Below are 71,270 nucleotides of genomic sequence, written 5' to 3' on the forward strand. Positions count from 1 at the left end.
AAGGGCCCTTGGAGCTAGAAGTGAGCAAGGTCAGTGTGATGTGCCTGGGGCAGATGGGGCAGGGGCAGTGCGGTCATGCTCCCTGGAGGGAGAGCACCCGTATGCTGTTTTTAAAATATAGACTGGTGCAGCCACTATGGAAAACAATATGGTGCTACCTCAAAAAATTAAAAATTGAACTTCCATCTGACCCAGTGATCCCACTTCTAGGAATATACCCTAAGAAGCCTGAAACACCAATCAGGAAGAATATATGTACCCCCATGTTCATAGCAGCACTATTTATAATAGCTAAGATCTGGAAACAGCCCAAGGGTCCACCAGTAGATGAATGGATAAAAAAGCTGTGGTACATATACACAATGGAGTACTATGCAGCTGTAAGAAAGAAAGATCTCTTATCCTTTGAGACGACATGGAGGGACCTGGAAAGTATTATCCTAAGTGAAAGAAGCCAAGCAGAAAAAGACAAATACCACATGATCTCACTTATATACGGAATATAATGAACATAACAGTCTGAGGAATACGTTAGACCCAGACACATGGAAGTAGGGCACAGACTGACATCCTCAGAAGAGGGAGTGGGGGGTTGGGGGGGGTGGGAAGAGATAAACCACAGAACTTATATGCATGTATGCATGACCAATGGACATGGACAACTAAGCCGGGGACGGGGCGGAGGTGGGGTGGGGTGGGGGGTGCCAATGGGGTAAAAAGGTAAAATATCTGTAACAAAAAAATAAATAAATAATTCATTAAAAAATAAAAAAAAATACTTGCATTATGTCACAAGCATTTTATATGTTATTAAAAATAATTCTTAGCCCTCATCAGGTGGCTCAGTTGATTGGAGCATCATCCTGTACAACAAAAGTTTTCGGTTTGATTCCCAGTCAGGGCACATATCTTGATTGTGGGTTTGATGCACCTGGTTGGGGTACATATAGTAGACAATGGATCAATGTTTCTCTCTCACATCTATGTTTCTCTCTCTTTCTCTCTCTCTCTCCCTTCCTCTTTCTCTAAAATCAACAAAAAAACATATCCTCTGGTGAGGATAAAAATAATAATAATAATTCTTAAACATTGTTTTTAAAGGCTGAATAATATTCTTTCATAGGAACACAGCTATTTATTTAACTATTTTCATAATTATTTTTTATGTGGTTAAAAAACACAAAACAGCCCTGGCCAGTTTGGCTCAGCGGTTAGAGCGTCAGCCTGCGGTCCGGAGAGACCCGGGTTCGGTTCCTGCTAAGGGCACGTACTTCGGTTGCAGTTTGTCCCCTGCCCTGGTTGGTCATGCGGGTGGCAGCCACTTGATGTGTCCCTTCACGTCGATGTTTTTCTCTCTATCTCCCTTCCTCTCTCTCCCTCCCTCTCTATCTGTACAAAAGGTGGAAAAATATCCTCGGGTGAGGATAAAAAACAAAACAAAACAAAACAAAACAACAAAAAAAACACACAAAACATTAAATTTTACCATCTTAACCATTTTACCTTTTTTTTTTTTTATCCTCACCTGAGGATATTTTTCTATCTATCTTCAGATAGAGTGGGAAGGAGAGAGATAAACATTGACATGAGAGGGACACATTGAGTGGTTGCCTCCTCCTGCACGACCCCAATCTGCCGGGGACGAACTGCAGCCAAGGTACATGCCCTTGGCCGGAATCGAACCTGTGACTCATTGGTCCTCAGGCCGACGCTCTATTGTTGATCCAAACCAGCCAAGGCCATCTTAACCATTTTAAACGTATAGTTAGTTCAATAGTCTTAAATATATTTACATTGTTGTAAACAGATTTCTAGGAGTTTTTCTTTTTTTTTTTTTTTTATCCTCACCCAAGGACATTTTTCCATTTTTTGTTCAGGTAGAGTGGGAGGGAGAGGGAGGAACAGAGAGAGAGAGAGAAACATCGATGTGAAAGGGACACATCGAGTGGCTGCCACCCACACAACCAACCAGGGCCAAGGACAAACTGCAACCGAGGTACGCGCCCCTAGCGGGAACCGAACCCGGGTCTCTCCGCACCTCAGGCCGACGCTCTAACCGCTGAACCAAACCGGCCAGGGCTAGGACTTTTTCATCTTGTAAAACTGAAACCCACTAAATACTAGTTCCCCCTCCTCCCTTTCCCATCCCACACTTGGTAACCAGCTTTCTACTTTCTGTTTTTATGAATTTGACTATTTTATTTTATTTTTTAAAACTTATCTTTATTGTTGAAAGTATTACAGATGTTCCTCATTTTTTCCCTATTGACCCCCTCCTCCCTGCCCCCCCCCTCCTTCCCCACACTATTGTTTATGTGTCCATTGGTTATGCATATATGCATATAAGTTCTTTGGTCTATCTCTTTCCCCCTCCCCCCTTCCCTTTGAGGTTCATCAGTCTAACAACCAATTTGTATTTCTTAATTCTTTCACCTTTTTTGCTCATCCTCCCAACCCCCTCCCATCTGGCAACCAACAAAAAGTTCTCTGTATCTATGAATCTGTTTCTGTTCTGCTTGTTCATTTTGTTTGTAGATTCAATTATTGATAGATATGTATTTATTGCCATTTTATTGTTCATATTTTTGTTCTTCTTCAAGATTTTGACTGTTTTAGATACCGCATATAAGTAAAATTATACAGTGATACCTCGGTTCTCGAACGCCTCGGATTTCGACCAAATCGGTATTCGACCAGGAGATTCGAGAAACTTTTGTCTTGGAATCCGAACAAATATTTGGAACTCGAACTTCCGAGATGAGCCGAGTTGAGCGGAATGGCGTTCATTCGGCCCAGCGCGCCTTGCTTGCGCCATCAGTGTGAGTGCAGAGAGAGAGTCACGCTTTGTGGAGAGAGTCACGCTTTACACTGAATTTAACCCTTAGACATACTGTACACTTTTATTTCTTGTTGAGACTTATGTTTTTCTACATATTATATACAAATTAGGCCAGTAAATGGGCATTTTCTGGGGCTTGGAACGAATTAATCCAGTTTCCATTATTTCCTATTGGGTTTCATTGCTTCGGTTCTCGAACAATTTGGTTCTCGACCGTCCTCCTGGAACGAATTATGTTCGAGAACCGAGGTATCACTGTAATTGTATTTTTTAATTTTTTGAGGAACCTCCATGGTGTTTTCCATGGTAGCTGCACCATTTTACATTCTCACCAACAGTGCACAGATTCCAGTTTCTCTACATCTTTGCCAACACTTGTGTTTTGTTCTCTTAATAGCAGCCATCCTGTAAGTGTGGAGGGGTATCTCCTTGTGGTTTTGATTTGCATTTCCCTGATGTTTAGTGATGGTGAGCATTGTTTCATATGCTTGCTGGCCATTTATATATCTTCTTTGGAGAATTATCTATTCAAATCCTTTGTCCATGTAAAACCAGGTTGTTTGTTGTTGAGTTGTAAAAGTTTCTTTTCCATTCTGGATAGTAACACTTTGTCAGATATATGAGTTTCAAATATTTTCTCTCATTCCATAGGTTGTCTTTTCACTCTGTTATTTTCTTTATTTTTGTTAATCTTCACCCAAGGATTTTTTTTTCCCATTGATTATTAAAAAGAGTGGAAGATGAGGGAGGGAATAGAGGAGGGAGAGTGACCCGTCCCGCAGGTCGAGCAACGAGGACTCTAGAGGGGGAGTGAGGATGAGGAGGGACAAGAGACACGAGAAATGGAGACAAGACAGGGCTCTGATCAAGTCTCGTTTATTCAGGGGTAATTCACACAATATATAGGGCAAGAAGCACCTGTTGCCAAGCACCATGCTTGCCCGAAGCAATTTCAGAAAATACTACAAAAGGAACAAAAGGTCAGCAAAGACTGGCTTCTTGAGTAAATGGTTACTTAAAGAAATGCAAAATGCAGCAATATCCTGCCTTGGGGCAGGTGATGCCAGAGCAGATTTTAGCAAAATTGATGCCATGCAAAAAGTCTCCCACAGGAGAGAGAGAGATTGGTTGCCTCCCGCACACGCCCCTACAGGGGCTTGGGAATCAAACCTGCAACCCAAATACCTGCCCTTGACAGGGAATTGAACCCGAGACCCTTCAGTGTGTAGGCTGACATTCTAATCACTGGGCCACACCTGCCAGGAAATTTACTCTGTTGTTTTCTTTGACACTCAGAAATTTTTAAGTTTGATGTACTCTTATTTGTCTATATTTGCCAGTGCTTTTGGTGCCATATCCAGGAAGTCGTCAAACTCAATGTTCTGAAGCGTTTCTTCTCAGAGTTTTATAGTTTTAGGCTTTGCATTTAAGTCTTTACTTTTTTAGTTAATTTTTATACATGATATAAGGTATGGTCTAAATTCATTCCTTTGTATGTGCATATCCAGTTTTAACAAAACCAATTGTTGAAGAGACTGTCCTTTCCTCATTGTGTAGTTTTGGCACCCTTGTTGATAATCATTAGATGATATATGTCCAGGTTAATTTCAGGGTTCTTTATTCTGTTCTGTTGGTCTCTATATCTCTCTTTGTGCTACTACCACATTGTCTTGATTACGGTTGCTTTATAGTATGTTTTAAAATTGTAAAGTGTGAGGCTTCCAACTTTGTTCTTCTTTTTAAAGATTGTTTTGGCTATTTGGGGTCCCTTGAGAGTTCATATGAATTTTAGGATGTTTTTTCCCTAGTTCTGCATAAATTTCATTGGAATTTTGGTAGAGATTGCATCAAATCTGTAGGTCGCGCTAATTAGCATGGACATTTTTAATGACATTTGAGTCTTTCAATCCCTGAGTATGGGATGTCTTTCCATTTATTTATATCTTCTTTGATTTCTTTTAGCAATGTTTTGTACTTTCACCTCTTTTTTTAATCCATCCTTAGTTTTTTAAGATTGCAAATAATTATGTGGTAAACATCTATGTGCATAAATATTTTATATAGCTCTGATTATTTCCTAGTTGTAGTTAATATCTCAAAAAAACCCCCAGCATTTTGAGGCTCTGAAAACCCTTTGCCAAATTGTTTTCTAGAAAATAAAACAATTTACATTCCCACTAGAAAAATATGAGAGTGCATTTAATCATACTCTCATCAATATCGAGTACTGTCATTTTATAATCTTTGCAATGTGTTAGGTAAAAAATGGCATCACATTGTCAATTTAATTAGTATTCTTTTGGTTATTGTGAAGCAGAACACTTTTTTTGTATGTTTATTGACCAATGTTTTCTTGTTTGAAAACTAGTAATTACTTTTGCTCCTTTAACTATAATAATAAAAATAATCATACATTAATTCAATTTTTTCAACAAATATTTATTGAGCATCTACTAGGTGCCAACCACTGTTCTAACTACTGAGGATATAGAAATGGTCCTTATGGAATGTAACAAAGCACTTTGATGAGGAAGGAGAACAATAAACAAAATGAAAAAGCAAATAGTTAGGATGTCAGAGGGTAATAAGAACTATGGAGAAAAATGAAGCAGGGACAGGTAAGGTTAGGACAGAGAGTTAACAGGATACAAATTAAAATAGAGTGGTCAGCCTTGGCTGGTTTGGCTATGAAGTTAGAAAGTCCACCTTTGGATCAAAGTGTCTCAGGTTCAATTCTGGTCAAGGGCATGTACCGGGGCTGCAGGTTTGATCCCTGGCCCTGGTCTGGGTCATGCAGGAGGCAACCAATCGATGTGTCTCTCTCACATCAATGTTTCTCTCTCTCTCTCTCTCTCTCTCTCTCTCTCTCTCTCTCTCTCTCTCTCTCTCTCAAAATCAATGGGAAAAGATCCCTGGTGAGAATTAACAACAACAAAAATAGAGTAATCAGGTAAGGATTTATTAAGCAGGTGACATGGGAGCAAAGACATAAAGGAAGTAAAAGAGCAAGCTATGTAGATACCTGGGAAGAGCATTCCAGTAAGAGGGAACTTGCAGAAGAATGTCTAGAATGTTCAAAGAAGAGTGAGGCCTGGGTAGCTGGAATAAAGAAAGTAATGGAGCCCGGCCTCATGTGGCTCAGTTGGTTGAGCAATGTCCCATGTGCCAGGAGCTTGTGGGTTCTATTCCCAGTCAGGGCACATGCCAGGGTTGTGGGCTTGATCCCGGGTATGGGGTGTGCAGGAGGCAGCTGATCAATGTTTCTATCTCTCTCTTCCTCTCCCTGAAATCAACAAAATTAAAAAAGAAAAGAAAGCACTAGAGAGAGTAATAGGAGATGAAGTCAGAAAGGAGGACCCTATAAACTAGGTGAGAATTCATTCTTCCCAGGCAGAATCATGGCATGACTCGATTCAAGTCTTAATAAAATGGAGTCATTTCTTCACTTAGGTTTTATACATTTATTATTAAGATTGTTTCTAGGTATTTTATGTTTTTATGATTATACTTTTTTGTAGTATATTTTCTAGCTGGCTATTTCTAGTGCCTAAAAAGTGAATAATTTTTATATGCCTCCACTTAAGGTGAACCTATTAAGTTTAAGAATTTTTATTTAATTCTCTTGAATTTAAAAAATAGAATATCATTATATGCCCCTCAATATTGATACTTTTATTTTCTACCAGTTTAACTTATCTACATTTTATGCTATAACTACAGATACTAAAACTTTCTAAAAAATGTTGAAAAGGTGCTAAAAACATGTATCCACAAAATTTGTTTTAAGGGGATGCCTCTAGTGTTTTACTCTAACATACAGTGTAATATTTGCTGTCAGTCTGAGATTGATATTCATAAGCAAGTTCAGAAACTTGCTTTGTAGACCTAACTTTAAAAGTAGTTTTTAAAAATCAGGAATATATCTAGAATTTAACTAAAAATTAATTGACTTGGTCTTTGAACTACCAAAGACATAATCAACTGGGTACTTGTTGCCTTTTTATAAGCAGATTTTTAAAAAGTCATCTCTTCCTATTATAAAATATAAAGCACCCATACAAATAGCAATAAAAGGTAATTATCACATCCTTACTTTTTTGTATTTAGAAAAAGTTTTAAGAGTGTTTTATATTTAAGTGTTTAAATATTCAAATATTTATGTATCAAACAACATTTTTACCAAGGTAGAGTTATAAAGTATTTTTTTAAAAATATCTATATTGAGCCCAGCCAGTGTGGCTCAGTGGTTAAGCATTGACCCATGCACTGAAGGTCACTGGTTCAATTCCTAGTCAGAGCACATGCCCAGATTGTGGGCCAAATTCCCAGTAGGGGACATGCAGGAGGCGCCTAATCAATGTTCTCTCTCATTGATGTTTCTCTCTCTCTCTCCCTCTCCCTTCCTCTCTAAAATCAATAAAGAAAAAATATATATTTTAGAGAGGAAGGGGGAGGAAGGGAGAGAGAGAGATAGAAACATCAATGAGAGAGCACATCAATTGGCTGCCTCCTGCACGCCCCCTACCAGGGATTGAGCCTGCAACCGGGTTTGTGCCCTGACTGAGAATTGAACCAGCAACCTTTCGGTGCATGGGACAACGCCCAACCAACTGAGCCACACCAGCCAGGGCTAAAGTATTTTCATTAAAATATTTACCAAGAGATAAGCAGGGCAAGGTCCCTGGCATCCCAGAAGCTAATAGTCATGGGGATGGGGATGGGGAATAAGAAGATAGAGCCCAAAAGACTGAGGGTAACAAGTACCAGAAGAGCACAGCAGAGTGAATGAATGGTCACTGCTGGTGGGAACGAATTTCACGGAGAGCTTCTTGGGAGTCAGCATGACCTCCTCTCTGTGGTACAGGCTGCATCAGTGGGGGAGATAAAAGCACTAGCTGGATAAAGCTGCTCACCTGTATCCCCAGTGACCAAGCATAAGCTATTCTAAGATATTCTAGTGGATTTCACACATAACATTCAAAATGTAGAAGCAATCAGTAGGATATAAAATATGTGTTAGAAATATGGCAGTATAGAGAACAAATTCTGAGCTAACCAGAAAAGTTCTAAAAAAGGATTTCAAAATAAGGAGTATATCAAGATGTTACATCAAAGGTTCCTTTGAAAAATGTTTAGACAGGCAAAGGTTGCTCTGCAGCATAATTTAATCCTTGGAGGAGCTGTAGTTGTCACAATCTACAAGATGGGTTTTCCCGAGACTGCCAGAACTCATCAAATTGAGTCTGCTCCAACCACCTCTGCAGTTGAAGGATTTAAGGCAAATCTTGTCTTTAAGGAGATTGAGAAGAAGCTTGAAGAGGAAGGGGAATAGTCTGTGAAGAAAATTGGAGGTATTTTTGCCTACAAGGTGAAGAATGGCCCTGGGGGCAAAGAAGCCACCTGGGTGGTGGATGTGATGAATGGCAAAGGATCAGTGCTTCCTAACTCAGATAAGAAGGCTGACTGCACAATCACAATGGCTGACTCGGGCTTGATGGCTTTAATGATTGGTAAAATGAATCCTCAGTCGGCCTTCTTTCAAGGCAAATTGAAAATCACTGGCAATATGAGTCTGGCTGTGAAGTTACAAAACCTTCAACTCCAGCTGGGCAAAGCTAAACTGTGAAGTTCCTGTGCCTACCTTTGAGAATCAACATAAGACTTAACAGATATATATTCATATATTTCACTGTCAGAACTTAGACTGAAACCATGCACTGGCAAATAGCATGAGATCTGTTTTTAAATGGGTGTGACCAGTCCTGTTTTTCCTAAGCTCTGGGTGAATAGAGCCTTGTGGTATACTACTGCTTTGCTGAATTGCATACAACTGTGCATTACAAAGTTAATATGGTAATTGTGGTTTTGGGTAAAATTGAGTTTCAGAATAAAATTAGGAACAGCAAAATCTAAAAACGATGTAAACAAAAGCTCTCATTTTGCTTATGAAGTATATTTAAGGATTATTCTACTGAAGATTCAATTTAAGTTTTCCTTGGGAGAACTAGGGGGGAAACAAAATACCAGAAGCTGGCCAGTAATTAATGTTTTGTACTTAATAACCTTAATCTATTTTTCAATGATGGTTCTTAAAATTCTGTACTGGGATTTAAAATTTTTTTAATTTTGCATTTTGTGCCATCAGAATGGTATTTTCTTCCTAAATCTAAATAAAAGAAGTATGATCAGAGCTTGGAGGAAAACTTTATTGCTGAACACAAGCCTATATTTAAAATAAAAAGATTTTTAAATTAGTTTCATTCTTGAAAAAAATCAGTTTTAAATAATTTTAACGATAAATTTGCTTTGAGATACACACTTTAAAAATTATAATCTCTTATTAATTCAAGTTTATAAAGCTCTCAGTCCTTTGTTATAATTTTCCTTTTCATATATTTAGTTTAATTAATTATTCACATTTACCTTTCTCCCTAGTTTTTCTTTCTTTTTAAAAAATTGTCTCTAATGCTAATGTTATTTCTTATAATTCAGTAAGATATGGGGTAAAATAATGCTTTTAGGAGAATGTTTAATAAAAATTTAAAATAGCTTAAAAAAAAAGAATGTTTAGACAGTGAAAGTTGAATTTGGGGATAATTATTTTCAGGAGATGATGCCACCAAGCAACATATTAAAAACCCGTGGCTGCCTATTTCCGTGCACACACCGTGGCCCTGGAAATGTTCAAAGGTCATTCTCAGAGACATGCTGCCCCAAGTCTTCACGAATAACTTCTTCATAAGTTATCATCTCAGCCTAAAGCATGGTACAACATAGAGTTGACATTTATTTTTTGAGCTTATGGTAGCTTTTATCTTTTACGCTGCTCATTCATGGAACAGAGGTTCTGCCATTGCTGATCAGACGCACCGCTGGTGGGGAAGAATACAGCTGCACACCGTGCTTAGGAAGGTGTATTAATGGAAAGAACTATGTTAAAAGGCTCTCTAGATGGTTAACTTGGACAGCTTTCTTCCTGGGTGCTGAACCCTCTGGGCTGTGGGGCATACAACCCATTTCTACCAATCTGTTTTGTGGTTTTCCTGATTCTCTGTTACCAGTAAAATATCTCTTAAGCCAGTCTTAGGAAACAGAAGGCGTAGTCATGTGCTCAGAGAGAGGACTACAAAGGTGGATCTTTCAATAGGCTGTGAGCTATAGCTCTGACATTGTAGCTAGGAACTGCACTGGTTCACTTCTTTTTTAATTTTTTTAAATTAATTTATTTTTGTTACAGATGTTTCTCCTTTTTCCCCCATTGACACCCTCCTCCCCATCTTTCCCTGTCCCACCCTCAGCTTTGTTGTCCATGTCCATCAGTTATGCGTACATGCATGTAAGTTCTGTGGCTTATCTCCCCCCAACCCCCTCTTCTGAGGATTGTCAGTCTCTGGGTCTACCCTGTTCCTCAGACTGTTATGTTCACTGTATTCCACAAATAAGTGAGATCATGTGATATTTGTCTTTCTCTACTTGGCTTGTTTCGCTTAGGATAATACTTTCCAGGTCCCTTCATGTCGTCTCAAAGGATAAGAGATCCTTCTTTCTTACAGCTGCATAATAGTCCATTGTGTATATGTACCACTGCTTTTTTATCCATTTGTCTACTGGACACTCGGGCTGTTTCCAGATCTTAGCTACTGTAAATAGTGCTGCTATGAACATGGGGGTACATATATTCTTTCTGATTGGTGTTTCAGGCTTCTTAGGGTATATTCCTAGAAGTGTGATCACTGGGTCAAATGGCAGTTCACTTTAATTTCCCTTCTTAAAGACCGACAGGCCACAGGAGCCAGGCTACTTGATCTCTTGCAAAACGCTCTTAACATCTGCCATTAATTCCTCTCAAAGGGTTGTATAAAATTTTCTGTCTAGGAATGCTGCCTAGTCATCTGATTATAGCAATAGATGAGTTCACGGCAGAAACGACTATAATTTTGAATGTGGTGGTTCATTTATATATATACACACACACACTGTTGTCACCTGACAGTTGGGTGAATACAATGACATTCTTTTTATTTGGGATAGCAGTTGTATGTTTGGAAATGAGTGTTAATTTTTATGTGAACTGACCAATCCTTAACCAATACATTATCAAACAATCTTACAAACCCATTTCACTGAATTAATTAGTAAGGAGGACTCTATAGAAATGGTTAGTTTTTAAAACATAAGGAGATTATCTGGAAGAGCGGTCCAGCATTTGCTCTATGACAAGCACTTCTCAGCAGCAGGGCCCGTCAATAGTCAGTCCACTTAATCAGGGAAGGCTCTGGTTTCTTCAGAGTCGTATGCATCTGTTCTTCAGTTCACCAGGTGGGGTAGACATTTTATCAGAATGAAGTTATTAGAACTTTGGGATTTTCTTCATTGTCCATTGAATCTCTTGTTTTTTTCCCAAACCTGAACCTGAAAATAAGATGGGTGCCAAAGAAAATGAAATATCCACGACTCTCTTATTCAAAATTCTAAACTGACACTGAAAAACATTTCTGCAGTCAATGAACAAGTAATTATTGCAACTCTAATAAGAACCTCAGAGGTCTAGAACTAATATTTTATTATTTTGAATATTTGGAGTCACTTTCTTAATAAACAAAACCCAGAATTTACACTCTTAGTTTCCCCAAGGAAAGGCTAGATTGGTAAGAATGAAGTTTTTGGCGAGTTAAAGTAGATATTAAAGTGGTTGTATCATTACAAGAAAACAGCTTATGCCCTGGCCGGTTTCGCTCAGCGGTTAGAGCATCGGCCTGTGGTCCAGAGAGACCGGGGTTCGGTTTCCGCTAAAGGGCATGTACCTCGGTTGCAGTTTGTCCCTGGCCCTGGTTGGGTCAGGGCTGTGTGGGAGGCGGCCACTCAATGTGTCTCTTTCGCATCGATGTTTCTCTCTCTCTCTCTCTCTCTCTCTCTCCCTCCCACTCTGTCTGTACAAAAAATGGAAAAATGTCCTCGGATGAGGATTAAAAAAAAAAAAAAAAATAGGCACCTTTGGCTGTACGTGTTCTGGCAGAGATCAGAGTTCATTCACATGACTACCTTTATTATGGCCAGGCACTAAAAACACGTGATAACCTTACAATAGCCATAGGAACTATCCCCACATAACTGATGTGAATATTGAAGTTTAGTAAAAATTAAGTTTACCCCCAAATTTAATTTCCCCAACTTTATGCAGTAGAGGTGGGGTTTGAAGCCAGGCAGTTTTATTCTAGAATCTAAATTTCTCCCACCATACCACTTATCTTTGAACTGTTTGCCAGTTTGTGATATCGAAGAAAGATATTTGATTTTGTCCCCATTCCCAATATAGAGCTCTTAAATCTCTTGTCATTTCCTGAGAGATAGGGGTAATAGGAGTGTCTTGTCTTTTGTTCAACTCTTGGCTGAGCCCTGCTAGATAACTTCAGGATGGGAACTGGTCACCAGAAAAACCAAGCCTTAATTAGAAGACTGGAACTTTCACCTCATCCCCTCACCTTCGTGGAGGGAGGAAGGGCTGGAGATTGAATTGGTACCTGACCATGCCTCCATAAAACCTGCTACACACTGGGGTTCGGAGGGCCTCTGAATTGGTGGGCACGCCCATGTGCCAGGTTGGTGGCACTCCCCCACTCCACAGGGACAGAAGGAGCTCCTGAACTCTGGACCCTTCTGGACCTCACCCTGTGTACCTCTTCATCTGGCAGTTCACTTGTATCCTTTATGATAAACCAGTAATAGTAAGGAAAGTGTTTTCCTGAATTCTAGCAAATCACCAGTCGTCACTCAGGAGGGGTTGTGGAAACACCCATCTTCATAGCCGAGTTGGACAGAAGTGTGAATCACCGGGGGACCTGACACCTGTGGCTGGCATCTGAAGTAAGGGCAGTCTTGGGAGATTGAACCCTTAAACCTGTGGAGCCTGATGCAAACTCCAGGTAGTTAGTGTAAGAACTGAGTTAAACTATAGGCCAGTAGCTGTCAGAATTGGTTGGTATCAGGAGGAAAAATCCTCATAAGCTCTTAGGCCAAAAAAATTATACTGAATTATTTTATTTCATATATTTTTAATTAATGTGGATGAGTATTTTTCATTTATCTATATATCTATCTACATATCTACCACTGAAATGTTCTTTTCTGTAAACTACAGAAGGTCATGGCCTTTGCTAGTTTTCCTACTGATTTGTTTGTCTTTTTCCCTACTAATCACCATGAGCTTTTAGAATATTAGGTATACCAGCCCTGGGTTTATATTGTGTATTGTAAATATTTTCCTCCTGGCTTGTTGACCTTTGCCTTTATTTATGGTTTCTTTTTTTCTGTGCCAACAATTTCTAAAGTTGCATAATTAGATATATCAGTCTTTTCCTTTATGGCTCTTTGTTTTTCATATTATGCTAAGAAAGGCCTTCTTGCAAGTTATAAAATTACTTATGTTTTCTTCTGGTACATTTATAATTTTACATTTTTTAGGCCTCAATTTTTAATCTTACTGGAATTTATATGGATGCATTTTGAAGTAGGATTCAAGTTTTTATGTATCCAAAATGGCTAGTTGAATGTTCTAATATCTTTTACTGAATAATCTAACTTTTCCTCACTGCTTTTTAATTGCTATTTTATCATATACTGAACTCTGATATTTCCTTGGGTTTAATTCTGAACTCTATTCCAGTGATTTCTATTCCCATACCATTAGCATCATTGTTTTTACTACCACTGCATAATAATATACTTTATTATATGAGAGAGCTACTTTCCACTTATTCCTCTTATTTTTGAGAAACTTCCTAGCTATTCTTGCATGTTTATTCTTTCTGCAGAATTTTGATATCATTTTTTAAAGTTCCACTTACCATTTCACTTTCTGCATCTCCTCTAAGGTCTCCGGTAGAGTCATTCCAAAACTTTCAGGGAAAAACAGAGTGATGATTCCAATCAGGACGGTCAGGCTGCCCATGACCATGTAGGGCAGGACTCTGTTGTAAGCACCTGTAAGGCATGGGACACCAATTAGAAAGAGGGATTCTCCAGAAGCTCTCGAGAATCATTTTGTAAAGGTGGCAAACAGTATTTGACAGCAGTTCTAAATCAGAACATTTTCAGAAGTTAAAATGTATGCAAAATATACCATTTGTTTTTGGTTTATGCCATTGCCTCTGCATTGCCACAATCATTTACCTACTTAATTCTGCATTATCAGAAGGTCTTTCGTGTCAACTGGTATTCTCTAAGCGACCATATAATCACGTGGGACAGATCTTCCTTTGATAGAAATCCTTGCCTAGCAAAGTTCTCCTTCGAAGGTGGAGGGAATTGGACACGGGGGAATGGGAAGGTATCAAAGAGAAAGAGGTTGACCAGGATGTCTCAGGGACAGGTACTGGCCATCATGACTGGTGTGACCTTTGCTTTGGCCCAAACCAGTAGGATGAGGTGGAAAGCTAGGTCCACAGAATCATGAGACTCTAAAAAAAATCTAAGCAATATGTTCCATCCAATTTAAATCAATAAATGCCAGGCACCAGGAAAGCAGTGCTTTGGGTTTTTTTTGCAGCATTTATAAGTCTTGGTTTTATTTATTATTAGAAGAATCATTCCACCTCTTCTTTGTACAGTGTCACTCAGGAGAATAATAGGTCCTTATTTTGCTTCCCATCTGCATAGAGATTACAGAGGAATAACACACACAAGAATTTCATTTGACAAAAAAACCCCATTAATCTCGAAACTTTTCTGGGGCCTATGTGTCACTAACAGGAGTAGCGACTGAAATAGAAAGCTCTGTCTCAGACTTCTCCGTTTTTCATGTATCAGTGGTCCACTGTTAGACTGTATCAGCATGATTTGAAAGTACAGTTGTCCCTCACCACTTCACGCTTCGACTTTTGTGGCTTCACTCTATCACGGTCTTTTTAAATATATTCATTAAAAAGTTGATCAAGACAGTGAAAATGATACAGCGTGTGCTCAGTTGTCTGAGTCAATTATACACCCCTGCATTGCAAATTAAAATTAAATTATTGTACGTATGGACTGTAGGCCTATGTATTCGAGCACCCCAGGGATCCTTCAATGCCAGGTGCAACCGCTAGAGTCTGGAACGGATTAACCGCGATAAACGAGGGACGACTGTATAGGGAAGAACAAAGTGGAAACAACACCATTTCACATAATACTGTGCTTTCTTGGGTGTTATTTAGGGCAGCTGTGCAGAGGATGTTTAAGATAGGAAAGAGTTTCTCTGTGAGGATCGAATGTACCTTTCTCAAGAATTCATATATTCTTTGGGGATGTGTATGTGTGTGTGTTCGAACTAGTAGGTAACCAGTGGAGGACCAAGAGGAATAAGGAGGTGTATTTATATCTCTTATCAGTAGAGTCCTTAATGAAGATTAGGCTTGGAGTGCCAGATCTTGCATCCACTGAACATCCCACTAAAGGCCCTTGGGGTGGTATTTCCTTTTGATAAATTTGACTATATAAAAATTAAAATTTCCTGCATTGCAAAATATATCATAAAGTCAAAATGTAAATTATAAACTAGGCAAAATATTTACAACATATATACAAAGGGCTAATTTTTTTTAATCACAAAGACCTCTCACAAATAAAAGATAAAATGTTGCCCAGCCGGTGTGGCTCAGTGGATTGAGCATCGTCCCATAGAATGAGAGGTCCTGGTTCAATTCCTGATCAGAGCACATGCCTGGGGATCAGACACATGCCTGGGGTTCAGGGCACATGCCTGGGGATCAGGCACATGCCTGGGGTTCAGGGCACATGCCTGGGTTGCGGGCTCGATCCCCAGTAGGGGGCATGCAGGAGGCAGCCAATCCATGTTTCTCACATTGATGTTTCTATCTCTTTCTCCTTTCTTCTCTCTCTGAAAAATCAATAAAAAACATATTTTTAAAAAAGATAAAATGTTGAAAAAACCATTAGAAAGTTGGGCAAAAGACATGAACAGTTAGGTCACTGAAAAATAAATAGAATGTTAAATATATATAAAAAATACTCAACCTCATTATAATTAAAGAAATGAAAATGAAAGCAACAACGATATCCAGTTTTCACATAACAGATTATCAATGATTAAAAACTGGATAATTTTCATTGCTGGTGAGGATATGGAGAAACAGGCATGCTCATGTACTGATAGTTAGATTGTAAATGGGTGCAATATTTAGAGGTCAATCTGGCAATAGGTCAATCTGGCAATATCTATAACATTTTTATTTATTTATTTATTTATTTATTTATTTATTTATTTATTTATTTATTTATTTATTTATTTTTATCCTCACCTGAGGACATTTTTCCATTTTTTGTACAGACAGAGTGGGAGGGAGAGAGAGAAACATCGATGTGAAAGGGACACATCGAGTGGCTGCCACCCGCACGACCAACCAGGGTCAGGGACAAACTGCAACCAAGGTACATGCCCTTAGCGGGAACCGAACCCGGGTCTCTCCGGACCGCAGGTGGGCGCTCTAACCGCTGAGCCAAACCGGCCAGGGCTTTATAACATTTTTAAATTGCTCAAGAAACCCACGAATCCAAATATACACAATCAAACAAATAAAGGGTGTAGGACATAGGGAAATGTTCATTGTAGTATTATTTGTAATAACAAAAACCTGGACATGGCCTAAATGTTCATCCATTAAACCTAGTTAAATAAATTATGTATATACATACATTGGAAGACTAGCTACTAACTAAAAAGGTTAGAGAAATATATATACCAATAAAGATAGTCTGATACAATATTAAGTTTAAAAAGTTGTGAAACTATATATATAATTTTGTTTGTGTGTTTAAAAAAATATACATATATATATAATAAAGCAAAATATGTGTAGGGCTATTCATCAAACTGTTAATATTAATTACTTTTAGGGCTGTGATTTGGAGAGCTGAGAGAGAATAAATAAACTTATACTTTTTTTCAGTACTTTCTATGCTGTTTGAATTTTCACAATGAAAATATATTACTTTTATATTTTAAAAAAAGAACAAAATGATACGATGTATCTCACCAAGGTACACGAAGTAGGGCGCTATGATGCTGCCCACTCTGGAGGCCATGGATGTGACCCCCACAGCCATGTTTCTGACCAGGGTTGGATAGAGCTCTGCGGTGAAGACGTACAGCATGGAGAAAGCAGAGGTGATCCCGAACTTTCCTAGCATCACCATACCAATGGACAAGAAGTTGTATTCTGGAAAAGAGACGCAGTACAAACAGGGGTGCTTTTAGAAGAGATATGTTCTCAACTCACTTGCGTTTATTGTCCTCTTTGCTTGAATGAGCATGCTTTTTACAATGTAAAGATATTCCCCAAATAACACTTTCTCTTAAAATGTCATAATAATTGACATGGACAAAGATGAAGAGTGAGGGATTGCTTTGTGCTTTGCTGTACTGTTATTCTAGATAATTTACGCACTCAGTGACCTTTGTCCACTTTTACTTGTTACACTTTCATGGTAAATTGTTAGCAAGTTAATATAGTTAAGTTTTTTTGCTTATTTGTTTTGTTTTTATTGTCACCTGAGGATATTTTCTCCATTGCTTTCAGGAGGGGGTAGAGAGACAGAGAGAGAAACATTGATGTGAGAAAGAAACATCGATTGGTTGCCTCCCACACACACCATGACAAAGACTGGGGATCGAACTTGCAACCCAGGTATGTGCCTTTGATGGGCAATTGAACCTGTGAACCTTCAGTGTGCAGGTCGACGCTCTAACCTCAAAGCCACACTGGCCAGGGCAATATAGTTATATTTAATCTTCAAAAGGAAAGACTAATGCTTTCTATCCTGTTTATTGTTATTAAGAAATACATATTTCTATGTAAAATACTATGTATCAATAATCTATTGCCTTAACAATTTAATAATATGAGAATGTTAGACATAAGGGGAAAAGGAAGCATGTGTCCCTTTTCATGCTCTTTAACTAAACCATTACAGACCCTACAAACCACTGAATTTATACTGGAACTGGCATGTACTACTAACTTTTTTTTGAGAATTTTTCTCCCAATATTTATTTATTTATTTTTGTTACAGATGTTTCTCCTTTTTCCCCCCTGGACACCCTCCTTTCTATCCCACCCTCCCACCCCCTCAGCATTGTTTTCTATGTCCACTGGTTATGCATAGGTGCCTATAAGTTCTTTGGTTCATCTCTTCCAATCCCTCTGCCCGCCCCTCCTCTGAGGTTTGTCAGTCTGAACCCTACTCCTTTCTATGTCTCTGGGTCTATTTCATTCATCAGCCCACCTTGTTCATTATATTCCACAAATAAGCAGATCATGTGGTATTTGTCTTTCTCTAATTGGCTTATTTCGCTTAGCATAATATTCTTGAGGTCCCTCCAGTTGTTTGATGATTTGTTGATGGTGGCCATTCTGACAGGCGTGAGGTGATACCTCATAGTTGTTTTAATTTGCATCTTTGAAGGGTTTTTAGTGATTAATAATGTCCCTTATTATTTGCTGAAGCTTGTAGACTTGGGGGTGAGGGGAGGGGAGGAGGTGGTGAGCAGGTCCTGCAGGCAGAGCAGGTCTGGGCGCCCCCTGCAGTCTGACGGCCTCCTGGTGGCTGAGGGCCCAAGAACTGGCCGGGTGGCTGCTGGGGTGGGGGTAGTGATGGTGGGGACAGTTGTCATATCACATGGACTTTGAAGGGATCTTTTTTACCAGAACACCCCAACTTCAGATAGCACATTGTCTGTTTTAGAGCCCCTCTGGTCCTGAGCATGGCCATGTGGGGGGAAGGGCAGGTATTGGCATCTCTGTTTTACAGATGTAGAAAGAGCAGCTCAAGGGAAATTATATATTTATTTATTTATTTTTATTAACTTATTTTTGTTACAGATGTTTCTCTCTTTTTTCCCCACTGAGACCTTCCTCCCCATCCCCCCTACCCCATACCTGGCTTTGTTGTCCATGCCCATTGGTTATGCATATATGCATGTAAGTTCTGTGGTTTATCTCTTCCCTCCCCGCCCCACTCCCTCTTCTGAGGGTTGTCAGTCTGTACCCTACTTCCACGTCTCTGGGTCTACCCTATTCCTCAGACTGTTATGTTCCTCATATTCCACAAAAAAGTGAGATCATGTGATATTTGTCTTTCTCTGTTTTGCTTAGGATAATACTTTCCAGGTCCCTCCATGTCGTCTCAAAGGATAAGAGATCTTTCTTTCTTACAGCTGCATAGTACTCCATTGTGTATATGTACCACTGCTTTTTTATCCATTCGTCTACTGATGGACACTTGGGCTGTTTCCAGATCTTAGCTATTGTCAATAGTGCTGCTATGAACATGGGGGTACATATATTCTTTCTGACTGGTGTGTACTACTAACTCTTGTACTTGAATACACACCTCAGGAAAAGGTTAGAAAGTACCAAGAAATTGAGAATCGAGGTTATGATTTCAAGAAAGAGGTTTGAGGCTTTAGGTGAATGTTTCTATGAAGGGGATGACTGGGAGCATTATTTTTCCTTTGTAGGTAATGACTTCCAGTTCTCCAAGGCTGACTCATCTGTTTGAGGAGTGTTATTTTGAACACAGGAAGTTCCATAGTTAGCTATCATTTGTCTAATTTACTTATAAATGGTATATGACAAAGCTACATAAACAGGGAGCAGTGACCAATGATTAGCCTAAGTCAAGGTGTCGATCTTTTCCGTCAAGCTGTTACTCTTGGTTAACTTCTTACCTGTGGGTACCAACTGAATTAAGAGAAGCACACCTCCTCCCAAGAACAGCACCCCAGCTATGATATAACGCCTGGGCAGGGTTCGCAGGAGCAGCCAGGCTGTAATGTAAGCTGGGACTTCAATCAGGGCAGAGAGGAAACAGTTCAGGTAGGCATCTCCATGTAAATTAGGAGAGTTGAGAGACAGAGCAAAGTAACCGACTGAAGTCAGCATCCTAAAAGACAAAAGAAAAAACCAAAATGACAAAAGAGTGGCATGACTCATTCTACACTTTCATAATGGTCAAGAAATTCTCTAGATTCTGTTTTCCTATAAGTAGCCACTAACTACATATGGCTATTTAAAAGTAAATACATTAAAATTAAATAAAATCAAAGAATCAGTTCCATCGCAGCCATACTTCAACTGCTAAAGCCACATGTGGCTAGTGGCTACTATAGTGGACAACACAGATGGAAACATTTCATCACTGCAGAAAGTTCTGTTGGACAGTACGAGTCTAGACATACTAATAGGCAACACCTGTTCTGGTCTAATTAATTTTACATTTCAATATTTCCTGAACAGTTTGTACATCCTGATTCCCTCGGAGCTATTATTTGAAGAAAGAATGTATGTCAGTCATGTCAGTGAAAATAAAATCCAGACTTCTTACCAAAAAACAAGAAGAAGAAGGAGAAGGAGAAGAAACATAGGTATACTGTGGGATTCACTTACAGTGAATTCCAAAAGATTTAGTAAAACTCCCTTTAGGGAAAGGAATGAAAGTTCCACAATGCTTCAAAGTGTCACAAAGTGCATACCACATGTCCTGTCATTACAGTTAACTTCCACCAAAAGTTTCTCCATGGAAAACCTACTGCCCTACGAGGACTCCTTTGTGCAGAAGTTTGCTTATTATTAACATGAGTGAAAAGCAGAGATAACTGAAAAATCTTTTCAGGACACTGTTGGATACTTTTATACATACTTCATTAGGTTGGGTAGCACAAGGGCTAATCCAAACACAACAAAAAATTAAACTTGATTGCTCGAGGAACCTCAGTGATTTTCCCGTTGGTAGTAACCGCAGCTGAGATAACAACCGGTGACCACGCTGACAGGACAGAAGGAATGAGGCCTACCGTGAAGGCGGAAAGCCAGGTGCCTGGACACATTTGCTCGATTCAGTCAGAGCTCTGTCATCAATGTCCTCGAGCTGCAACACGGGCCGGCCCTGAAACTAGACTAGCTGCAGTCTGAACGTCCTCGTTCTGATCATCACTTTCCTTCTGTTGCCAGTGTGGAATAGGCATGTTCATTTTTTCTTCTTCCTCACTCTTTGGCAGATCTATTATTAAATCTAGTCTACAAAGTCAATTCATTATTTCGATGCTTTAAAATCACTTGGTAGTTTGCAGCTGACAAGTATGAAAAGCTTGTCAAAACCCCAATCCAGACCCTGGCTGGGTGTCTCAATGGATTGCAGCATTGTATCGCACACCAAGAGGTTGAGGGTTCCATTCCCAGTTAGGGCACATACCTAGGCTGCAGGTTTGATCCCGGGTTGGGGCCCGTATGGGAGGCAATCGATCAATGTCTCTCTCTCCCCCACTTCCTCTCTCTAAAATCAATAAACATATCCTCCAATGAGGATTATTTAAAAAAACACACACACACAAAACCCCATCCAATCCAGGCAGTAGGGGTTCAGGTTATTTAATTGCCAGTATAAGGTTCAGGAAGCAGGAGCTGAATTAGCATCTTGGTTTCAGGCACCAGGGATGTCAGGAGCCTTAATCCCGGGGGAGGGACCCTTTCCCTGTGGGCCACAATACAGCAGGGACATATTGTTCCCTGTGACTTTTTTTTTTCAGTACCCAGTTCCATGAATTGAATTGAGGCATCTTCAAATAACTTAAACTTTCAAAATTTTCATTTTGTCTCATGAAGTCCCAGGGCTTGTCCCGATTTTGCCTTAAATTAAAGAAAATTGATCATATATATATGTGCTATATCACAGACTTCCAGATCACTTATTACTTACCATAGCAGTACAGACATAGTGGTTATTGTGGCAATATTCCTAGTCTTGAACAGGTCCAGAATAAAAACTTTCTGCTGCTTCAAGGGTTTCAGCTCCTGTAGCTAAAATAATGTAAATATCCACGAGATTAAGAGGGAGTGAGGAAGTACCTTTGGCCAAGACAGCATGGAAAAACACTTATGCATGTAACTCTTACTTTACCTTGAATATGCTCAGAAATCCGGAATTTGTGGGGAATAAGAGCATCTGCATATATGATGTTTTATTCTAACACTTTAGAATGTCTGAGGCCCGTTTTAGACAGAGCCTTTCAAATATATAACACCGGCTCCACCAGCTTTTTATAGAATGCCTACCTGCTAGCATGGGCTTTCCTTGACTCCCGCTCATCTGTGGGTACCCGGATCACACCGAGCTGTGATCCTCAGGGCTTTGTGTGTGGGGGCTATATGAACTCACTGCCTCGAGGTCCCTGGCTGCCTTTCATACTTTTCTTGTTGATGTCTCCAAGTCAGAACAGACTTGAACAGATTTGGATTAACCGTGGGACCTTGGGAAAGTTACTATTTATCTTCTCTGAGCATCCATTGAGATATAGATAAATAAATAAATATATATAGTTGAGAAGATTAAATAAGATCATATATATATAAAGGTTAGCATAGTACCTGAACTACATAAATGCCCAATGCATTTGAACTGTTAACAGTAGTGCTGCACCGTTGAGGGGAATATGCTAGCTGTCAGGGGTGAGTGGCATTTCTTAATGCTGCCAGTGGGCTTCCTTCCTTCACTCTTAATTTATTGACATTAACTTGCCATGTGTTAGGAATCTAGATAAACAAGCTTATTAGCATTAAAACTAAAATGTTACAAGGCTTGCCCTGGCCAGTTTTCTCCGTGGTTAGAGCATCGGCCTTCAGACCAATGAGTCATGGGTTTGATTCCAGCCCTGGTCGGGGTTGTGCGGGAGGCAACAGGTTGATGTGTCCCTCTTACTTTGATGTTTCTCTCTCTCTCTCCCCCTCCCTCCCACTCTATCTGATGATAAAATTAAAAATATCCTCAGGTGAGGATTAAAAAAAAAAGTTACAAGGCTCTGAGATGGGGAATTTCTTTGGGATAAAGCGCAAGGACTTTGTGTCCCTGTGGTGTGTGTGCAATGAGGCGGAGGAAGGAGATTCTATGATGAAAGAAGTGAGGATGCTAGTCTCGCCCTGGTAGCAGGCAGTGCCCAGATGTCAGCATCCTACTTTCAGGAATAATCAGACACCTTCTCACACAGCTCATAGGCATGTTACCTTGTTTCTTCTACACCATTTGGAGCATGCTGCTCTGCCGTGACAACAAAGCAAAGGCCCTGGGTAGCTGGAGGGAACTGGTGGACTCGGAGTGGTGCCATGCACAGATGGGCCCGTGGGTCAGGCCTATGCTAATGCCTGGGGTTTCCACAGGAAACGCCTTGTGAAAATGAAGACTGCCAGGTCCCATCCGGAATCTGTTTAATCTGTATTTTTAAAGCCCCTTGTGTTATTGTGATAGGCAGCCATATTCGAAAACCTCAGGACAAGAACATTCTTGTGTCCAGTGCTCATGCTTGGCCTGTGTGGAGCCACCAAAATCCCTTTGGACCAGGCACCACAAGCAGGTTGAAGGTGCTTCGGAAAGAAATTCAGAGAAGCCTGAGATTGCTTTCCAAAAGGATACTACTTTTTATTCTTTCCTGTCCAAGTTAATGTCACTGCTCTTCACATCAGGTAAAAATGCCCAGGTAAGTGCATGCATTTTGGCACTGGAGAGACCTAGTGAGACTTCTAGCTGTGTGATCCTAAGCAATTTACTTAACTTCTCTGTCCCTCAGTTTCCTCTCCTGAGAAATGGGCTTATGACTAGCATGAGCATCAGACAAGCATCTGGTGGGCCCTCCATCACCATCCTGAGCAGGCTGCATTTGCTGGCACAGGGCTCTGCAGATCCTCCTAGAGAGGACTGTGCCTGCGAGATGAGCAGGGAGGATGACTGGGCCTTGGGAAAGCACAAGCTTCCTTTCCCTCCATGGACCTGTCCAGTTCAGGTTCCATGTGCCTCAGTGGCAGGAAGAAAGGCACTGTCAGAAGCATGTGTTTTAATGCTGGACTTTGTTCTTATATATCTATAACTCTACCTCCCTTACTTGTTTTGTGATTGCTTTTACCCATGTAGTTCTGATCTCTACTACTAGAAGGTAAGTTCCTCAAAGGAAACAGACTACATATCCAATAAACACCTGTAAACATCCAGCAGAGTCCTGAGATGCAGACACTCCCAACGTAATTTTTGCATCTGGTCAAACTGACTGAAGTTGGGAATGGAATTCCTGGTCTGAAGAGCGAAGGACTAAGAAAGTTTGTCCTGGCAGCCCTCTGAGAGCTCGGGTTCATGGCCACTGGAACGAACCCTGCAGCCATTGCCACAGTATCTGCTTCTGGCAACAGTCCTGGAGGCAGGGGTGGAGGAAGCCTTGGCGTGGAGCATTGGCATGCCCGCCACCCTCCACAGAGCCTTGTAGACTGTCGCTGTCGCCACCCTCACCTTCTCGGGGTGTCCTGAGCAGCCCCCTTCCCTTCTCCTAGCCAGCAATGCCCTGCCCCCTCCTCTCCCTGGTTCGGACCTGCCTTTCAGCCCCGAGTCACTCAGCTTTCTCTCTCTGCGGCCACAGTGTCCACTCCTTGGGTGCTTAGCACTTCCTCCTTCGTCATCATGCATCTTTCATCTGATCCTCTTGACACTCTACATTCCACGCTTCTTAAACATAGAAACCGCATCTAATTTTTCTTGTTTTCTTTAGGAGCCAGCACAGGGCGTGGCAGAGAACATGGCGAGTCCTCACTGACTGTCAGAAAGGGTGCTGCTTCCACAGCGCGTCAGCTTTTCCTCGAGGCCCCTGCCTTCAGGGTGGACCCTCAGCCTGTGTGCTCAGGCTTTAAGGTTCTAGACACAACATAGCGAGACAAAAGACACGCACAGCTTCTTCAACAGGCTCTGGTAGGATTCAGGGTTCAGTGGGGAGCCCATGGTGGAATAGCTCTCAAACACTTTTGTCCACTGAATCTGGACATTCAAAAATCACCGGTATGTACCTACATCAATGGTATGGAGCAATATCAATAAAACAGTTGGAGATGAACTTGCAAAAGGGAAGGGAACTAATATTTAATGAATACTTGTTCTATGCTAAAAGTTTACACATGTTATTGCCCTTAATTCACACACAGCTCTTTGAGGTGGGTTTTATCTCAGAATCTAACCATCATTGTGTCTCTCAGGCCTTGGACAGAGCCTGGTATATGTTGGGTACTCAAAACATATTGAATTAAATTAAATTATTTAAGATCAAGAATGCACAGCTGATTCCCTGGCTGGTTTGGCTCAGGGGTTAGAACGTCGGCCTGCTGACCAAAGAGTCGCAGGTTCGATTCCGGACAAGGGCACGTACCTCGGTTGCAGTTTGTCTCTGGCCCTGGTCACGGTCGTGCGGGTGGCAACTAGTTGATGTGTCTCTCTCACATGGATGGTTCTCTCTTTCTCTCTCTAACCCCTCCCTTCTACTCTAGCTAAAGATAAATTTTAAAAATGTCCTCAGGTGAGGATTAAAAAAAAAAAAAAAGAATGCACAGCTGACCTCAAGAGGAAGTATCTGCAAATGCTTACCTTCATAGGATCAAACATCACCACTGGGACAGCTATGCTGTTCATTTTCGCCGCTTTCTGGATGATCTCTTCAGCCTCTCGAAATCTTCTCTGGGATATCAGCCACCGGGGAGATTCAGGAATAAACCTAGAATTCATTTTAATGGTTTATAATTTTTCACAATGGCAGGGTTTGATACTATTAACCATACCCCCTTCCCCCCAAAAAAAGAAATTTTATTTTGTGAAGTTCTAGTTTGTCTCAGGGGGCAGAGGCCTCATAAGACTTCCATTGATTATAATATGGAAGATAAAATGAAGTTTTTAATGAAGATAAAAACATCTTCAAATTTCAAAGTTCTGATCAAATCACAAGACTGATCATTAGTTGCACTTGAAGCCAGGAGCAGATTGTAAGGGGTAACATTAACTTGCATGGGTTTAAGTCAGGGCAGCTAGAGAAAGCCATCCAAAACTTAATAACCAAGTGTGACTCATAAAAGAAACATAGCCTAGCGTCTTTTCCGTGTGTCCGTCCCTAGAAGGGTTTGGTGCCCCAGCTGGTGAGGCTCACGAGTTTATTGTGTAAAGGACGGCCAGGGCATCTGTGCTCCTCGGGCTTATCCTATACCCAGAGGAGAAGGTGGGTGCCCTGACACCCTCCCTGGCTGTCCTCATGAACTTCAACAGATTCCCGGGTCAGTGAGCTCCCAAAGCAGTTTTTGGGAGACAGCCAATGTTGCCTTTTTTTTTTTTTTTTTAAATGTCAAGAAAGTTAATTTTTTAAAATTATACAATCTTTCTACATTTTAACTGATGGCCAAACATAGCTAAATTCTTTTCTAATTTTTCTATTCATTTTTATCATGCACATACTTATTTACATTTTAAAATTCTTTCCCAATTTTTATTTCTTTGAATTTCTTAGCCATTCTTCTGACAACTCTTGTTTTCCTTACCTATTTGTCAGTACTTAGTTATCCTAGGAAATAAATTACATGTAGCAGACACAGGGGCCTCCTGTAATTCAATGGGCCCCTCCAAAGCATCAAGAGGAATGATCTCAGAGCAAAACACAACTGAACAAATGGCCAACCCCAGCTCCTGCCCCAACCTCCCAGCACAATGGATGAAAATTGAACCAAGTTTTTGTTTTTCGGAATATGTCCTTATGTGGTCCCCACAGCAACTGTAATGATGTCAGGTCACTGACCTTCAGTAATTAGAGCTGGGCTGTCCAATACAGTACCACTAACCAGATGTGGCTATTGAGCTGGTGTGACTAGCATCATTGAGGAAATAAATTTTTAGTTTTATTTACTTTTAATTAATTTTAATTTAAAAAGCAGCATATGACTAGTGACTATTGTCATAGTACAGAATTAGGGGTCTTACTACACACCCACTGTGTACATCATAGGCACTTTGATTTCTGAGCAGTATCTTTCCCCATCAAGGTTGTTCTTAAAAATATCCTATCTTGCCCTGGCCGGTTTGGCTCAGTGGTTAGAGCGTCCGCCTGCGGTCCGGAGAGACCCGGGTTCGGTTCCCGCTAAGGGCATGTACCTCGGTTGCAGTTTGTCCCCGGCCCTGGTTGGACGTGCGGGTGGCAGCCACTCGATGTGTCCCTTTCACATCGATGTTTCCCTCTCTCTCTCTTCCTCTCTCTCCCTCCCACTCTGTCTGTGCAAAAAATGGAAAAATGTCCTCGGGTGAGGATAAAAATAAAAAAAAATCCTATCTTGGCCGACTGGTGTGGCTCAGTGGTTGAGCATTGACCCATGCACCAAGAGGTCACCAGTTGAGGTCACTGGTTCAATTCCCGGTCAGGACACATGCCCAGGTTGTAGGCCTGATCCCCCGTAGGGGGCGTGCAGTAGGCGGCCAATCGACGTTCTCTCTCATCGATGTTCTCTTTCATGGATGTCTCTATCTCCTTCTCCCTTTCTCTGTCTCTTAAAATCAATAAAGAAAAAAAAAAGCTATCTTTCATACTGCAGGCCCTGAGGACCATCCCTGGCCTTAGGTTTCTAATGTTTAGGCAGCCAGATATGGCAAAGCTTTCCCATGTTGCAGCTATGTGCTCCCTCCCTCCCCTCTATCACATATTCCACTCACACATGTGGCCACTTAATGCCAAGCCTTTTAAGGGGAACTCGGGATGTAAAAAATCCCCAAGCCACCTGCAATACCTCTGGGTAGGCTCCCCTGCCATTTCCAGCCCAGGTGCTCAGGCCGGCTGCAGTCTCTACTACTGAACTGCCACGGTTTTGGGTGCATGAAGAATCAAGTCTAGCTGATCATTTCAAAAGTCAGTGGAGCAGCAAACAAGGCTGTACACAATAGCCTCTCTGTAGTTTTAATTCAGATTGAACAGGGGCGGGGTGTTGCTGGACAGACTGTCACACATTGACAAGCGCAGGGAGCCCAGCAGCCCAAAGCATCCCTCACATCATCCCACCTGTGGGATGAACGGACGGATGAGCTTTGCTTCAGGAAGGCCCACCCGTAAGAACAAGATGTTTAAAATAAAGTGATTTTGTTTCTATAGGAAAATAATAAGACTGTTGTTTTAGCCTTTCAGGATGAGCCTGCAGCTTGTTAGTGCTGGCTCCGGGCTGCTTCTGTGTGGGCCAATGCTGTGCCTGGAACAGCGGTTCGGAGCACTCCCAGACCACTCCGTGAAAAGCAGAAGAAAGAATTATCCTTAGGGCAAGAGTGAGGCCCTCCTTATAGGATGGGCTTTCTCAGCTGGAAACTCAAGGGGCTGACTTCTCAGAGTTATTCCTTGCTGTGCTCTTTGGTCCTGAGGGAAAGATCCAAGTTCCACAAATTAAATTCCTACTAATCTCTTATGGTCGATCAGAACCCTTCTATTTTTATTCTCTCTCTCTCTCTCTCTCTCTCTCTCTCTCTTTCTCTCTCTCTGTTAGAATTATACAGTTATAAGTTTGATTATAACATTTAAAAAGTACCGGTCTCTTATGTCAAAAGGACAGCTAGAGCAAGGGAACATCAATTATTAAAATCATTCATCTGAAGAGGCAGAAAATAACCTATGAATAATCTTGTCTTGTGTCTTCAGAGAACCTTGGGTCACCAATAGTGTTTACACTAGATTCAGTTAGCAAGGAGGTGGTGGAGACAGGAACAGAGGGTGTGATGGTGATGGTGACAGTGACGGTGACAGTGATGGTGATGGTGATGGGAAACCTCCAAAGCAGAATAGTAGCTAACATTTAACATACTGTCTCTCAAATTCCAGGGGAAAAAAAAGTTCTCTTTCCCTCCATGCACACCCATGCCAAAAAATGTATACTGGTAAACCACAGAAGTCTTGGAGGTCATAAAGATAGTAGCTTGAAGTGGGTCTAGCCTGAGCCATCTGGTCCAATAAGGCCAAGATGTGCTACCTGCCAGCCTCTATGGTTGTCTAACACTTGCACCAAGGACCTTCTAGGCAACCCTCCTGGCGACGTGTCCAAAGGACAGGGCAACCATGAGGGCTCGTCTAAACTGTGAGTTCCAAAAAGTGATCAAAGAAATGTTCACTGTGTGTAAGCAGGTAGAGATCAAACAGTTCAATAGAACCAGTCACTGCTGAGAGATTTGATTTTGATATCATGAAACCAAATAAAAAAGAATGAGAGACAGAGAAAGAGAGAGAGAGAGAGAGAGACAGAGAGAGAGCCAGCCAGACCCAGCGATGGAAGAAATTCCCTTTTCTCTTGCTTAAATGTGAAAAACCAAAGAAATGAGGAGTCCCAAAAAAGAAGGTATGTCTGGGACTGAATTCCCTTTTTATTTTTCTTCTTTTAAAAAATCCTTATTGTTGAAAGTATTACAGATGTTCCCCCCTCCCCTCTCTTGGCTTCTCCCCACCCACTGGCCCCCTCCACCTGGTTCCCACCTCACCCCAGGCCTTCACCACCCTGTTGTCTGTGTCCATGGGCAATGCATATACACATATACATTCTCTGAATTCCTTTTTCTTAATCTGTTCTCTCACCTGAAATCTCCCACATAACCATATTGGATAAAACTGGGGTCAGTGATTTTGTGATTCCCATACTATTGTGTCAAAATTGGGCTGGAGGGTTGCGGGAAGAGAGAAGAGGTCCTTTCTCTAACAACTCTTTATAAGAAAGCAGCTCTCTTGCCCGTCCAGACAAAGTAGATGAACAGGCGCACCTCTTAATGCTGGAGGGAAGAAACTACATTAGTTGAGTCCATAAGGAGAAAGAGATTTCCTAGAGAGAGAAAAGTGTCAAAAACAGGGGGTGGGGGACAGTGGAGTTCTACACAACAAAACCCAACAAGACCATCTCCACCAATAAGAACAACCAACAGCAGACAAGAGTAGGGTGGAGGTGGGGGTGCTGGATTTCCTGAGAGGGGTGCTTTGTGGTACAGTGGAGAATTAAACCCCAGCACACAGGCCCACCCAGCCAGGGGAACCGTCCCTGGGCTTCGAGGCCCAGCCTCAGCCAGCTCCAGTGAGCTCACACCAGGGCCACACCAGGCTCCAGGCTCCAGGCTCCAGGCTGTGCTGGCCGCAGCAGGGGGCTGTCTGGGGCTGAGCCACACTCACCACCACAGCGGGACGCACAGCAGCCCCGGCACGGTCAGCGCCAGCAGCAGCATCCGCCAGTCTCTGATGAAGTAAGCAAACAGTGGCAGCAGCATGTAGCCAACTGCAAAAAATGTGCACACTCCTAACGTAGAGAATATAATACGAACTGACTTGCCAAGAATTTCTGTTCCTGTTCAAAACAAGGGAGGAATATTAGCATTTTAACTCACTTTAATATTTTCTTTTTACATCATTACCTGGCAGTTAGAGTTCAAACTATAGTTTCTTACAGAAGGGAAAAGGCATTTGCCTCACGGCCCAGGACAGAAGTGGTCAGGGTGGAGGAAGGTGGGAGGGACTCTCTAGACTTATCACCTTACAGAAGATAAGTTTTCATGAGATTTTAAAGGAGTCATAGATTTTTTTTAAAAGAGCATTTCATATCATAAAAATAGCAAGCCCAGCCCTAAGAAGAAATCTCTTCAGGGACTGCCATATGCCCAAAGTCAGAGCCCCAGGGTGAGGAGCGGGAGGGTGTTCCAGGAGACCGCAGGGACCCGGCTGAGGGGCTCACGGTGCATTAAGCCTTTCCCACAATTCTCCACGGTACATCCACAGACACTGGCCTCTCGGGGAATGGTGGAGAGTCAGTTACTGAGTGGTGTTAGGACATTCTTAGCCACCCTTGAGCCCTGAGAAATGACAAATGGGATCCAGCTGGCTCTGCAAGTGCGCAGAATAGGCCCCCAGCAGCCACGGGCTAAATTCCCCTGCGGCCACTTTGTGCCCAGGGATCAGCCCCAGGCAGACACAGTCCATTCAGACCAAGGAAAGAAAAGAAGGCCCTGTTCTGCCGGCCTGGCAGGCACCAGCCCTGGAGCAGGCCGCACACCCAGGGAACTCCTCTAAGCTTTCCCAGAACACCACACAAAGGCCCAGGACTGCTTGGTGTTGGGCCCTCTTTTGGGAAAGGACACACAGGTGGCTGTTGGGTCCTGTTCTGCTCAGTGCCAGATGGCTGGCTCAGCACCAGTTCTTCCAGAGATGCTGCCTGCCCTTCAGTCTCCAAAAATAAGCTCCTTCTGTTGTCACAGAACTCCAGGCCCTTTCCACAGAGTCCACTTGTGGTCCCCAGGGGCAGAGATCTAGCCGATGGCAACCGCTCTGCCTTTTGTTTGAGGTCTTTCCAGCACTGCAGAGAAGCAGCCCAGAAAATACAAAATAGACCATTCAAACGCCATTCAGGCTTGGCTTTCAAGACAGGTTTTCTCAGTCATGTTTACATGCCCTGAGCACAGGCTAAGGAATAAAGGGCTAATTACAGAGAAGCAGCAAAACTTCTGATTTCCCATGTTCACCGCCTACCTGATCCTATCCCTGCCCCACTTCCTTACGCAGCATGACGGAGCCATATGGCTCTGTGGCTCCCTTTGAACTAGCCATGTCTAAAACCAGACTGATAGAAGTGGCCAGTACTGCGTGCTTCTCTCATCCTAGACTGTGTACAAGAAACCCAGCCACCCAGGGCTTTCCTCAGCTTCTAAATTCATTTCCAAGGACTGGGCCTGACCTCTTTGAGGATCACGAATGTTATCTCCAGATCTTTTCTTACCTCATTGATGGCCTTCCTACCACTCTATGGGAAGACTGTCCATGCCATGGTTTCTAAACTTTGCCTGTGATTATCATGATTTAGGAATGAATGCAGGGTGCTTTATTCCTAAGCAGAGATTCAGAAATGGAGGAGCAGAGGATTTGATTGTGGAAAACAGAAAGTGCACAGAACCAGGTAAGAATCTTGTGTAATTGTGAGGCCAAGGGAGCTCCCTTATAGTTCTATGACCCTGATAAGAGAGAGAAGATGTACCACTGGATTCCTGGACAATCTCCCTCTCTAAGATTGGGTCCCGGGCCAGAACAGAGTTGTTCTGACTGCTGAGTAACCATGAGGGACAGAAACTTCATAAATCTACCTCTCTGCCTTTCTGTGTGTGAAGCAACATGGATGGCATGAACCTGAATAATTCCTTGTTAGAGTGACTTCCTGCTCTCTGACTTTTAGATAATCACCTTCCTAAACCATCATCATCACCATCACCATCTTTTTCTTCATAGCGAGCATTTTTTGAGTAGGCACTTTGTGTCAGGTGCCAGACTAAGTATTTACCTGTATTATCTCTTTGAATCTTCACAACAATTATAGAAGAATATTACTTCTGTTTTATATGTAATCTGCTGAGACAAAGAGCTGGAACAAATTGCCTAAATTCACACATATGTAATAAATGGGGCAGCCAGGATTTAAGCCTGGTCTGTTTGACGTGTGGATAATGTCTAGAAAACATCACCTGGGGACAAAGCCCGGGCCCAGCAAGCAGCCCTTCAGCTGAGATTCTGGAGGAGGCATGCGTGGGCGAGGCCAGACCTCCCCTTCAGAAGGGAGATTTACATTTTATTTGCCTGGGCGGGTCTTTGAACCAACTGGAGACCGGAGGAACCAGCCCCTTCTGAGGAACACTGAGAGAGGATCCTGATTCCTGTAGCTCTCACGGCCTGAAGCTGCTGCACAACTTCCATGTGTCCAGCTGCAGTGAGACAGCTGACAGGGGTGACCTCCGGCTCTGCTGGCTGGCAGTCCCTGTCCTGGCCTCCTCTACGCCCTCAGGTTTTGCTCCCAAGGCAAAGCCCAGTTGATCTTGATCTGTTTGGGCCTCTGAGTGTCTCTTGGGAGTAAAACTCTAACATCTAAGCCAAAGGAACATGTCCTGCCAGAGTGTTTGGCCACTGCCTGTCACCACCAACTGAAGCTGAGCACTCTCTCCAGAGGGGACGACTCCGGGAGGGCCGGGTTCGCTCCCACACTGGTCAGGGCCTTTCTGTGGCAGTCAATCATGGGTCCAGTCAGGAACCAGTGAACCCATCCCACATGGAGGCAAGACCTGCCTCTCCAGGAATGACCAACAAAAGTCTGCAGCAGACCCCAGGCCAAGAAACAAGACTATGGTGCAGTTGCCAGGATGTGGGGTAGGACCCAGGGGCCCCTGGGCTAGGAGTGGCCTCCATCAGGCTTGTGCAGAGAGCCTGAGCTCCTTGATGCTCATTTGCTCCTACAGTGATCGATAGTCCTACTTTATGAAGGTATTACTATAGGAACTGACATAATGTATGTAAAGTGACTTGTAGAAAGTCTGGCATGTGGTAGGTGCTCAGAAACAGATCATTCCTTTATCCTGGTCAGCCAGTTGAAATGCGCTAGATGTCAGGGGAATGATGGAAAGTACAGTGCCTTGGACCAAGAGACCCAATGGAAGACAGCAAAACCTCTCTTCGCTCCCGAGGAAAGACTCAGAATTCTTTTCAAATTAACAGACATTCCCCTGCTCAGGGCCTCCTATCTTCCCTCTATGAACCTTCACAGATCCTTCTAGTTAAAAGTAACCTTTCTTCTCTCTGCTTATACCCAGAAAAGTTATCTGCACTCTCCACACTCCTGCCCCACCCATGCTGACCCATGTCCTCAGTAATAACTGCTTTGGCTGCCTCTGCCAACCAGAGCACTTTGAAGACAGGGGCGAGTCCTTGCTTCCTCCCTCACATAGTGTGGTGCAAACAAGGGGTGTTGGCAAGTTTCTGCATCTTTTAAAATGTATTTCTACCCCCTTTCATCTCTTGAAGATTTTGAGATAGCTTATAATTTGAATGTATTAAAATGTTGGTAGCATTAAAATAAATTATAAAGAAAAGTTAAAAGTTATGTCTTGGAGAAAAGAATACAAATATGCAATTGGTGACTTTGGGAAAACAGTCTGGAAGTTCCTTAAACAGTTAAACATACGTTAGCATATGACCCAGCAATTCCACTCCTAGGTACATACCCAAGAGTACTGAAAACATATATCTACAAAAATTGTGTACTTGAATGTTCATGGCACATTATTCATAATAGCCTGAAGTAAAAACAATCCAGGTGTCCATCCACTGATGAATGGACGGACAAGATGTGGTATGTTCTTACAGTGGAATGTTGATTCATGCTACAATATGAACCAATCCTGAAAACACTAAATGAAGGAAGTCAGTCACAAAGGCCACATATTATATGCTTCCATTTATCAGATCCACACAGACAGAGAGTACATTAGTGGTTGCCAGGGGCTGGGGAAAGAAGGGAATCGGGAGTGGCTGCAAAACATACAGGGCATCTTTTGGGAGTGATGAAAACATTCTGGAGTTAAATAGAGTTGATAGTTGCACAGCTCTGTGAGTATACAAATAACCACTGAGTGATAAACTTTAAAAGAGTAAGTATTATGATTGGCAAATTATATCTAAATTTAAAAACATTTAAAAAATATGTGGCTAACAAAGGCTGCAAAATTGATAGTTAAATTTCGGTTTTGACTGAGCTTCCTGGTAGCCAAAGTAATAAAGGAAATTTTGTCAGTTGCATGCTTATCAAACGAAGCAGAGCTTTAAATAGTTCAACATACGGGAACAAATACTGCCTAGGAGGTTGATGTGAGGAGTACCTGGAAAATGCTAAAGTAATGGATTAGTCAAGATAGGAAGCAGTTAAGTGTGTGAAATAAATTTAAGCAGCTGGTTATGAGGGCTGCTGCTGGCATTTATCCACAAAGCTGTGGACAGGTTGAAGGCATTATTTCTGGGAAACTGTAGGAGATTGTGATGGCAGCTGGGGTGTGGGAAGGGACAGTGTCCTTGGTTCTCAGTGGTCATTTCCTCCTAAACCAGCATCATTCAGGCAGCTTCCTCCTTTCCAGGTGTAGCCACTTTATGTTCCCTTGAGTGGCACTGCTCCTTTTGTCCCTTTGCTTGTGTCCTAGGACTCTGGCAAGCTTTTTAAAAAGCAGAGCAAAGAGAGGATCCATTTCTGTACCACGTAGAGAATGGGAATAGGTCAGCTTCCTGAATGAATGTGAAGACTCTTAAAACTGGAGATTATCAGTATAGTCTTGCCAGGTTTTCTCTAGAACCAGAGGGTAAAGTGAAGGCCTAGACAGAACCTGTGAGCCCGGATAGCAAGCTTTGGTTTATTTTACTCAAAACTAGAAATTCACAATTTCAGCCCTGAAACACCAGAGGGAGCTGTTGTGCTGCAGGGAAGCTGGCCACAGCTGTGCCTGGTACTGGGTCCTGTCACCTCACTGAACACCAGGCGCAGAGGAAGGAGCCCAGGGGGTGGGTTGGTTTTTAGCGACTCTCTTAAGAAGTTTGGACCTGATAACCCAACACAAAGAGTCCCATACAAGGAAACAAAATCAATAGCTTCCCACAGAGCACAACTGAGTAAACACCACAGCCAGGGAAGCTCCTAGAGCACCCTGCAACAGCCTCAGGCCTGGGCTGATGGAAAACCTGCTACACCTAGTGTCCTGCCCACCGATCCTGGCTGTACATCTAGGCTCTGACTGGTCATCCACAATCTTACTTTCCCTTCGGCCCTCGCCCTCTTCTCAGCACGGGCAGCAGGGAGCAGGCTGTAGTGTCAGGGCCAGCGGGGCAGGACGTTCTTGCAGGGCACTCAGGGTCGGCTGTCTGGCCTCATCCACTCATACAGGGAAGGATCCATGGCCCCAGAAGCACGCTGTGGCGCTGGAAAGGCAGGTCTCAGAACCAGTCTTTCAGCAGAATCTGAGTGATGCCTTGTCTGGCACAAACCCCACCTGGCTCCCAATCCCAATAACAGGGCCTCTCTGGCTTTACCATAATTCTCTGCCTTCTACTTCAAGGGGTCCTTTATGTCCTCCTGAGAGGACGTGCTGGCCTCTGGCAGGGTTTTCTGTTTTGAGGAGTCCTGTTTAGTCTTGGGACCAAGCAGAACCATACATTGGGCTTTTCAGATATGGAAGGTGGATTCTGTGGGATTTAGACAATGAGAACAATAGGCTTTGCTGTGCCCCCAAACCCCATGTACTTGGGGCCATCAGACATTAGGAGGTTGCAATTTCTGCCTTAAATCCCTCTAATCTCCAGTTTCCAGCACCACTGTCCTGAGGTCTCTGTGTTCTCTATACAAACGACTTCCTTAAAAACAAAACAAAACAAAAAAACCTGCTCCCCTCTTTCCCAGGGGACGAAGAGAGGCCCCCTTCCTGCTGCAGCCTGTGAAGAGGGTGCTATCTGCCAGGTCCATGTGGCTTCAACATGCTCTCCCCTTACCCCTCTCAGACACTGAAGGTGGGCCCATGGCAAGGGGTTCTTACAAATGATTAAAGGAGTGGAATTTGAATAATTCCATCTTCGAAACCTGACAAAGGATGTACATATCCTAAACTAAGAAAACGCAGCATCTTAAATCCAACAAACCGTCCAGACTCCTAAAAGCAATCAGAATCATCTACCAGACCAGACTTTTGAGATAAGAAGAATCATTAGACTTTTATTAAAGGGGCACTGCCAACAACCACACTGTGACAACAGAGATAATGTGGGATAGCACCGAGCCCACAAGGATATATTATCACACTAGACATTATGGGATTTTGGTGTCTATTGTCCCAGAGGTGCCCTTCATCTCCCCTTTTCTCACCCATTCAGAGAACAGGTGGGTTCAGAGAGCATGTTAGGGGCTCTCACTCCTGTGGACTCCCTGATCAACCTGCCTGGAGCTCACCTCCCTCCCAGGAAAAGCTGGCGAGGGCTCTGGGGGCCTCCTCACAGCCTTTAGCTTGTAGCCTGATATTTCCAAAGCAAGGCTGCTGCTAGGAGATGGGATTCCTATCAGCAATGAGGCTGGTCCTGCACACAGCTGATATGCCCCAGGGATGGGCTGTGGCTCAGGGTGAGAGCAGATCTGCCCAATGGTGGCGATGGCGGGCTGGCATGTGCTCCTGTCCGACACGTGCCTCTTCCACCTGGGTACTGGCCACACCAACTATCTCAAGTACCTTCATGGGCTACACACAGCTGCCAGGAACACTCTTTTGCCTGCCCTGTCCCAGGCAGAAGTCTCACGTTTTCACAGCTCAGATCACAGACACCCCAGGCCATCCCTCCCCCAAGACCCCCCACTTTATGCTTCTCTCAAGCCCTATTATCCTGAAATGTATCTCAGTTATTATGTGGCTGGTTCACACCGGCTTGAGCTCTTATTCACAACCACATTTCAGGACCTAGCATAGAGCTGGCTCCCTGTGAGTGCCTGCCTTGCCATGGCTGGATCAAAGAACCTGTAGCTACAGCCCCCCACGCCCCACCCCATATCCCAGGCTGATCCCATTTTGGAAGCACAGTTCATGGTTTGAGGTGCTTCCTCCTGTGCTGAGTAAGAGCACTCCCTGTGCCTTTTTCGGTGGCCCCCTCTTCCTGGACCTCTCAGAGGGTTGGAAGAAGCCCCAAGGGTCAGAAACCATTCCTACCTAGTATGAAGGCGACCACATAGTTGGAGATCTGGCCCATGCCGACAATGACAAATAACACGGTGAACATCTCCCAGTTGACGGAGAAAATCTGCAGGAAGCTGAAGCCAGTCTGCACAGCCATGGTTGCAAAGAGGATGCTCTTCCTGCCAAACCTGCAGAGTACAGCACAGCACAACACTTGGGCGTGCAGTCACAGCAGCACTGCAGCTCGGGGCGAGTCGGGCTCGCTGCAGACTTTTCTCCCTGTCATTCACATCCTCCCAGGATCCTCCTTGGTGAGGCCACAGACACCCATCTGCCCAGGAACTACCTTTTGAGATTCTAAGCCTCCTGTGGAAGCACCATATTTCAAAAGCAGAGCAACTTATGCATGGACCATGTGGAAATCACTTAAGAAAGAGCCACAAGTGGGAGCTGCCACCACATTTCTAGAAGGTGGATACAGTACAGATTGCAGACATGTTTAATATCAGCAACATAAGAATTCTGTCAATCCAGAATCAAGACTCCCTCTATGACAGTGGTCTTCAACCTTGGCTGCACTTGGAATCACCTTAAAAAAATACTGGTGCTTGCCTGGCCGGTGTGGCTCAGTGGTTGAGCATTGACCCATGCACCAAGAGGTCGCTGGTTTGATTTCTGGTCAGGGCACATGCCCAGGTTGTGGGCCAAATCCCCAGTTGGGCATGCTGGAGGCGGCCAATTGATGTTCTCTCTCATCGATGTTTCTGTCTCTCCTTCTCTCTTCCTCTCTCTCTAAAAGCCAATAAAGAGAGAAAAAAAAACCCAAAACTGGTACCTACATCTGCCTCCTGAGATTCTTATGTCTGGGATACAGTTTGGACATAGGGATTTAAACAATTTTTTCAGGTGAGTGTAATGTGCAACCAAAATTGTGTATATTTCCCACTGCTCTATGGGAAGTGTAGCTTCCAACAATATTCATTAGCAACCCTGTAGTTGGCTTAAGTCTGAATTTCATGTTTTGATAGCGACCAATGGGAGGAATGAAGCACAGGTATGAGTAGAACAGTCTCCCACCCCATTTTCCAAACTCAGGTCTCAGGCTGTTGAGCTTGGGGTCCCACTGGGCTTTGTAACTAGGTGAGGGACAGCCACCCCTCTGGGTCTTCCCCAATACTGCCATTTAGCATTCCCACCTTCCTGCTCTAGTCCCCACAGAACACTCAGGGATCAGTGTGCACTTCTCCTGGAGTTGTGATGCTGTCTCCTCTAGACTGTGAGCTTCAGGTCGGCTCTGTGGCCCCCGAGCCTGGTCAAGGGCACGACCCACAGCAGAGGTGGCACACAGTTAGCTCACTGTCTGGCCCTAACTCTGGCTGTTTGTGGACAGATCATATGTCATCAGAGAATTAGGGCTGGGGTGGGAGGCATACCCTTTCTGAGGGGTTTGGTAATATGAGGATTCCACTTTGCAGTGGGTCCCAGAAAGGGGCTGAGGGCAGGAAGAACAGGAGACATCATGACTCCTCCAGTTATTGACTTATTGGCCCGACGGGCCTCCCTTTCTCTGGGTGGAAATACCTTGAATTCAATCCAACACCAAGACAAGCAGGGAACTGACAAGGGGCCCTATCCCACCTTTCTTCCCTCCTAGCCTCCTTACCTGTCTGACAGCTGCCCAGATACGAAGGAGCCAAAAAGCACGCCTACGAAGAACAGGGAGGAGGTGAGGGGCGTCTTCCAGTCTTCCTCACACACCAGATTCCACTGCCAGGGAAAACCACAGAAGTGTGAGCCCAGCTTCCCAGCAGGCGCAGCCCAGCCCAGCCCAGCTCCGAGGGATATTAGTGTAGCAACCAGGGCAGGCTCGCTCGCCATTGCGCAAAGGGCCTGTGCCTCATAGCCCTGGGGTGTACTCCTGACTACTGACACCTTTTACTGGAGCAAGCCACTGTCCTCCCTGAGAACCCCCTTACTCTTCTGAACGGGAGGGTGACGCCTCTGGCCCTGCTTACATGGCACAGCGAGAAGTGAGCGAGGCCGTGGCTGTGACTGGTGACCCCAGCTGCAAAGTAGAATGAAGCAGAGGTGGCATGTCTACTTCAGAAGGCATCAGAGCATGGAAGGGACGTGGTAGAAACTCCTGAGGGGCAGGACAGTGGGCATGGTCACTTGGTCCAGGTGCAAAAGTTTCCTCTGCCTTGTTGAAAGTGCAAGCGGTCCCAGGGGGTCTGTAATTATATGCTCTTCGGATGGGAGACCCCTCCGAAGAACGCTGTGCTGCTTGATCCAGTCATACCAGAAGCCTGGATCGGGGCCCTACTGAGCCAGAGGGGGTGCACCTTATCTCCCATCTACACACCTCCATTCTCCTTCCTACTGAGCCTTCCCAGAAGTGGGGCCCTCCCATTCCCCCTGGCCCCTGGGCTGCTGTAGCCCTAACAAGTCTCTGCTGGTTGAGACACAGAATGAGGGTTTCAGTCAGAGTTCTAGTTCCTCCCAGCTCTTGACTTAATTTGATTCAGCAAAATCACAAGGGAGGTTGCAAAAATTTCAACATGTGTTCAATGGACTTCAATTTATTTAAAAAAATAAGCAGGTGCCAATGAGCATTTGGGGGCTGTGGGTGAGGAGGTGGTTGTGTGTGGCCAGATGATCGGTTTAGAGCAGCGATCTTCAAGTAGTGTGCCACGGGTACTGACTCTTTCCCCTTAGCTTGTCGGATTAAAAAATAACAACCACCAACATGATTATAGTTGTCTGGTGTGAATGAATCAAAATTATACCTATTTTTTTTGTCAGATTGGAAAAAATATATTTTTGGTGTGCTGCAGAACGTTAGTAATTAGTTTGTGAGCCATGAGATGGAAAAGGCTGAAAACCGCTGATCTAGAGGAAAGAGCCCTGCCTCCCGCCCCACCCCCATCCCAGCTCCCCTTGCTGGTGGTGATGCTTCATGACAGTCACAAAGCATTTGGTTCTTAACGCTCACCATTTCCCTAAAATAAATTTAAAAATAAATTCACATATTTCGAACACACCTCATTTTGCAGCAGAGTGAGGTGTGTATAAGAACAAATCCAAAAGAAAAGTGTAAAACAAAAAGCCAAGGGAATTGGGGCAAACAGAGCACAGGGGAGGAGGGCTGCAAAAGAACCAACCCGAGGGTAGACTGACCACCGGCTGCCCAGCCCAGGGGCCGGCCTACTCACCAGAGAGGCCCTGAGACTGGGCTCGGAGTGTCCTAGCCACTCAGCACTCAGGACCACAGTGCACAGTGATCAACTCCTTCTGCAAAAGCTCAGTTTTCCTGAGTACTGAGAGCTGAGAGAAGTCTCTCTTAGACACTTTGCTCTGCAAAGGGGTCACTCTGTGATGTTGAGGATAGTGTCCTTGAGAACACCCCTATCCTAAAGACAACAGCAAGATTTATGAAGCTGCCTTCTTGGTACCCGTGATGCTGGCCACAGGGGGGACTTCCAAGCACAGCTCTGCAGAAGAAAACAATGCGGCCCAGGAAGTCAGCTCTCTATCCTTCAGGCACAATCCAAGGAGAAATCGGAGTCCATGCCCAGAGCAGGGTTTCTTCACCTGGGGTCCCTGAATGTGCATCAGGGGAAAGGTCACAAACCTCCAAAACTGAACGGCCAGATTCATGGGCCTGGGCAGCCCAAGGATTGAAAAAGGAAAATAGGACATGTGCCTGAATTAATAGCCACTTGCTACCAAAACTCACTAGCCAAAGTGTCAGAAAAGAGCTTGGGATTTGTTCCAACACACAGCAAGATTAGCAATTGAGATTCCAAAACCTCATGGTGTGGAATGTGACTCATTTTGCAGAAGAGTAAACTGAGACTCTGAGACTGGGGTTTGTCTGAAGGTACAGCAAGTAAAAAGGCATGTGAGTTACCACTCAGGTCTCTGAACTCAACCTTGTACGCATTTCCTGCTTTGGGCAAACAAAATGAACTTCCATCGCACACACTTCGGCAAGGACTGTGACAGCAGGACTCGGGGTGGGAGCCTCTACCACAGCCTCCGGCCTTGGACAGAGCTAAGATCTCCAGCTTGGTAGGAGTATTAATGTGTCCTTTTCAATCATCACCATTCCATCTGCAGTGGAGCAGAAAAGCTCTTCAAAGAGCATATGGTCTCTCTTCTTTGCGGTTTTTGGAACTTTTTCTGCCTTAGAGGAGAGATAAGACAGAGACAGACAGGAAAGAGGAAGGCTGTCAGGTGTGGGGCCAGGCACTGCATGAGCAAAGGCCGTGGACAGGACTGGCTACCTACTTCGCAAGTCCTGTGCAAACTGACTCTGGAGGAAACCCCTTGTTCAAAATTATTAAGAATTTCAAGATGTCAATATCAGAACATTAAAACCAAGCGTGGGCCCTGTGTGACTGCACAGCTTGCGTGCCCAAGAAGTTGGCTCCAGTAGTGGGTCGAACCTCGTCTCTTTGGGAATGGAGCAGGGGAAGCAGTTCTGAATCGAAGTGCTGGGAAGGTGAATCAAGAACCAGCTCTCCACCATTCTCTTATTGGAAGCCATGTAGTCATGGCTCTAGGTCCCCTTTCCTCCTTGAAGAAGGGTTTACGCAGCCCTGCCAATATCATGCTACACAGGAGGTGGCCATGTGTGCACCGGCCTCCTGCCCCAGGCACATGCAAGCTGCCCTCTACCTTTAGAGATCCTGCTCATACCCAGCAGAAGAAGGCAGCTGGACCTCAGGGCTATCAGTGGTAGGCTCCATGGCTGGGCCCTCTCTTGGGGAGTTGCTGTACCCAAGGAGTCTTTTTGGAAAGCTGGAAAGGGCCTGGTAATAGGACACAGGATTAGCAAAGTTCCAGCTGAGACTCATGGGGTTTTCATGTCAAACACTAACATTTCTGAAACATAATCCACCCACCCCACCCACCCTCTGGACAAAGAGGGGAATGTGGCAACCAAGTGGCCCAAGTTGTGCAGGGTGGGGCACTGGATATGCCTTCCCAGGCTTACTGTGTCCTTCTCATCCTCAGGGTTTCAGACCAAGATTTCCCCAACAGAGCAGAGTGAGCTCCATGTAGCTGGACCAGCCAGCCTTCAGCTCTGCTTTTAGAAATAAAAACGCAGGCCACCAGGTAAAAAGGGATGGGAGGTTATTGTTGCCATAGAAGGATGTGCCTCTCATCCCTCCCAATAGTAATAATGGGAATGAAAACTACAGTGTATTGAGTGCTAATTGTGTGCATTGTATTGTCTCATGTGATCTCAAAGTTGCCATGTGCAATGAGTACTCTCTTCATCACCATTTAGAAATGAGGAAATGAAGGAACAGAGCATTGAAGTGACCAGTCCACGTTCTAGTGGACTGGTAAAGGGAATTGCTTAATCATTTATCCAACCATCACTGAGCACCAGCTCTGGGCCAGACTCTGTGTGGGGCACAAAACAGACATGGTTGCTGCCTCCACAAAGCTCAAGGTCAAGCATACTTTATAGGACAGATCAGGTATGCACATGTGCATGCATTAGCCCAACAGTGCTGGGTGGGGCAGGCTCTGTCCTGGGCCACTGTGCCCTTGCTCTTTGGCTAGAGCAGAAAAGAGGCACCCCTTCCTCATTCTTCTCCAGATGGACCTATTCATATAATTATTTGAGATAACTGATGCTTGCACAAGGCTAGGTACATGGTGGATTCTTAACAAATTGTTGATGAACAAATGTTGAACAATTAGGAGTAATCGAAGATAAATTTGGAAAATGTGTGGTGTCACTTTCTGTCCTTTGAAAGTCACCTTCAACTTAAACTCTACAAGTAGCCACAGTTTTAGCCTTCACCAAAGGTGTAAAGGACCTAAAGAACTGCAGAGAACTAACTCTGGAAGGCAGTCTGATGTTGAGCAAAGAGCACAGGCTCTTTTGGGTTCTGCCACTTAGGGCTATGTGGCTTTGGTCTATTCATTCACCCCTGTCAGCCTGGTTTTTCCTCTTCAAAGAACAGACAGTAAATATTCCTTGGTGGGGACACTGTGAGCATTGGACAGGAAATGTAAGTAGAGTGTCTCACAGTGTCTGACATATTACAAGCCTCATTAAATGGCAGTTCCCTTTCTACCAACTTCATACCTTTGTCCTAAGCAAAACCATGACTTAGGACAAACAGCATGAATGAATAAGCAAAACAGGTTACACTTAAACCAGACTAAGCAAAAGAGATTCTTAGAAACAAGAACTTTGTATTCAATGATCAAAAGGCTTTTCCCATAAGATATAAAATCCCTTTATAAAAGGACTTCAATCTCAGAGATGAGTGTAAATAAAAAATTACCATTCATCCACTTAAGAGTAAAAAATGGATTTCAATTGCATCCTCTTATAGTTATTTTTCATTCTTGGGCAAATAGGAAGTAGTAGTTAGTTCATAATAGAATATACATCACGCCAATTTCTTCTTTATAACTTAGTTGTTATTTAAAGCTGAAAATTTCTTGACCACTGGGAACAAAGAAGCTGGCTATTTAATTCTTTGTGTTTATAAAAGCTATATTGAGATATAATTTACATGCCATAAAATTTACTCTTTTACTGTGTACAGTTCAGTGGTTTTAGTATATTATTCACAGAGTTGTGCAACCATCAGCACTATCTAATTTTAGAATGTTTTCACCACCCCTGAAAGAAACCCTATACCTATTAGCAGTCAGTTCCCATTCTCTTACTCCAGTACCTGGCAACCACTAATATACTGTCTCTATAGATTTTCCTGTTCTGGACGTTTACTGTAAATGGAATCATATGTGGTCTTTAATGATTGGATTTTCTTCACTTAGTATAATGTTTTCAAGATTCATCCATGTTGTTGTAGCATGTATCAGTGCTTCATCCCTTTCAATGGTTGAATAATATACCATTGTATAAAATACCACATTTCATTTAGCCATTCATAGGTTGATAGACATTCGAGCTGTTTCTACTTTTTGGCTATTGTGAATAATGGTGGTATGAACTTTTGTGTACAAGATAATGCATGCACATATGTTTTTATTTCTTTTCAGTATATATGTAGTAGAGTTGCTGGGTCATGTGGTAAATCTATGCTTAACCTTTTGAGGAACTCCCAAACTGTTTTTTAAGTGGCTATACCATTTTGCAATCCCAATAACAATGAATGAGGGTTTCAAGTTCTCCCGATTCCTACCAACATTTGTTATTGTATGTCTTTTTTAATTTTAACCATCCCATTGGGTGTTAAGAAGTATCTCATTGTGGTTTGATTTGCATTTCCCTAATAATTAATAATGTTGTGTTGAATCCTCGCCCAAGGACATTTTTCCATTTTTTGTTAAGATAGAGTGGGAGGGAGGGAGGAGGGAGAGAGAGAGAGAGAGAGAGAGAGAGAGAGAGAGAGAGACATCGACGTGAAAGGGACACGCTGCCACCCGCACGACCCAGTCAGGGCCAGGGACAAACTGCAACAGAGGTACGTGCCCTTGGCAGGAACCGAACCTGGGTCTCTCTGGACCGCAGGCCGATGCTCTAACCGCTGAGCCAAACCGGCCAGGGCTTAATTTTTATGTATAAATTTAATTTTATCTCTTAATTGGTATTCTATATTTGATGAGACATTGTCATCATACCTTCTTTTACTTTTTAAAGTATGCGTCTTTGAAGTCTTTGTTAATGTGACATCTGAGCCCCTTCGTTCAGTTTCTGTTGCTTGCTTTTCCACTGTGTATGGGTCATATTTCCCTGTTTCTTTGCATATCTTGTAATTTTTTTGTTTAAAATTGGATATATTAGGAAATACATTGTGGAAACTATGAACATTGAATCCCACCCACACCCTAGAATGGCTTGTTTTTTGTTATTGTTGTAGTACAATTTAAAATCCAAAGTCTGGGATTAAAAATTTTGTTTTCTTTATTGACTTTAGAGAAAGAGGAAGCGAGAGGGAGAGAGACAGAAACATTGATGAAAGAGAACATTGATTGGCCACCTTCTGCATGTCCCCCACTAGGGATTTGGCCCACAACCTGGGCCCTGACCAGGAATCAAATTGGTGACCTCTTAGTGCATGGGTTGATGTTCAACCACTGAGCCATAGTGGCCGGGCGAAATGCTTGTTTTTATTTGCCTGTTGATTTGTTTAATGACTTGGCTGAATGCTTAGTGATGTTTGGTTCCCCTTCAGTGTGAAGCCTAGAGAAAGTTTTTCAGAAATATATTTTTTTAAAAATGCAAACACGCTCTGAAAACTACAAAGCATACTTGAAAAAGAAGTCAAGACCTAAATAAACGGAAAGATATCTCATGTTCTGTTCATGAAGCAGAAGACTTAATATTGTTAGAGTGGTAACACTCTCTAAGCTGATCTACAGATTCAACACAAAAGATGCTCAATATTATTAGTCATTAGGGAAATGCAAATCAAAACCACAATGAAATACTTCTTAACACCCATTGGGATGGTTAAAATTAAAAAGACATACAATAACAAATGTGGTAAGAATAGGGAGAAATTGAAACCCTCATTCATTGCTATTGGGATTGTAAAATGGTACAGCCACTTAAAAAACAGTTTGGTCTTCAACTTCTGCACACTGTTTTGAATGAAGTTATTTCCTATAGGGACAGCTTCAGAGCTCTCTGTTCTAATGGGACTATCTTTCCGTGAGCAAAATATCTGAGCTCCTGCTTCAGAGCTGCCCTCAGAGTGACACCCCTACTTTATGAGTTGAAAGCTGGGTGGAGGTAGTAGCTTCTGTCTTCTCAGCTTGCCTCTCTTGCCATGGAACCTCCACCCTACAAATGAGCTGGAACAAGGGTCCCAATATTCTTAGCTTATGGAATCTGGGGTAGAGCTGCCACCATATGATTAGGGGCTGATTAGAGGATGGGATCCCCCAATCTCCTGGCTTCATTCACCAGGAATTAAGCTTCTGCAACTTGGAGTTCAGGGGATTGAGGTGGGCTAAAACTTAAAATGTTCTCAGTATCTTTTTTTCTTCATAGTAGAGGTAAAGAAAAAGCAACCATAGGTGGACAGGCCTCAGCAAAGAGTTCTGTGGTCACTGAAGGCTTACGCAAAGTGAAAGACCCAGGGGGTTGAGTGGAATGGTAGGGAGGGAATGGAGAACTTGAGGGGAGGAGAAGGGGCGCTCAGGGACCTGGCTCTACTCTTGCACCCCAACATGGAATCCATCACAACTCTACCAGGCTCCACTCTGGTAATGTGAGCAAATAAATGGGGTCTGTGTCACTGTGAATCTTTCCTATAGTCTGGCAAACACAGAGCAATGAACCACTAGTCTTGGGCTGTCTATGAGAATTGCTGGGGCATATGAGTCAACCCAGCCTCCCCCTAGAGCCTCCATTCTCTTCGCATTATCTCTGCTCCAAATAAGGATTCTTGCGTAAAACTACACGAGCGTTTCAGATAACAAGGCAGGCCTGCACTAGCCTTCAATAAAAATCAATTTGGCCTATCATGAGGGACATATTATAGTCCTTTCAGAGGCCTGAGGCATCTGCAGTTTCTCTGATCAGCCCTGCCAAAGTCTTGTTTTTTGACAACCTACCTCTTGGACTCTGTGAGGGTTCTGCTGCCCACCAGGAGGGAGGGACAAAGTTTGTTTATCCAAAAACTTGGCAGGAGGTGTAAGTGAAGCAGCCTCTGGACAAAGACACATTCTGAGATCCTGGTGGTCATTGTCTGGAAGAACATAGCTGAGAGGCCACTGGCAAACTGTTTAGGGTGTGACAGCTGACAAACAAACAGGAAGCACATTCAAGCCAGAGCTGGGGAATGCCCCTGAGTTTTCTCTATTTGTTCTTTGGCAAGATCTTTCTGAAGCATTGATTGGAAATAAAAGTCTTGCTGCTGTTGGCTGGAGGCAGAGTTCTCCACACCTTACTCCCTCTGGAATCTGCCAAGGGGCAGGTCTGGGTGTGAACCGCGTTAATAGTCAGGCTGACCTGATAACCAGGCTGTCAGCCTCTACAATGGCCAGCAGTATCCTAAGGCAAATGACAGGCCTGATGGAAAGAAAACAGCCTAAACCAGCCTACTGCACAAAGTCTTCACCTTTGCCAGAGCCCAGCCAGGCCCAGCCAGACCCCAGGGGAGGCACATCCCTATGTGTTGCCATATGCACTCCCATGTAGTGACCAGCCAGACGCCAGGCTCAGTCTATCCCATTGTTCCCTCCTTTGCTGCTCCCAATGCCTCCATAAGTGTTGTTAGCAGAAATGGGGCCAGATGTTCCTACCTCATAACTTGGGTGGGTGGAAATCAGTGTGTCCTGCTCTGTTCATCCATGCCTTGACCCCAGACCCCAGGAAAGATGCACAAGTCTAGTGCCTCCAAAGGTCCAGGCCCTTTGCTGGAGATTCTTTCATGGTTAAAGGCGTAACCAACAGCAGCTCCACCTATGGGTTTCTAGAGGAAGCACCTAGTGGCTGGAGAGGTTATAAGTCTGTTTGGTGAGGAAGCAGCCCTGCCTCAGGCCTCTGGTGGCTTACCACAGAAGGCTGGTCCTGCCCCAGGCTGGTGGCTCGGTTGGAGCATAGTTCCATACACCAAAAGGTTGTGGGTTCGATTACCAGTCAGGGTACATACCTAGGTTACAGGTTTGATTCCCCGTCTGGGTGCATACGGGAGGCAACTGATCAATGTTTCTCTCTCGCCTCTCTCTCTTTAAAAATCAATAGACATATCCTTGGGTGAGAAAGAAGGAGGAGAAAGAAGAGGAGGAGGCTTGTCCTTACCAAAACCAGGCTCTCTCAGGGCCTCTGGAGCATGGGGCCGAGAAGTGGTACCTGGTTCAGAAATGACTGCATAGTTTTCCCAGCCCATGGACTAAAGGGGGTCAAGGCTACCTGATGTTCCATGGGAAAAGAGGATGTGCTTGAAGCAGAGGCCATCCATGCTTAGATCCTGGCCAGAAGCTAGGCTCACCCCTACTGCTCAGCCTGTGGCCCTTCTGATGAATCAAGGCCCCTGGAGAACAGGGCATGTGCTGCCCTCCCTGCTCCTTCAGCCTCAGGGCTGGAGGTGAGCTTCCTCACAGACAGGGCCTTTGTTCTCTGGGGTCCATAACACTGTAGGGCCATATAGAGGGCCATGCCCATGGAGACTGGTCTCACCACTGCAGTAGGTCTCAGTGAGAAGTACTCCAACACCATACAGTCTGGAATGTTTGGGGTCCCTTCCTTCCCCAACAAAAGCTTCAGTCTCACCTGTTGGGCCAGATTCAGCCTCTTCCCATTCCTGCTCCTGCTCCTGCTCCTGTGGTGGCTGGCACTGCTCCCCAGGCCAAGCACAGGCTCCTCCAGCCCTGACTCCAGAGACAAGTTGCCTTACCCTGACTTTTACATTCTTCATTCTTACCCTTATAATAAAAAATAATTTGCTTTAAGCTAGCACAACTGAAGCAACAGAATAAATTAGGATAGTATTAGATTATAACTCAGGGAACAAAATAAATACACGTGAGTCTGTAGTGATATAAAGTAATACTTGTATAAATAAATAAATGGGATTGAAGGGAAAGGTCTTCTTTGCAGAATTCTGATCGATAAATTGGAAAGAATGTGGAAGATGCAAAAATCACCACTAGGCAACTGCCACAGAAATAATTGGTATAGTTGGGGAATCAGGATATTTGTAGAGTCTCAAATTATTTCCCCCAAGATATTCATTAATTATAAAAAGAAAAAAATAGTAGCTTTACAATGGAGAAATCCAGAAGACACCAATTGAAACAAATGATCAAGGTTAACATCACCAGTAATAAGCCATATAGATATCATGTATCCGCTGGTATGATGCCCTGAAGACACATCACTTCCATGGTATTCTTACCCAAAACTCACAAACTCAATCTCATTGTGAGACAAATCACAGAAATCCAAACTGAGAAACACTCATCAGAATAACTGATTGATTCATAGAAAGTGTCAAGGTAAAGATAAGGAAAAGACTAAGAACATAACAGTCTGAGGAATGGGGTAGTTCCAGAGATGTGGAAGTGGGGTACAGATGTCAATCCCCAGAAGAGGGGGTGGTGGGGGAGAGATAAACCAAGAATTTATATGCATGTATACATGAACAGTGGGCATGGACAACAAACTGGGGACAGGGCAGGGAGGGAGGGGGAATCAGTGGGGGAAAAAGGAGAAACATCTGTAACAAAAATTAATTAATAAAAAAAAAAAAAGACGAAGGAACTATCATCATGGATTGAAGGAGACTAAGGAGACATGACAACCAAATAAAATGTAAAATCCTGGATTAGATTCTAAAACAGAAAAAGGACATTAGTGGAAAAACTGGGGAAATTCAAAGTCCGAAATTTAGTTAATAAATTTAGTTAATAATAATGTTAACCAACATTAATTTCCTGGTTTTAATAAATGAATTATGGTTATGTAAATTGTGAACATTTACAGTAACCTGGGTGAAGTGTATATGTGAATTCTCTATGCTACTTTCACAACTTTTCTCCAAACCAAAAGTTATTTCAAAATAAAATAAATAAAAGCAATTCTTGCCCTGGCCGGTTTGGCTCAGCAGTTAGAGCGTTGGCCTGCGGTCTGGAGAGACCTGGGTTCGGTTCCCGCTAAGGACGCGTGCCTCAGTTGCAGTTTGTCCCCGGCCCTGGTTGGTCGTGTGGGTGGCAACCACTCGATGTATCCCTTTCACGTCTATGTTTCTCTCTCTCCCTCCCACTCTATCTGAACAAAATATCGAAAAAAAATGTCCTCGGGTGAGGGTAAAAAAAAAGCAATTCTTAGTTACTGCACAGGACGAATAAGCCAGACTTCACAAACTACCCCTGAAGAAGGAAACTTACCATATACACACACAGACAGATGCATCCATTTTATGTATATACCACATTTCATTTTCCCATTCATCCATTGATAGACACTTGGGTTACTTTCACTTTTTGGCTATTGTGAATAATGCTGCAATGAACAAGGGTGTACAAATATCTCTCCAAGACCCTGCTTTCAATTCTTCTGTACATATACCAAGAAGTGGTATTGCTGGATCATATGGTAATTCTATTTTTAATTTTTTGAGGATCTGCTATATTGTTTTTCATAGTGCCTGCACCATTTTACATTCCCACTAACAGTGCACAAGAATTCCAATTTCTCCATATCCTTGCCAACACTTGCAAAATTTCTGTTTTGGGTTTTGTTTGTTTTAATATGTTTTTGTTAATTTTTTAAAGAGAGAGGAAGGGAAAGAGAGATAGAAACATCGATGTGAGAGAGAAACATCCATCAGCTACCTCCTGCTTGCCCCTACTGGGGATTGAGCCTGAAACCCCAGCATGTGCCAGGACCTAGAATAGAACTTGGATCTCTCAGTCCATGGGATAATGCTCAATCCACTGAGCCACACCAGCCGGGTGGGTTTTGTTTTTTTGATAGCAGCCATCCTAGTGAGCATGAGGTGATATCTCATTGTGATTTTGATTTGCATTTGTATTACCCTAACGATTACTGATGTTGAGCACATTTTCATACACTTGTACCCCCTTTTATAGATAAGGAAAGTGGGGTTTTGAGCAGTGAAGTCATCCAGGTGGTTAGTGGTGGAGTCAGAAATACATTCTAGTCAGACTCCAGAACTCCTACTGTGCCACTAAGTCTCTGGGGAGAGCTACCCCACCCTAATCCCCTGGGGCTTCTCCTACCTTCCTCCCAACCACCCATGCCCATTTGCCTTTTACTTTACTCCTACCACCCAAAAAGGAAGCAAGGAAGGGAAAGGCTGCTAAAAAAAACAAATCCTGGTGTGTGTGTGTGTGTGTGTGTGATGAAGTGCATCCCTAGAGGTGCCCACAGAGCTCCAGCTTAGCTGCTGATGACACATCCAGGAACTGAGGTGGGATGAGCTGGCTCCCAGTCTTAAAGCCAGGATGTGGGGCAGGGGATGAACAATCAATAGAAGGCCCTGTTAGGGGATCAAAGATAGGCATGGTGCCAGCGGCCACCGTAGGGCCCAAGGTAGGCATGGTGCCAATGCCAGTGGGAGCCTGAGGTGGTCCATAGGCTGAGACTACTTTCCACAGGTTCTGTAGATTCTGCAGCCACCACTCCTGGTTGGCCACCAGACTTTGCCAAAGCAACTCCCACAGGTTCCTCATTAATCTTGCTTTTCACAGCAGCTAGAGGGAGCTCTTTCTAAAAACACAAATCTGGCCCTGTTACCCTTGCTTAGAACGCTTACTATTCTCACAATAAAGTCAATTCTTCTCTGTTCCTATAAGGCCCACTGTGAACTGACCTCTGTAGGCATTTCTGAGCCTTACTCATCATCCTCTGAGCTCCAGTCACCCTGATCTATAGAATTCCATTTCCAGAATCTGCCATGTTCTTTGCTTGGATAAGTCCTGCTCGGATTTCCAGACTCAGCTCAAATTTTATCGCCCCTTCTTGGAGTTTTTCCTCACCCTGTTATCATCACAGAGAGGGTGATATATTTGCTCCAGGTCACACAGCAAGCCAGTCAGAATTTGAATTCACCCTCTAGAACCCTGTTACTAGGGTTAATGTTAGCTCTCTAGGTTACATGGCCAGTGTGCACCCAAAGCATCTGAGCTATAAGATGTCTACAGCTTAGTGCCCAGCACAAAGTCAGCCATGATGTTCGATGATTGTCACACTGTGCTGAGGAAAAGGGATAGCAGAGACCACCCTCAGGTTTTTCTTGGGAGGAACATAGAGCAAAGGAGGGGCCAGAAGCTGGGGAATACTACCTGCCCAATCAATAGCAGGAAACTAGTCTGTGATGATACCCTCCTCAGAAGGAAGCATACCCTGACCCAGCATCTCCTGCCCCTTATCAGATGTGAAGCAGGAAGTGCAGTGGGTGAAGTATGTGTGTATCCTGACTCCTGAAACTTTGAAAACCTGCCACCAAATCACTTAGAATGCTAAGGGACTAGTGGCATAAGCTGGAGCCCCTGTTCATCACTGGGCGGAATGCTCAGAGGGGTGTCTGTCTCTTCATACGTGCCTTGGGGCCATGGTTATCACCTCCTTTGGTTCCCTGCACCCAGCCAGCATCAGCAAGACCTCTTCACCTTTCCAGAGAAACTAGAACTTCAGGATAGGGCCCCAAGCCTCACCATAGACATATGGCAGAGCAGTAGGCCCCCAATGCTTCCAGAAGTCTGTGGCCAGGAACAGGAAGACCTGCCCCTTTATGTCTGCACTTGGGCTCAGCAGCGTCTCCTACACCCCTACTCCTGCCTGGGGCAGGACTTGACGCAGCCTGTACATCTGGGAAGCCTCTCTAGGGCATTATCTAGGCTCTTGAGAAACAACTTCATCTGTTGTGAAATTTCTAAAAGGAAAAGACAGTTGGTGATAACACTCCCTTCTCCACCCCCTCCATACTGGACAGAAAGATCAAGAATTAGCTTCATGTGAGTTCTGTTCTCTTGGGCTGCACACCTGTGTTAGAAGCATAACCCACTGGTGGGCAAACCAGAGTGGAGAGTCTCGAGGGGGACTGACGCAGATGGAGTGTCGCTCACACACTCACCTCGGTCACGATGGTGGACAGGTAGACGTCCTGGCTGAACTCCCAGCCATCCAGGCAGCTCTCCTGCTCCAGCCGCTCCAGGTCCACGTCGCGCCCCGGCTCCAGCCCGAGCGCCGAGAAGTTGGCGATCGCCGCGAGCCGGTAGCGCCGGCAGTTGTGAGGCACCTCGCGGCCGTCCTGCATTCTCAGCGGGACACTGTGGTTGCGCCAGGCGCTGCTCAGGTTCGCGGTGTCCGGCACCCGGCAGCGGTGCTCCGGGGTCCCTGCCAGGAACACGACTGACATACCGTTGAAGCCGTTGGGGATGATGCTGGCGCTGAGCAGAAAGAAGATGAGGCGCTGGAAGGGCCCCCACTCGCCCAGGAAGGCGGTCACCTCGTCGTAGTCCCGCATGCTTCCCGCCGCTGCTGGGCAACTTGCAACTGGAGGTGGTGATAAGAGCGTTCCCCGGGGTGTGTCGCGCAGTCGCGGGCGTTACCCGAGGGTGTCAGAACTTCTCGCGCACAGAGGCTGCGGAAATTGGGACGCGCAATCGGGGCCGGTTCGCGGGAAACCTGCTGCGGGCTCCGGAACGTTCGCTGGGTCTGGACGCAAAGCTGGAAGCTGCCGTAGAAACTCGGGACCACACCCCATCCCGGCCGGGGCTGGAGCTGGGGCTGGGGCTAGAGAAGGGAGGCGAGGGGAGGGAAAGGGAGGGCGGTGGGGCCGGCTGGGGCGGAGCCTCTAGGCCGGCCCCGCCTCTTGCCCCCGCTCGCTGCCTCCGGCGACCCCGCGGTGGACTCTGCTGGCACTTGGAGCACGGCAGGGCCACCTGCGTTCAGGGAGGAAGCTCCGCTCCAGATCGCTCTGCGTCCCCTAAGTGCCGAGCAACCCAACCCGGGCCTCCGAGTTGGGCCCCACAGGGGCAGCGGGAGAAAGGGAGGAGCCGAGGCTGGAAAGCAAAGGCTTCGAGAGGTGGCTCTGGGCCCTCTCCGTGGGCGTCTGCCCCTCGCCCGGGGCAGGGGTCTCTCCGCAGTCCCTTCCAACCCGGAATCTGAGCTCAGCTGGCCTCAGTACGGCGGGCCGCGGACGCAGGACCGTGGAATGGGTGCTCCAGAACCCGTGCGGGCGATGCGGCGACAGATTGCCTCTCCTCTGAGACGCACGCCACGCAAGGGGCCGGCACCAGCTGACAGGGCGCTCACTCCCCACCGGTGCTAGGAAGGCTGGATTCGGTCACCAGCAGGCGGCTCCCAGAGAAGCGCCTTCGGGACTGTCAGGAGCTTCACCTTGAAAAAGGGGAAACAGGCCCAGATTCCGGAAGGGATAAACAAGGTCACACTGCGTCAGAGAGAGGCTGGGACGAAGGGAGGTGGGGAGGTCAGGGGTCGTCCCAAGGTCCTGCCTGGGCTCCAAGAGTATTCAACAGGAGCCTGGCCCACTGTGAGAGCACTTAATGGAGAGGCTACTGACCGCTCCTGGATTCTAATTTTGATCCCTTCGCTCTCTCCCCAGGGCTCTTTATGGGACAGCTGCCAGAGCCTTCTCGGACTGGAAGGCCTCCTCCTGTTGGCAGAAGGGACTGCCCCAGTCCAGGAACTGGGAGGGAGGGGGAGAGGAGAAAGGAGAAAGGTCTAACAGAGTAACCAGACCAGGGACAACAGTCTGCTCAGTGTCCAGGCCTAAGTCCCCTCTGCTGTTGTTAGCTAGCCTTGGGCTGCTGTCAGTGTACTGAGGTGCGTGAGGCAGATGAAACTGACAGGCTGAAGGACCCACCTCTTTGGATATTTTGTACAAGTGTGTTTGCTTCTCTAGACCCTGGTTAAGAGGCTGAAAGACATTCCTGCCTCATTTTTTTGTAGCCTCCAACCTTACCTCTCCTCTTAGCCTGGCTTCCCACCTCCTTGACACCTCGGCTTTCTTGTCTGTAATAACACCACATGTCCTGATGTGCCAGGATAGTTCTGATTTATGCCTAGTAATCCAGCGACATTATTAATAGTACTTCCCTTTACTTTAAAAAGTATTCTTCTTTGAAATATATATATATATATATATATATATATATATATATATATATATATCAGATCTTCTGATTCAATGTCATTTTGTTAAAATTTTGATGAAGAAAAAATGTTGATTCCCAGCCTGGGCCATAGTTTGTGTGGTGTTTTCACATCTTCCCATGTCTGAGTGAGTTTTCTCCAGGTCCTTTGGTTTCCTCCCACATCCCAAAAATGTGCCTGTAAGGTTAATTCATGTGTCTCGATCATCCCAGTCCTAGTGTGTGTGTGTGTGTGTGTGTGTGTGTGTGTGTGTGTATGTGTCCCTGTGATGGAAGGGTGTCCTATCCAGGGTGGGTTCCCACCTTGCACCTTGTCCTTCTGGGATAGTCTCTGGCTACCCATGACCCTGACTTGGAAGAAGCGGGTTGGAAAATAATGATCTTACTTGTTTTTGTTAATTTTTCTTAAGTGTATGTATAGCTCACATTTACTTCAATGTTTACTATTAGAAATGTTTGGGGTCTTTTTTTTTTTTTTAAATTTTCCTTTATTGATTTTAGAGAGAGAGGAAGGGAGAGGGAGAGAGAGATAGAAACATCTATGAGAGAGAACATCGATTGGCCACCTCCTGTGTGCCCCCTACTGGGGATTTGACGCACAACCTGGGCATGTGGGGGAATCAACCTGCAACCTCTTGGTGCATGGGTCAATGCTCAGCCACTGAGCCACACCTGCCCGGCTTTGGGGTTTTTATTTAGAAGTTTGGTGATGTTTTTTGTGGTCAGAAATATGTCATGGGAACTTAACTTTTGTTTATATCAATTAGCTTATGGTAAAATATTGTTTCACTTAAAGTTGAAGTTTCTAAGAACCTATCAATGATGTTACTTGAGTACTTACTGTAATGTGGTCACTATCTTACTTAGCTTGGATTTCATCTTCTCCTCTTCCCCAGTAAAAAAGCAAAGCTTGAAACGATAACTATGTGGAGTAGTTTATTTTAAGTAGTAATTCTAGAGAAAGGCATGAGAGACTGGGGAGAGTAAATGGGGAAGGAGGAAAGGCCAACACAAGACTGTGTAATTGAGTTGGTCATTGGCCATGACCAGGATCAGTGACAGTGTTGTGCTGAGACATATTGGAACCAGAGGCCAAAGGAAAAATTTAGCAATACTGATCCTATCTTTACTTAAAATTTTAACATTTTGTTAAATGGGTTTTTAGACTGATTTTGATTTTTAAAAACATATTAAAACATTATTAACTTGATTTTTTAGTTTCTCTATGCCCCCTTAAATTTTGCCCGTAAAGCAAGTGCCTCACTCATTCCACTTGTCCCAATTCTCCTTGCTATGGATGACTAGGATTTGATTCCACTGGGACCTTATAAGAGATATATAGAATGAGGGGGTATTTGTTTCCTAGTCCTGGCTTCATTGGTCAACTCCCTGGCACTTTTCCAGGTTGCACACGTGTGAGAGCCAAACAGTATCATTCAACTAAACTATTTGCCATTGCTCATGAGTATATATAAATCCATATCTTGACCATTTTGCCCTCCATACAAAATGAATGCCCAAGGTGCACCACTTACAGGTGGGCCCATTGGGAGCATTTCCCTTGACCATTGTCCTTTAGGGCCACCCCTAAGTGGAGTTGTGTTGCAGTAACAATTCATTTTTTAGCTAGTATCAGAGTTACCCATTTGTGAGTTAAGCCTGAGTATTTTTTTTCCTCCACCAGTTAGTTATAGAGAACCATTCCACAAGACCATAGTTTTGAGTTAAGAGAGAATTGTTAGTATAGCTAAGGTAGGTGTCATAGAAATTTAAGCCACCTGTTCATTGACTTACATGAGCCTTATGGACCTGCTCAATCCTAATCCCGACTCTATCATTTACATTCTAAGATGTATTACTGATGTGCCTGCTTAATCTTATGACTTGATAGAATATGACAATACCCAACTCATACTGTACATTCTAGTTTCATAGGCTTTTGATGTCCCATTGCTATATAGCTGCTTTTCAAAAGGCAAAAATCTCTCTGCTACAGAAGGCATGACCTTGCTCTGGAACCTGAAATCTGTACTAAAACTCTTTTTTAGGGTTGATAAGAGACTCTACCCAGCATGTTTATCACCACAAATACCTCTAGCACCATTCTTCTTCTGGGTTATGTGGACCAAATGGCAGGGACCCTTGCACTACACTTGGACATACTGTAGAGATCTCTTGACCTGGGCTTCACTGGCACCCAGTAAATAGGTCAGAGTAATATTCCCAACAAGCACTATGTCTTTTTACTGGTGGAGGGTACACCAGTAAACAACTTGTTTTTACCTTACAGAGGATGACCTTTCATGCTCTAGACTACTGGATCCCTAGTAACCAATTAGCTTCAAAATAATATGAGATGAAAGAATTGAGTAAGGATATAGATAAAATAAGATTGGCCATGATGGTGGCTTTAGGGGTTCATTGTACTAGTTTGTTTATTTTTATATACATTTAACTCATTCCAGAATAAAAAGATAAAAGGGTAAGAAAAAAACTTCACCATTATAACAGGCCCTAAATCTTCATACTCCCCGCCACCCCTACCTCCCATCTTCCGGCATGCAGTATCTTACTAGAACATCTAGAGGACTTGGCCAAACTGGCATTATGCCATCAATGCAGTGAACCATCATGATGTTCTGTGAAATATGAAGACAAAGTCACTAAATACTATATTGTGAAAGAAAGCAGGAGAATTCGCATGGTCCAGGGGCAAGAAAGTAAATACGTGCTGCTATTTATCCCACAAAAGCAAACAGCTTTTGGTCCCCAGTAATGAAGACTATTGAGAAGAAAATCTTCGATGTTGGTGCTAATTTTCGCAGTTCCTCCCAGGATGTAATTTTGCTTCTGAGTTAATTGTCAAAAATGTGAGGATGGCCCTGGTCCGCGTGACTCAATGGATAGAGCATCGGCCTGTGCACTGGAGGGTTGCGGGTTCAATTCCCGGTCAAGGGCATGTATCTTGGTTATAGGTTCGATCCCCGGCCCTAGTGGGGGCGTGTGTCGGAGGCAACCAACTGATGTGTCTTTCTCACATCAATGTTTCTCTCTGTCTATCTGTCTCTCTCCCCTGCACCCTCTCTTCCAATCTCCCTAAAATTCAATGGAAAAGAATATCCTCTGGTGAGGATTAACACACAAACAAAATGAGGGTGTTAGAGGCTTCCACTTGGCCCTTCCTATCATAATGGCTCTTATTTAATGGGATGGGGGTAAATGTTAGGGTCTTGCCTGCTGCTGAGTGTATCTATCCCAGTCATGTACTTAGGAATCAGGGAACGACAGTGTAAATCTTTTTATTTTTTTATTTTTAGGGAGAGAGAGAGAGAGACATTGATATGAGAGAGAAATATTGATCTGTTGCCTCTCATACACACCCCAACCAGAGATGGATCCTGCAACCTGGGTATGTGCCTTGACCAGGAATCAAACCCACCTCCTTTTAGTGTACAGGATGATGCTCCAACCAACTGAACCACACCAGTCAGGGCTACAGTGTGATCTTTTTATTTTTTAGAGAGAAACATTGACATGAAAGGGACACGTCCAGTGGCTGCCTCCTGCATGACCCCCACCAGGGCTGGGGACAAATCACAACGGAGGTACATGCCCTTGACCGGAATCAAACCCACAACTCATTGGTCCTCAGGCCGACGCTCTAACCGCTGAGCCAAACCGGCCAGGGCTACAGTGTGATCTTTAAACCTACCAGACCTGCTTATATGAGAACTATTTACCATGTGGCCTTCACGAACCTCCAATCTAACTAGAGGCGGGGAAGGGGGGGGCATGATGGTGTTTCCTTTGGTGATCTTTGGCATCAATGCCAACTCATCCTGAATCCAACAGCATTTTAAATGTCTGGGTGTTCCCCTTTCTTCAGGACACAGTTATTCTGGTAAAAGGCCACTGCTATGGACTGAATTGTGTCCCCTCAAATGGGATCTGCAGATGGGGCCTTTGGGAAATAATTAGGTTTAGATAAGATCATGAGAGTGGGATCCTCCTGATGGGATTAGTGTCCTTATAAGAAGAGACACCAGAGAGTTTGCAAGAAGGTGGCCATCTACAAGCCAAGAAGAAGACTGTCTCCAGGAACTGAATCAGTCAGCAGCTTGATCTTGGACTATCCAACCTCCAAAATTGTGAGAAATAAATTTCTACTGTTTAAGCCACCCAGACCCAATCTATAGTATTTTGTTATGGCAGCCTGAGCAGATTGAGATAGCTGCAGACACCTTGTGGGGAAATAATGATCATATATACTTTGGGCAATATAGGAGGGGTCTTCCTTAAGGAGACTAGGCCTCCTTTTCAGTCAGTAGGCTCAGAGCCTGTGAAGTGGCCTGGATTTGGGAAGTTTATGAAGAAATACTATTTTCCACTAAAACAGCTGACATCAGGCTTCTACTTATTAGCTATTGATTTTGGGGGTGAGGTTGTTATACAAGTAATACACAGTCATTTACCCATTTATTCAACTCCTAGGAACATCATGATCTATTAGCCATCACTACTGACCCCATGGGTTGAAGCAGTCAGGTTGCCACTTTGATCTTATAATTATGTCCCCCTACCTCTGTTGACTCAGTGTCACCATCCAGCCTCTGCTATTCGCGAGTCCTACCACCTCCACTGACACTAAGCATCCTTTTCCTGTGCATTTTGTATTGCCTCAGTAAAAAGAATGTCCGCTGGACTTGCCTTGGGAATATAAACTGGTGATAGGTTCTCTGGTCTAGGAAGATGAATACAGTCTAACATCTTCACCCCCCTGAGCCTTCTGACTCCTCTGATCCACTGTCAAGAAAGTTCTACCATCACCACCTCATTTATGTAGGCCATAATTGTATCCAAGTTTCAAAGGGTCATCTCAGAAGCTTATGAAGATGGTTTTATGTATCCTTGCTTGAATGTTAAATCTAGAATAATGAGAGAGTGCCCCCAGATTAATACATCCCCACACGTTACACCTGGTCCTACCAGAACATAGGTCCTGTCATTTTTTTCAATGTGTATGCTATTTCCTTATAGGTCAGGAACTGTGTTTCTGCACTTAGGCTGTGCTAAGACCTAAGCCTAGGTATTGGTCTGGAGGCAATGAGAGGAGATAAGAAATATCTTAAGGAGGATAAGCAGTGTCTTTGGCGCCACTTGCCTCAGGGGGAGTCTTTACGGGGATTCCAGGAGAGGAGAGGCTGCTCCTGGATAGCAAGAGGAGAGAGATGCTGCTGCTAGCCTAGAACGTCAGGGGAAGTCTCACAGTCTACCCAAATGTCCCTATTCTGTGTTCCAGGGTTCTATGCATTTCCTATCAGGGCCATGACTTTGTCATAGGAGACCCATCAAAGCTGTGCATGCAGTCTTTTGTTGGTGGCTTGATTTCTAGCACAATCTGCTCTGTGGCTGCAGGAGATGGGGGATAGAGTCCTCCTGTCTTATACTGTGTGCCTTTAGTTTGTAGTTGGCTGACCTGTACCTATTATTTTCTTTTTTAAGACTTCTAAAGGCTAGTCAACTCCATGATCCTTATAATCACTGTTGTCCTCAGGATCCTTATAAACAGCTTGTTCTAAGAGCATAACGGGGGTTTCTCATCCTTGGCATTATTGAAGTTTTATGCCAGATATTTTGCTCTGGGGGTTGTCCTATGCATTTGAGCAGCATCTGTGGCCTCTATCTACCAGACATTAATAGCACTCTCCCCCAGTTGTAATAAAAATGTCTCCAGTCATTGTTAACTGTCGACCCTGTTAAAAACACCGACACAAGGCAGTGATTCAGTTTCACTTGCACCACATTCTAATCTCTCATGAGTAAGAATTTTGGTAACCTCAGCCAGAGATCATTATCATCCCATTTACCAACAGCAATGGGGTCCTTATCTCTGTTAGAAAGGTTAATATTCCCATTCTAGAATCCCTCTTTTGTAAGTCTGCCTTCCAAACTGCTTCTATTTGGGAATAGATCTAAGAAAACAGGAGTAAAGGACTGTGGAGAAAAACAACTACGAGGCTACAGTTTAGGGTTGTTTACAGCTGTGGGAAATTAGGGGAATGTGTCTCTGAAATGTCTGTCTAAGGTTCAGAAGTACGCAACATTTATCCATAGGTGTCTGTCCCTCACTGGTTCAGGTGTACCGCTTTGGGTGTTAACTCCCCCACATTTCCAGACTGCACATGCCTGAGTGTTGAGCAGGTATCTGTAGGTGTCCCATGCCTCAGTGTCCAGAAGTCTGGGAGCAGAAAGTAAGAGGTAAACAAAGCAGCTGAAATTGGGACACCTCAGAAGACCTGGTTGCCACAGCAGTGGCTGGAATAAATAGTATGCCCAGAGACTCTGACGCCGTGAGTCACACGCCTGTCATCCTCCTCATATAGGAATAGGGAGGACGAAGGCTCTACGGACCCTCACTGGGTACTGTCCAGGAGTATGAGAAAGGCAGGACCCTGGCAGCCTCATTCATACGTTCAACTCCTGCCTCTGCTTATTCTAGCCAAGAAGTCCTGGAGTCAACACTGTGGGGCAGGCAGGTCCACAGGCTACCTCCTGGCACCAGAACAATCTGATCCAGCCCTGCTACTTGCCCATGTGAGCCCTAAAGCAGTGGTGGTGAAAGGCAGAGGGATGAGGTTGGAAAAATTGACGGAGGTGAAACCATCCCTGACCTTAAAAATCCTTAATTGTTAAATGGCTTTAGATTTCATCCAGAGGCGATGGAAGTCAGAGGGGAAAACCTGATGCAATTTCTGTTTTTAGAAAGATCCCTCTGGTGGACAAGTTGAGAATGCAATAAAGGAAGCTTGGGTGAAAGCAGAGATACCAGGGAGAAGACTTGTAGCGTGCAAGAAGGTGATAGTGGTAGTGGCCAAGAAATAGATTCCAGAGCTGTTAAGGAGCTGGCAAGGACAGGTCTTGATGACCAACTAGATGTGGGCTGAGGGAGGGAGAGAAAGCAGGGAAGATGCCAAATCTGGGAACTGGACGGATGGGTGGTTGGTGGTGTTTTTGTCTGAGATGGAAGCATAGGAGTACGAGCAGGTTGGGGAGAAATTGATGAGGTGGGTTTGGAATGTTTTGAGTTTGAGGTATATTTGGGACATCCAGGTAGAGATGCCTGGTCAGTCAGAGGTCTGGGTTGGAGATATATATTTGAAAGTGGTCATGATTACTGAGTTCCTGAAGCCTTGAGCATAGTTCTTTGAGGCTGAGGCTACCAGAGAGCAGAGCCAGCCCGTGTTTCTGGTTGTAAGCAGGCTCCAAACATTGACGAGAAAGCTAGGCATCCTGTGGGGATAGCAGGAACCTGTTGTGGATGTGGCTCTGAGTACAGGGAAGTTGACAAACCAAAGTGGAATCCTAGCAGGGCAGTCTGCTTAAGATCAAGCCTGTGGGGCAGGATCCATCCCTTGGCTGGGGCAGGGTGGCCTCTGATCTCTGTCCTTCCAGGGGAACCGGATGAGACTACAAAAGGATGGCAGGGGCAGTTTGGAAAGAGGCCCAAACAACTCAAGTCACTCTATAGAATGAGCATTTGAAGAGGAAAGGAGGAGCTGGGCCACAACCTTGAGGAGGCTGGTGCTTCAGGGACAGTGAGGAGAGTGGACAGGCACACAGGCTGAGAAGGCACAGAATGATGTAGGAGGACAAAGTTGAGGGGTAAAACCAGCGCAGGCTCTAGCAATCAGAGAGAGCGAGCTCTGGGGGCTGGGAGGGGGCCACAGCAGGCAGATTCTATCCTGTTCATTTTCTTTCTCTCTCTCTCTCTCTGTCGTCGTCGTCGTCGTCGTCATCATCATCATCATCATCTTGACAGCTCTAGGAACCACTGAAGAGCTGGTGATCAGCCAGAATAGCTGTTTATGACCTGACCTCAGGAACAAGTCAAGCAGGCATGGGGGTGGGTTCATGTATGCCAGAGTTTATGATCAGGTATTGTGGGCACCATCCTGTCTACACTCTGACCCAAAGCTTCAGGGGTCATTTTGACTCAGCCCAGCTTCTACCATTCCATTCCCCACAGAAGACTGGGATCCCAGCCCTGTGTGAGGGGTGGGTGAGTCTGAGCCTTGCACTCGGGGCTGTTCTGGGGCCCTTACCAAGCAGAGACAGGTTAGCATCCTTCAGAAGTGGCCTGTCAGAGTCACCAGACCATTGCTAGGGTAGGCAATGTTCCCAGAGAAGATGAGAACTCGAGGTTTCCCTGGGCGCCCTTATATTGACATTAGCTAACCAGTGTGTGACTTTGGCAAGTTTTTCAACCTTTCTGAGCTCATCTATAAAATGGGGATAATAATGTATTTCCTTTCAGGTTGACATGAGGATTAAAGGAGAGTAATATCAGTTCACCAAGGACTTGGCGATGAATGCCTGAGACAAATTAGCCTCCCTCCTCCCCTTAAAAATATTTTTTTCTTTATTGATTTAGAGAGAGAGGAAGGGAGAGGGAGAGAGATAGAAACATTGATGAGAGAGAACATCGACTGGATGCCTCCTGCATACCTCCCACTGGGGACTGGGCCTACAACCTGGTCATGTGCTCTGACCGGGAATCGAATTGGCGACCTCTTGGTGCATGGGTCAATGCTCAGCCACTGAGCCATACTGACCAGGCTATTAGCCTGTTTTATAAGTTATTATCCAACTTGTGTCCCTTCCTCTGAGTCTGTGGCTGTGCTCTGGCTTCCCATTGAAAACATGCCTTAAGTCCAAGAATGTCCTGGAGAACTGCTGGGTGTCCTTCCACTGCTGCTTTTGTCAGTGGACAAGCTGCTGAGTGGTGCTTTGGCCCCTGAGCTTGGCTTACCCAGGTCTGACTGGGGAGAAAACTTGCTCATAGGACTGTTCAGTTCGGTTTCTAAGCCCTCACGGCTGAGGCCAGACCCTGGAACAGGTAAAGCCTCTGGCAGCCTCTCCTGGGATTTCTAGCCTTTACCTTTAGCCACAAATGGTCCATGTCAGACAGGAGCAAAGATGAAATCAGTTTCTGTAGGGCCTCAAATAGAGTTTCCCACTTGTGGTAGTGGGGGCATGGGAGGACAGTCCTTGCTTGTTAGAGAGACCCCTTTACTACCCTCAATCCTTTTAAAACATGTTTTTATTGTTGTTGTTGTTTGTTTTTTGTTTAGAGAGAGAGAGAGAGAGGAAGGAGAGAGAGATAGAAACATTCATGTGAGAGAGAAACATTGATTGGCTGCCTCCTGCATGTCCCCCACTGGGGATCGAGCCTGAAACCCAGGCATATGCCTTGACTGAGAATCGGACTGGGAATCGGACTGGGAATTGGATCGGAAATCGAACCAGGACCTCTCACTCCATGGGACGATGCTCAATCCATTGAGCCACACCAGCTGGGAAACCCTCAATCCCCCCCCCTTTTTTTTTTAATCCTCACCCGAGGACATTTTTCCATTTAACCCTCAGACCTTTTTAAACTTCCACATCCATTTAGGGGTGCTGAGGAATATTGTGTGAGAAAATGGTAAATCATGAAATTACCGTTTCATGGAGTTGTGAAGCGTCTGGGACCCAAGAATAAGAAGCTGTTACTTTGGGTAAGAATGAGCCATCCAGAATGGAGCTGGAGTGCAGGCAAGCTGGGCAGGGAGACCCAGAGGTAGGAGAGCAGGCAGGGCACCCCCCGGATGAGCAGAAGGATTCTCTGGGCCCACAGCCTAGTCATCTGGGCATCACAGTGCAGCCCACAACAGCCCCCACCCGCTAACCCCCTGTGAGCCCAGGGCCAGGCTATTATGCCCACGAATGGGGCTGGGTCTTTGGCCAGGAAGAGAGAAAGGCTGGCATGAAGTAGCCTCTAGCTTTCTCCTACCCTTGCCCCTTTCCTTGGTTCTCAAGGAGGAAGGTGGGGCAATAACGGCGTCACACAGAGAACTAAAAGGAAGGACTCAGTTTTCATTTCAAGCTCCTTGGAAGGTTAAGGAAGGCTGCAAGAGTCTGGAAAAGAGCTTGATAAAGCTGAACTTTCAGGTCAGTGTGCCTGGAATTGTGGGGACGTGAGACAGGGCTGTCAGCAAAGGTCAGCTGGGGTTGTACGTCATGGGCCTGTGGGCAAGGACTGGGAGTTTAGACTTTGTCCTGAGAGCAATGGGGAGCCAGGATTTTTAATAGATAGGTAGTGACATAATCAGAATTGCATTTTAAAAACCTCTCTTTGCTGTGGTGTGGAATGGGACTGGGGGGCCAGGCAGGAGGCTATTACAGCACCCAGTCAGGAGCATGTGGGGGCCTGGCCTGGGGCTGGAGCTCTGGAGAGAAGTGGGCTAGTTAGGGATTAGTGAGGGATGGATGCAGTCATGCCTACTAACTGGTCTCCCTGCTTTCCCCTTTGCCCTTTACAGTCTATTCTCCATACAGCAAACCTAGTGGTCCTGGTTAAAACATGAAAGTCCAGGTCATGCTACTCCTCTGGCTTCTCATTTCAGAGTAAAATCCAAAGTCCTATGGCTTGCAAAGTCAACATGGTGCCTACATCTCTCTGACCTCATCTGCTACTCCTGGCCACCTCACTTACATCACTCCTGCCATTTCTTTACTGTTCTTAGGACGAACAAACACCTGCCTCCTCTCCCTGCCCCTACCCAGGGTCTTAGTATTTCCTGCTCCTTCTGCCTGGACTGAAATTTCCTGAGACCCACACAAAGCCTTCCTTATCACCTCAGGTATCTGCTCAGGCCTTTCTGTGAGGCCTTTCTAAATTCCTTACATGAAGGGATCACTTATTCTCTACTATGATGGCCTATTTATTTCCTTTATGGCACTGTCTATAATCTGTACTTTTTATGTTCATTCAAAGTGTTTTCCTGGTAAGTAGCATAATGCCTGGAACATAGTAGATTCTTAGTAAAAAATAAATTGAATGAGTGAGTTGAGGTTGAGGGTGCAGGTGAGAGGCAGTTGCCCTCAAGTCCTCACCTCCCTTTGAGGGTTTAGACAGAATGCCTGCCGAAACCAGAAGGGCAAAGTGAAGAAGAAGGTGGTAAAAGCAGGGAGGCCCAGGATGTGTGTGTGTGTGTGTGCGCACGCACGCTCGCCTCTCAATGCCTGGCTGGGGTCTGGGCAGGACAAAGGTAAGTCTGGGCCTGGCACTGACCAAGTTAATAACAGGTTGTGCCAGAAGCACCAGATAGGGATGGAGAAGATGGAGTGGAGGGCATATGGGAACTGCTAACTCTGCCTGGGGATGGGCAGGCCAAGGCTTTGCTCTAGACAAGGGGACAGTGGAGCTGGGCCTTGAAGAGTGAGTAGGAATCTGCTGAATGAGGAAGAACGAATAAAGTCATTTTGAGCTTGAGAGAAAGTCTGAGATATATGAAAAGGCAGGATGGCTCAAAGAAGGGTGAACTGTCTGGTGCAGCAGAGGAAGTGAGATCAAGAGGTCAGCAGCCTGAGGTCAGAGCGGTTTCAAATGCTAGGCCTATAATTGATCAATCAGGTACTCCATTCTCAGAGTCCTGGGGGCCATTGGAGGGGGTCCATGAAGCAAGGCAGTGAGAGAATCCTCTAGCTACCCTGAAACGGCCCCCAGAAATGCTTAGGAGGCAGAACCCCAGACAGAATGATGGGTAGCATGGGATGGTTGGGCTGAGGGTGGGAAGATGTCCCAGTTTCTGCTTTGAAGGCTCTAGAGGTGAGGACCTGAGAGAGGGGCAGGTTTGGGGACAAAAATGAGAGTTCAGCCTGGACTAGGTAGGCTGGGCACTCTGAGTTGGGGATCTTGGATCTGTCTTTCCTCCTGCCCCATTTCAGGATGGGGATGCTGGGTCACAGAGATATTGTCTCACAGAACCCTGTGCCAAGATTTTCATGTCCACCGCCTTTGGGCTCAGTCAGGGACTCTGAGCAGAGAAGGTGTTTGGGGCACTGGATAGAGACTGAGTCGTGAACCAGGGAGACAAATCAACCTGGCAGCTCTGGACACCACTCCTCTTAGCTCCTGTCTCCCTGACCTCTCTCACCAGGATGCCTGCCTAGGCAAAGGTTGCTCTGGTTGCTGCAGCCCTGTAAGGGTGGAGCTGTTGGTTTGGGGGTACCAATGGTGCCCCAAAGGCAGCTCAAGGAGCCCTCAATTTGGGTGGCAGTCCCTGTAAGGAGGGGAGTCACTGCGCCACCCTGGATTAAGGGGAGTACTGGCGGCTGGTGTATCTACAGCGGAGGGTGACAGTGGGGTGGTGGGTGGGAGTGGGGAGCCGAATCTCCACGGGTTTGAATCTGGGCCGGTTGGAGGCCTGTGCCTGTATTTTTCCACCCCGTTCCTGCGCTTAATTGCTTCCCTGGATATCCTGGCTGTCCGTCACGCCCTCCATTCCCTCCTGTGGTTGGGTGGGGCCCAACCCTTGTCCGCGCGCAGAGCGCAGTGGGGAGAGGAGAGCACACTCTTCCACTGCCCCTCCCTTCTCGGGTGCGGCCGCGGGAGGGCGTGAGTGTACGTGCGCGCGCGACGCCGGGGCGGGCCCTCCGTCCGCTCGGGGCGGGGCCTAGCTGCACACTGACCCTCCGGGAGCCGATAGGTGCAGGGTTGGGGTGGGGCCGCGGTTATCTGCTGGTCCAGGGTGCGGGGCTCCAGGCTCCGCTTCTCACCTCACTTCTTAAGGGCACCTGCTTAATGCCCTGGCCTGAGCTCCCTCAGCGAGGGGAGGGGACGGCGGGAGGAGCTTATGGAAGGAATCCTAGGAACAAATTAAAGCAGGAACACAAGCTCTACGAGAAGAAAACGGAAGTAAACAGTTACGAGAATGCGTGCTCGGCACTGGAATAAATGGGACAGTAAGCACGGATCACTGTATTCCCCAGGAGGAAAGGACTCTACGCCAGTGAGTCTCCAGAGTCAGGGCAACCCCAGTGCTTGTTTTCCCTTAGCCCGACATACCGAATCGAAACTTCTGACAATTGAAAATATACAAGAATAGCCTGGACATGTTTGTAAACGAAGAACAGGAGAGATTGGCATATTAAACTCTAAAACGGTAGTAATTAAATCAATGTGATATTGTCACAGGAATAAGAAAATAGATCCATGGGAGTAACAAAGGTTCTTACAAAAATATGAAAAATTCCTACCTATTATTAACCTCAGGAAAAAGAGTGAGCGGTTTAGAGCATTTCCCACAAGAACCACTTGTTACCCGCTCACCACCCACAAACACAATATATATTCGAGTGAATGCTCATCACTGGTAATCAAAGAAATGCAACTTAAAGCAACTACATATCGCATTTTACTTAGATTGGCAAAATAATAATAATAATGTCCTGTGTTGGCAAGAGCGGGAGGAAATGAGTGTGCTGATGATTAAGAAAATGAATTGATAAGTCTTTTGTGGTTTGTGATAGTACAAAATTGACAATAGCACAAACATATTGTTCGGGTTCACTAAATAAAATGGTATTAAATAAACATGGCTGCTTCTAGTCCGGAGCAAGCTAAGGAGAGGGGAGTTGCACATGACCCAGAATCCAGGAGTGTGCTCGGGTGTGAGCAGCCACAGTTCACCAGCTCTGGCAGCACTGATATTTTTAAAAAGTGCGACCCTGTATTGGCGTGCATGCTACCGAGCCATGAAAGCTCGAGGCTGCCGCAAACGCTGTAAAAACTGTCCTCTGAGTTGGGTGGAGTTTATTCTTGGCTTTGGAGACTGAGCATCTTGAAGGGTGCGGCCCTAGGCGAGAATTCTAAAATCTTCCTTTTCTCCATCCACCCCCGCCATCTCCCCACTAAGCGCGCCCCCTGGTGGTGAGAGAGGAAGGGGGAATAAAAAAGGGAGAAAGGGAGAAACACCGAAAGGGAGAATTCGGAGAATACAGGGAGGCAGATACTGCCCACACTGTCCCGAGATCTCCTCGTCATACACCCCTCAGGGCAATCCCACCGCGCTCATGCTGGTGGCCAGATGAAGCATTTCCTGTCTGTGCTCACCTCTGCCACACCTTTGCACATACAGTTCCTCACCCTGTACAGCCCTTTCCTCCTCATCCCTTAGTTCTCACCTGACACCTCTGACTTCCCGGAGGTCGCCTTACAATACCCCAGACCTCACTCGCCTCCCTTTGAATAGAACTTGTGATTCATGTCTGGTCTCCAGCCAAGCTGTGGCCTCCTTGGACAGCACAGTGCCTGTCTTGCTCGCCACTGCACCCAGTGCCCAGGACATGCTTGGAATCTGAACAGAGGTAGCACTCTGGAGCCGTGGCCTGCACTGGAAGGAGACAGGCTAAGGCACTGACATGGTCGAGACCCAGCAGAGGGAGTTTATTAGACAGAGCAAACACATATTTACACGGGCCGCGCAAGGGGCATTAAAAGAAGCAGAGGCGGCGGGGGTGAGGGTTTGGGGGTGGGGGGTGTTCCAGGAGCAGTTCAGAAGAGTTCCACCTTGGCATTGGGGTACACTGCCACCACGTCATAGCCCTCTGGCGGCTTGACGCGCTCCTTGGCATGGTTCTCACAGTACAGCCGCTCATCCAGAAAGAAGTAACCGCGCTGCTTGAGGTTCAGGCCGCAGTCGCTGCACATGAAGCACTCGGGGTGGTACAGCTTGTCCCGCGCCTTGACGATGGTACCCCTGATCGGAGACCGGCAGAGGACAGCGTTGGGCGACAGATTCGCGAGCACGCCCAGTCCAGGGCGTCGGGCGTGTGTCAGGGGGAACTGGGGTTGCAGAGGGGAAGGTAGGGGCGGATACTCACACGATGCCATGGCCGCAGCGTGTGCACTCGGGCAGCCCCTGCAGGCCACTCAACGGGGCTCCCAGCTTACCGGCCGTGGGCTTCAGGTTCCGGGGACTGCCAGGCCCGGGCCGCTCCCCTGAAAGCCGGAGCGCAGGTGGCATGAACAAGGTGCGGACCGGCAGAGGTCAAAAAAGGGAAAAACTTCATTTGTATGGGGTGTGGGGCTGAGCCAGGTTTTGGGGAACCCCGGCACACAGACTGGGGATGGGGTTTGTTGAGCTTGGGGCAAGGGGCCGTGCCAGGGGGGCCCAGCGAGGGGCGTGGGACCGCGCTAAGGAGACGAGGAAGGGGCGGATGGCTGGGAGCAGGAGGCGTGGTCGCGAAGGCGCCGCTGGGGGTTGGAGGTGGTGGTGGGGCGGTCCTGGAACCCTCAAGGAGCGGGAAGGCAATTAGGAAAGGGGGTCGGCGTCTTACCGCCCTCTCCGGCCTCCAGCATGCCCTGCAAGTAGCGGAAGGAACCTGACTGCTTGGGCTCCGCGGGGGCCGGGGGCTCGGCTGGCTCCCGCAGCATCCGGTACACCTCGGATCCCGCGTGGACTCCACAGTCGCGGCTCCGCGGGAGGCCTCTGGCTGGGTCAGTGCTGGGTGAGAGAGGCACGAAAGGACAGCGTTGCAGTGCTAACCTTTACTCTGTCTGCTCAGAGGACTGGTGAAAATTTCATGGGTCAGAATGCAAGGGACCCAAAAATCAAGTATCAAGGTCATAATGGAGCCCGGTGAGATTTGAGGGACCAGGGCTTAAGATGGGATTTAGCTGTGGCTGCAAAAACCACATGTCTGGTACTACCTGTGGGGTGGAGACACATGCAGGGTGCTCATCTGGGCCAGTAAGGCGGCCTCACTGCTGCTGCCATTGTGAGGGACTGGGAGGCGAGGTGATTGCCCATAAGGAGATCCCAGGCCGGGCCTGCCATCTTCTGGACCAATCCCCGTGGCTGAGGGCCGCCTGCTGATCGTTGGACTGCCATCCTATGAGACAGAGAGAGACCTGAGGTACTGGGAGACCCTATGGGGTTGGGCCTCTGGCCATTCCTAGCACACCTACTCTGCTATGCTAGGCCTTCTTGAATGCTGGCTGGCTACCCCTGCTCTGGTATCTTTGGGCAATGGTGCCCAGCCAGGGAGGGGGTCTGCAGGGAAAGGCTGAGCCTTGGGCCTGGTTCAGCACCACCTACCCTGAAATAAGAAATTTGTGTGGAAAGTCAGACACAAAAACCTGAGGGCCTGAGACTCAGACTTGGCTCGTGAGCCCTGTGTTGGGTCTGACCACCAGTGCCCGTGAGGGATGGTATTGGGGCAGGGGCATCCCAAGAAACTTTTTTTTTTTTGGTGGTACGTGCCTCTAGCAGGAACCAAACCCGGGACTCTCTGGTCCACAGGCTGATGCTCAACTGCTGAGCCAAACTGGCCAGGGCCCAAGAAGCTTTTAAAGGCCAGAGTGGCTGGAACAGAGTTTGTGGCTTCCTTGTAGAGGTGGTCCTGGTGCCAAACCTTCCTACCTGCCAGAACTGTCCTGGGTACTGGATGGGCCCACGGCTAGAAACAAACAAAAAAAAGGAACGATTGTCTGCAGCCCAAAAGGATCACCAATCATTATGTGCCCAAGGGTCTTTGGTGCGGGCAGGCTGAGGATCAAGTGTGCCACTGTGAGCTCAGCCTCCTCTTGGCTTGTACCTCTGCCCCCATTTCCTGCTTCCCAGGCCAAAACGGTGGCCTCTGTAGGCATAGAAGATGAAGGGCAGAGGCAGGGCCA

The 71,270-nt window shown here is 45.2% G+C and overlaps 2 protein-coding genes and 1 pseudogene across 5 annotated transcripts in view; 1 reads left to right on the forward strand and 2 right to left on the reverse strand.

The window, feature by feature from the left end:
* The first annotated feature begins 8,027 nt into the window (after window positions 1-8,027).
* LOC118643575 lies at window positions 8,028-8,465 on the forward strand (annotated as a pseudogene).
* Window positions 8,466-10,817: 2,352 nt separating this feature from the next.
* On the reverse strand, window positions 10,818-53,316 carry SLC22A4 (solute carrier family 22 member 4). Of its 3 annotated transcripts, XM_036281689.1 has the most exons (11): window positions 43,489-43,506; window positions 41,283-41,363; window positions 38,841-38,944; window positions 37,211-37,365; window positions 29,850-30,021; window positions 25,280-25,406; window positions 21,590-21,690; window positions 19,563-19,777; window positions 16,870-17,052; window positions 13,684-13,819; window positions 10,822-11,251 (listed from the first exon to the last, which is right to left on the reverse strand). In XM_036281689.1, exons 1-11 carry the CDS (start codon window positions 43,489-43,491, stop codon window positions 11,176-11,178), a joined length of 1,353 nt encoding a protein of 450 aa, XP_036137582.1. In that variant the 5' UTR covers window positions 43,492-43,506; the 3' UTR covers window positions 10,822-11,175. The 3 variants fall into 3 exon arrangements, with proteins under 3 accessions (XP_036137583.1, XP_036137581.1, XP_036137582.1); XM_036281688.1 differs by lacking the exons at window positions 41,283-41,363; window positions 43,489-43,506 and adding an exon at window positions 52,726-53,312 and having other exon boundaries at window positions 10,819-11,251; XM_036281690.1 differs by lacking the exons at window positions 29,850-30,021; window positions 37,211-37,365; window positions 41,283-41,363; window positions 43,489-43,506 and adding an exon at window positions 52,726-53,316 and having other exon boundaries at window positions 10,818-11,251.
* A 15,710-nt stretch (window positions 53,317-69,026) lies between these two features.
* PDLIM4 (PDZ and LIM domain 4) overlaps window positions 69,027-71,270 on the reverse strand; it is a 14,898-nt gene continuing 12,654 nt past the window's right edge. The window contains exons 4-7 of one of the 2 annotated variants that reach the window (XM_036240875.1): window positions 70,305-70,486; window positions 69,932-70,098; window positions 69,476-69,593; window positions 69,027-69,351 (exon numbers count right to left, since the gene is read on the reverse strand). In XM_036240875.1, coding sequence (XP_036096768.1) covers window positions 69,147-69,351; window positions 69,476-69,593; window positions 69,932-70,098; window positions 70,305-70,486 — 672 coding nt within the window. In that variant the 3' untranslated portion in view covers window positions 69,027-69,146. The remainder of the gene's footprint in view (window positions 69,352-69,475; window positions 69,594-69,931; window positions 70,099-70,304; window positions 70,487-71,270) is intronic. The other variant, XM_036240876.1, reaches the window with a different exon arrangement.

Source organism: Molossus molossus, unplaced genomic scaffold (assembly GCF_014108415.1).
Source record: "Molossus molossus isolate mMolMol1 unplaced genomic scaffold, mMolMol1.p scaffold_m16_p_4, whole genome shotgun sequence".
Taxonomy (NCBI): Eukaryota; Metazoa; Chordata; class Mammalia; order Chiroptera; family Molossidae; genus Molossus; species Molossus molossus.

Coding starts and splice junctions, on each gene's coding strand:
- SLC22A4 (XM_036281688.1), bottom strand. CDS start 53,118: ATGCGGGACTACGACGAGGTGACCGCCTTCCTGGGCGAGTGGGGGCCC. Junction 37,366..38,840: donor TCTGGGCAGCTGTCAGACAG/GTAAGGAGGCTA, acceptor TGTACTCTGCAG/GTTTGGCAGGAAGAGCATCC. Junction 13,820..16,869: donor GCCCTACTTCGTGTACCTTG/GTGAGATACATC, acceptor CATGCCTTACAG/GTGCTTACAACAGAGTCCTG.